Here is a 52194-nt window from a genome sequence, read left to right as displayed (position 1 = left end):
AAAAGAAGAAAAAAAATGTATAGATATGCATCAGTCGTACAGTTACAAATCACTCATACACATCCGACCCACGAAAATATCCAAAAATATGGGCGTGTTACGGTGATAATTAAGAATAGGACATCCCTATGTCTTGACAGATGGGATTGGGATGTAATGGGCGACGAGCAAACTTTTTTGCTTTAGCTTTTTATAATATTTAGCCAATAAAAAGAAAATATACGGACGGGACTGGGGAGGTGGGGAGTCCTTAGCTTAGCAAGAAGAGGGAAAGACTAACACTACCACGGCATCTCATCTCAAATATGAGAAAGAATGGATGCGATCTTGTGTTGAGGATGTAGGAAAAAGAAGAAGGGTATTAAAAAAAGGGACAACTTTATAAAGTTAAGTGGGAGAGGAGTAAGAAAGCTGCAGCTTATTGATAATATCCACGCATTCATATTTTCGGGAGGAAGGAATCCAACGGCGGAGGACAAGCATTCGCGGAAACACGGAGCCGCTCGCGCCAAGGAGTTTGGAACCTAACTCCGCAGTCCGCCCTTCTCCACGCACGCACACACATACAACTCTCGTTTCTTTCTTTTTCTCTTATTTTAATATTTAATAAAAAATAGGAGGAGAAGTAATAAAAGAAAACTTTGGTAATGGAAATACCAAATATATACCCACACTCTCCCTAATCCCTCCTCCCTTTCCCAAAAGAGGCAGGGCCAAGACGACCCAAGAGCAAAGCTAACCAACCACTATGGTTAGTCTTTAACTTGAAAAGACGAGGCTCCACCTCGAGTCCGGATACATATAAATCCACCTCTCCCAACTCCCTCCCACCGCCTTCTAACTTTTTCAATCCTTCCTTCTCATCTCTCCTTAATTTCTTCTTTCTCATCCTCTCCTCCTACTCCATCCTTCTGCTTTGCCTGGTTGCCAAGAAACCTCTTAAACCTCATCTCTCTCCTTACCAACCAAAATCCGAGGTTGTCGCTTTGGTTCATGATCCTGACATCAAGAAGAGATGAGTTGCAATGGCTGTCGAGTTCTTCGAAAGGGATGCAGCGAGTCTTGCATTCTCCGTCCCTGCCTTCAATGGATTGAGAGTCCTGAGGCACAGGGTCATGCTACTGTTTTTGTTGCCAAGTTTTTTGGCCGTGCCGGTCTCATGTCCTTCATAACCGCTGTCCCCGAAAACCAGCGACCTGGTAATGGTTAAGAAAATAGGATATGCAAAAAGAAGCGTAGAATTATCATTTAGGAAAGTTTTGTTCAAATTTTCGTTCCCTACAACTTCTCTTCTTTTCTAGGTCGAGCTTGAGTTTGATTTTATTCTGCCTTACCCTTTATGGTTTTATCTGATGAATCGTTAAATGCATGTTTGAAATTCCAGCTCTCTTCCAGTCACTCCTATACGAGGCATGCGGCCGTACTGTCAATCCCGTAAACGGAGCCGTGGGGCTTCTTTGGACTGGGAACTGGCACGTCTGCCAGACGGCGGTTGAGACTGTCCTTCGAGGCGGCACTTTGCGTCCCATGACGGATGTTGTGGCCGGAATCCTATCCCACGACTCCGACGAAACTTCTGAGGTGGAAGTTGCGTGTACCAACACCAAGAAGCAGCAGCGGCAAGATCTGTATTCCCGATCGAGGACGTCATCGAAGCGGAGGGGCTTCGATGAGGTGGCGGGGCTCAACCTACAACCTGGCAATCTCGATCTGTCTTTGATGCCGGGATTCCCGAAGAGAGTGGCAGCCGGAGGACGAGGAGTGGGAGGGATGGTGGAGAAGCGTCGTCCAGGGAGTCCATCCATGAATTCGGAAGAATCGGTAACGACGAGCTTCGACAGCGGAGCTGCTGCCGGGGATCAGATGAGAAGCGGCGAGCCAAAGCTTCTGAATTTGTTCCTTTGAGGAGAGAGAGACGGAAAATTGTCAAATTTGCGGGGGGGAGTCTGGTCGAAACTTACCTACTTTGAACTCGTCGATGTTCGATGTAACTTTTTTGTTTTCCTTTTTTTCTTTTAATTTTGAAGTCCCGGTTTTGAAATCCGGCGAGGTTTTGTAATTATCCGGCAAAGGATTTCTCTTGTGACGGAGGGAAAGATGAGTCTGCCGGTCATCCCTCTTCTATTATCCTTTCTTGTGGTGAGATGTGGCGTTAATAAATAATAATAGTAATAATAACGATGATCATGATGATGATGATCAGACGATGATGATAATTCTTTTTTCTTCTCTCTTTAAATTATATAAAGAAAAAAGAAAAGGTAATAGGTCCATTTTTATTTCGAGGCCGTGCTCTGCCTCTCTCTCTCTCTGCAACTAAACGGAATTTTCCCATTAAAGAAGTGAGAAGGAAAATAGCGAGGGTGGTGTAGCCTCAAAGTGGTGGGAGAAGAAAAAGGGACGGAAACACGTTAAGCGTGGCCAAACTTGTTACCATGGTTTTAATTTATCCATAACGCTCAGGAGTATACCATGGTTTATATATATATATATATATATATATATATTTGTATTGTATATATTTATACATTTGCATTTATACTCTTTCTAAATTAAATTAAATTGAGAATATAAATACAAATATATACAAAATAATATAAAATATAAAGTTTTATGTTCTACATATTTATATTTGTATTCCTTAAAATGGAGACTAGAGACTTAGAGAGGAAAGTATGAGTTGACTAGGGGGGCGTCATCGATCATACTTCATACATGAAGAATTGAAGATACATAATTGTAAGGATACAAATGACACAATCAAGTGGTGGTGGTGGATGGTGGATTGATGGGTAGTGGGTGGAACCCACAGTAATGCAAAATCTAAACCCCCAATCTCTTTTATATATACTTTTCATAGAAGAGAGAATCGTCGGAGTGCGGCGCATGTCAGCGTGGATTTCGGCGTTTTCGCATTCTTTTTATTTTTCCTTCTCAAGTCCGAGAGAGACTTTCTACGTTTATTTCTGTTTTTCAAATCACTTGATGATGAAATGGAGTTGCGCATCTCTCTCTTCTCCGTTTGGGATGGATGGAGTATAGGGTACGATCCACGTCACCACCTCTTGTTTCTGTTATTTTAATGTGAAAACAATGAAAACCACCAACTCCTCCCCCCTGAATGGAATTGGAATTCAAAAGCAGTAGGAAGAAGATGACTTGGGAACAGCAATAAATGAGGTAAAATTAAAATATTCCTATCTTTTAATTGTTATTAAACAAACAAGTACGGTTAAAAAGGTTATTATATTTATATGTATCTATAGAATAATATAAATATAATAAAGCAAGAAAAATAAAATAAAAGGCAACCCTCATGGACTCATGGTCATGGCCTCATCCATCCCTCAATCCAATCCATCGGTTGGTTCTTTGCATTGCGCCGCGCCTAGCCTCGCCTCGCCGCATTTGGCGTGGGCCCCACGGAACCTTCTCCCACTTGCTCTCTGCCCATCCCATCCCACCACCCCGCACCGCATCTCACCTCTCTTTTGTTTCTTCCCCTTTCTCTTTTATCTTATCTGTTTTATCGAAAAAGAGAAAGAGAGCAACTGTATATCTTGTTTATCACCTAAGCTCAGTTTGAAAAGGTTTTGCATCCTCTAAGTACTTAAATTTGTACTCCTTCTAAACCGAGCTTAAAATCCTAAACAACCCTCTTCCGTTTTGTGCTGTGCTTGTACAATGTACACAAAAAAATTCTTATTCAATGCCGGCCCACACGTACACGCTACACACACAACACAAGCCCCGTCTGATGGTTTTACTTTTCTTTGATGCAGTTTAAGCGAAGAACTGATCATTGTACATTTTAGGGTTGGGTTGGGGGCATCAGTTGGACTTTTGTTGCTTCTGGCTTGAAGGGATCAACTAATATATTTACCATTGCGTGCGTAGATAAAGATGGCGATAGTGAGATAGAGACAGGGAGCGAAATACATCATACTTACATAGTTGTATACCCAAGGATTAAGGGTCCAGTTCAAGATATTTGACCGGCCGATAGAGGCCAAAAGTTTACGTGAAATTAGGATCTCCTTGTCTTTTGCCGTCCGTCCCCCCCTTTTTTAAATTCATGTATGTCGTCAGTATGTGTATATTTAATTTGATTTTAACATAAAAATTAAATTAATGTAACTAAGAACAAATGGGAATAATTGATGTGCGTATTATATAAAAAAAAACAAACCAATATATAGTAAAAATAAAAAAATACTAATTTTCAATTTAATTGTAAAAATATATAATTGATGTTCAGCTCTCTCTCTCTCTCTCTCGACGCGGATTCCACCACCGCTCTCTTTCCTTTTTTTTTTTTTTTTTCTTATTAGTGTAAACAAGTTGCATTGAATTTAGGTAACAACGACAAATTCCAAGCTTCTGGGTGGAGATATGCATCAACTCCACATTCTACCCACACCCCACCTTTTTCTTTCTTTTACAATAGTTTATTATTTTATTCTCAACATGCACAACTTGCTTTGATTTATTTATTTATTATGAATCCAATGTAGCTTGCTAGCTAGTCTTCCTTTAAGTTTCCTTTTTCCTCGACGACTAAACTTAACTCCAGCTAGCTAATCCAAAGATTTAACGCAAAGAGCAAATGTTAGCCTGGATTACCTTTAATTAATCTCTACTTGCTTTGTGCTTAGGTCATCATTAATCGTTTCCGGTTTTCTTCTATCGTTTTTTTTTTTTCAATTCTTTGATTATTTTTTGTTGCTTTTGGTTGGAACGAGAGACCAACTTGCACTTTGGGTTGGCTTTTGAGATTCCGAATGTTGGCTATGGTATCTTATTTCCACCCCAGTTTTAATTAGTATATATCTCTCTCACTTTCCTGCTCACCAGTGGGACGTTTACAGCCTTCATCGGCCGTATGGGCTGCTAAAAACAGGGCATTTTACCCTTTTATTCAATTTTAGGGCCGTTGATTACTACTAAGGTCCTGTTTGGTTTGCAGGATAAGGGTCTGAAATTGAAATTAGAACAAATTATTTTGATTTCAACTGTTTAGTTGGGTGGAATTAGAATCTCATTCTCATTTTTGGTGGAATGGTATTCTTTCATTTAAGGGAATAGCATTTTCTTCCTCTCTTTTAGGAATGAAATTCCATTCTTGTTGATTCTAATTTTCATTCCCATTTCTGTCTAAACCAAACAGACTATGAGAATAGACCAATTCAATTCCAACTCCGATTCCAATTACAGATCTAAACTTCATTTGGCCATTCCCATGTGTATATATCATACATACATTACATTATAGTTTTATAAAAATAAAATAAACAATAACGCCACTACGCAATGAAATGTCAGAACCTTAGCCCATGTTCAGATGGGCAAACCAAAATTACAGAAAAGAAGCCTATGCTCCGCTGAAATATTAAAAAGGCACATAAATGAGTTTAACATTATTCAGTTCAGATGGGTGGGTTTCTGCTCTCTAGGATCACAGATTTTGTGTTAATGTAGAGTTAAGGTTGCATGCGAATTCTAACAATCTATGGAAGACTAAGGTAATATCTTCAATTTTTTCTTGAAGCCAAGGTAATATCTCTAATTAATCGAACACAATTGCAAGTACAGCCAAAATGAAGATAAGTGAAAGAAAATATTGTGTCCATCAGATGTTTGTTTTTTGATGCACAAATGGCACCCATCAGATCACCATAATTGATTGGCGCTTAAAGGATGGAATATGTTATATGTCAGCACATTCCAATATACCCTAAAGGTTACAAACAAATGCATACACCACTTTCAATAAAGGATCCTAAGTAGACTATCTAACCCTTGACTTGACGGATTACAACGAAATAATCAGTGAAGTATGGACAGGTCCAATGCATATTTTTTATTTCCACTGCAGAGCTATAAATATTTAAAATCTTAAAAACTCATATTTTATGCATTCATGTTCACCTGTAAATTGGCATCAATTTCAATCTAGCACTTACCTCAAATGTACTTTGAACTTACAAATTCTGACCTTAAGCTTAACCGTCATTCTCCTAATAATCAACCCCATCAAAAAAGAAAAAATTATGGCCAATTAGTCTTTTGATTTTATTGATGTTTTTCACAATTTGCTTTCTCGTAATTACACATGGATCGATGGATTTAAGTTAAATCTTTGAAGTTTGAACAAATACAAAGAATTAATTAATAGGTTCAAGGGCAGTACTAGTGACAAAATGTTGAGAGAGAGAGACAGTAATAATAATAAGCATCCTACGTTGAAAGGTTAAATTGTAAAATGTACGCGTTTCTTGTCAAAGTTATACGCATTAATCAGGGGTTTAGCTAGCCAGAGTTTTCTTTTTTTGAAGCCTAACAAGGCGAAGTGTACCCTGGTAAATGCCCTTTTATAATTAAGAGAATGTATGTGGACATTAGTACAAGAACAGTAGCCAGATTTTATGTTAAATTTGCATAAATAAAAAAGATGATTTGATTAATAAGTTTAGCTAATTGAATAGTTGATGATGTTAAGAGTTTGTTCGTTTGCTCTGAAGTTTGACATCTAAAAGTGTAATAATTACATTAAGAGATATATTGGTGTTGGTGAATTTTTCTTTTCTCTGAACTCTAAACATAGAGAATGTTGTTTTGAACTTTGAATTCTAATTTTTGAAAGTTATTAAATATCCATTTTGACTCCATATATGAGAGTTTTTATTTGTCTTTTTTGGTGTATTATTACAAAACAAAAAATTATATGATTGCACTTTAAGAGATAAAAGACAATAGAAAACGAACAACCATCTTTCTTTTAAAGTTAAAAGATTCCTATTACGATATGAGAATTAAGAGAAAATAAAGATACCCTAAATTAATATAATGACATACATGGATAGTCGGAAAGCGGGAGCCGACGATTAGAGTTGGGCCGTCGGCCATTTGGGTAGGTCTCAGCAAGCGGAACAATCCCAATACAAACAAAGACCCATTGACACATTTCGTGTAATTCATTCATTCATTCATTGAGTTTATGATTGTTTGGACAAGTAGCCTGTTACAGTCACGTCGGCTGGAAGCGAAGGAAGGACAATCATGTCAGCATCATCGATGTGCATGCAGACATTATTGTGTGAGGTGGACGATGATGATGTTTATGTTAGAATATAGAGGTGAGTGGGCGACCATGCCCATCTCTCGCAGGAGCAGTGTCAGAGAGCTAAGGTATATTGATGGCAACGGACACGGAAGCAGGTGGCCGGAGAAATCAAATGCTGATTTCTCCTAATAAATCATTTACTATTATGGCCTCTGAAGACTTTTCAGATTACATAACTGTAGCACAGCGGAAGTGGGGGGTATTCCAGACGAGGAAGCATCATGACCCAAGTAAAAGGTCCACACCTCCCATGAGAAAGGAAAGGAATCTTTTGGTACCTAGCTAGTACGTACGAACAAAACCGGTCGACTCTGCCATGGACGGGCGGATGCCATCCCCCCCTCTCTTTCTCTCTCTCTCTCTCACAACTCCCAAACTCCAAGGCGTACTCGCATTACCCGCGACCGTGGTCTGAGGGTAATGTCGTCGCTGGGTTATCCATGCATCTATGTAGATTGCACATCTGTAGCCAATTGATACAGTTTTGGAGGGAGGGAGATGGTCTGGTGCACTAAAGGAGAAGTGGGGGATGTTGACAATGACATCCAATTCCTATATATATCTTCAACTATCTACCAAATATCAACCGGAGGAGAGAAGGAGAGAGAACTTGTTACGTCATTTTCCACATGATCTTTGTTTGGGGGATCTTCTCCTCGTCTTTAAAGTCTTAAACTCATACCAAGGTCAACGTCTGCCTGCTCTCTCATGATGAAATGAGAGAATATATGTGTATGTGAGAGAGAGAGAAAGAGAGAGAGGAAAGAGTGAACAGTGAACCTAGTACTGAACTCGTCGTGGTTTAGTGAATAGTGATGGCAGAGGTCTCCCATACACCAACTTCTGCATGTTCAGGAGGTTCTATAATCTATATTAATTGAGAGTAGTGAGCTGCTGCTGTTCCCAGTATCCCCCGAATCCCGTTTAAAGGAGACAAGGTCCCGATAACAGAGAAACCCTTGTGTAACTAAGCAGCTATACCGGGATAGATGGAATGCTCCCTGCCGACACTGGCACACCCCTCCAGAAAACCAGACTTTGGCTTTGTTCTCTCTCTTGGAAAGTGAAAAACAATAGAATGGGACTGACTATTCTACTCCATTTGGAATTCAAACTTGGGGGAACATGTTGTACTTAAAAAATTCAAACTGTGAAAATCAATTTAGCCTACCCTTTGACTATTACTTTACTTCGGACGCAAAGGGGAAAGCGTGTGGTGGGTTTGGATAAAAAAACAGTAGGATATGGATGGAAAAAGTTTGGGGGGAGACGGACGAATAAGGAAGTCTAGGCAATAGATGATTATCAAGAAAGCAAGACAAATAGTTAGATAATCTATTTCGTATAAGGAAAATGACAAATCAGATTTAACACTGAGGGATTTCCATTTCCTTCGTTTTTTCCAAATAAGCTTCTACCTGGTGCCCTGCCCATTCTCAGTTTCTCACCTACCTAGAGTTCTTTTCCAGGTTTGGTTTGATGGTCATGGTACTCTGCTCAGCAAATGCACTCCCAGCTAAAATAATTCCCAGGAACAAGCAAGGCAGTAATCTGATTCTATGGTATGGTAAAATCACTACCATGCTATACAAGTTCTTGAGTTCAGACAACCGACGCAAACAGAAGACAAGCCAAATCAATCACTCTCACCTGCAAACGAACTTGTTAAATCCTTCGGGCTAGTTAAAGTCACTAGACACCGAAAAAAATCATGGCTCTGGCTCTGCACACCTTTCATCCAATTCGTTTGCAATGCAATTTCGTTACACTGAAAATTATGAGTGCAAATGAATTGAATGCAACTTATGGTTTATTTTTATTTTAGTTTTTATTATCACAATGATAGACAAGCTCAGACAAGAAAACAAAAAGTTGGTAAAAATAAACTGAGAATAAAGGGGAAGGGGGGAATTGGGAAACATCATACACATATTTACAGCAGCTTTCCTTTTTAACTATAGGGGTAAAAAGGAGAAAAAAGACAGATTTGTTTACACCTAATATGAATTCCCGAGAGCAAAAAGCCATTTTCTGTAATCTGTGCATACAAAATACATGATACAGCTGGTCTCCAACGGGTTCCAAAGAGGGCAAATTAGAGCTCTTGTTTTCTCTCACAAGCAACCATTCAATACTCTTACAGCCTCCGGTGCTGCCTCCGGGTGAGAAAAAGAAAGGTTTGATGTGATGTTAGCATTTAGAGTAGGAAGTCAGATAAGATCAATCTACACTTGTGTTGTCAGGCTTGTTGGTACACGTTTTAGTTGTAATATATGTGTTCTCAGGCTACAATCCTTCACCTGTTACCACAAGTTTTATTAGCAATTAACCCAGAGAAACCAAAGCAAAGAAGAAATCCGAGCAATACTTACCTGTAAAGCTGCTAATGTGGACAAGAAATCTTTGCACTGAAATAACAAAGCCCGCTCTTGAGCGGCAACATTTGCAAGTTCAGCCACCAAGGAGTTCATCTCATCCACCTGCAAGTGACAGATGGTTTTAACGTTAACAGGTAAACTGGAGTTAAGTCAAAGGCAAACGACAGGTCCTCCAAGTATTCTCTTTTTTTATTTTGTGGGTTTAGGGTAAAAGAAGTATAAAATAAAGGGAGAATGACTGTTCAGTCCACCCCCAGAATTCTTAGCTCCACCGTTACATGGACGGATATTGGTGTTTAGGGTGGGGGTGTTTGACATTTTGAATTGTTGTAGATCTGCAGTGGAATTCAGAATTCTGAGGTGGAGTGCAGTGTACTTATCCGTAAAATAAAATGAAATACATGTTACCATCTTTGACTTCAACCATGTTTTAAAGTATCGAATACACTCATTCACTTGAAACTCTTGCTTCTTTAACTTTTTGGGTTGGTGATTTGTCAATAGACATGTCACATCACCTATTGTTTTTATGTTTTGGTAAAAGGAAATTCCATTAAACCAACCAAGGACAAAGAACAACAACAAACAACAAGACTTATTATCCTTTAAAACAATTGAAATCACCTAGGGTCACATGGAGAGGGGGGGGGGGGGGGGTCTTACATGATAGCTGAATACTAAGATTAAAAGAAAAATCCTATGAAATAGCAACAAGGCCACAAGTGCTGAATGGAGCTAAGTGTTGGGCAATCAAGTAACATGTCAAAAAAATGAGTGCCAGAAATGTTTACGCTAAGATGGATTTGTGGAAAAACTAGAAAGGATAGGGTCAGAAATGAAGTCAACTGAAGGAAGCTAGAAGTACCTCCAATAGGTGAAAGAATGAGAGAAACGTAGACTAGATGGTTTGTTCGCATGCATAAAAGACCATCTACAACACCCATTAGAAACAGCCAACTGTTGGCAAGTTGAAAGGGCTAGAAGTGCCAAGGGCTAGTATAACAAATGGCGATAATGATTCATGTGCCGACCCATATAGTTGGGACAAGGCTTAGATGAAGTTGAATGAAAAGATGATGATGGTTTCAGGAAAAGAAGAATTCTTGTTAAAGTTATCAAAAAACAACAAGTTAAGGTTTGCTTTAGTGGAAGAAAGTAGAGAATAAAAAAGACGAGAGTAAAAGTAGGGGATCCCGAACATACACATACTTGTATCATGCTGTAAAAAGGCCATTACCCAATGATGGTCCTAGCTATCTGGGGTCTTGGGAGGGGTGGACTAAATTCCTAATGTTTGGCACTTAACATGATCAATTTGTATAAACAATATGTTGATCTTTGTACTTTAAAGACACAAATGCCACCTCCCTACGCAGACATGTATGTAACATGGTAAGGCCCCAAAATCTAGAAACCCATATATATAAATATGTACAAACACAGACACCTAAACACATGAATGTAAGTAGAAAAATAAGCACATTTATGCACCAAATCTAAGCAGGTCATAACCAAACTGCAAATGACACACTTGTTACACTTCAGAAGTAAAACAAGATATACAAGTTCTCATGTGACCTATTGTGTGTCAAATGTGCATTGACAGGGCATCATGTCAACAAGATTCTTAAAGGCCAGAAACCTATAGGAAGAGTTTTCCCACATATTAGAAAAAAAACACGTTTTCCCACATACTATAGGCTTGTTAAATATCAAATCAATACTGATGATGTTCTAGCAAATGATAGTTACTGCTGCATGTTTGAGAGACACACTTGTTTATGTTAATGTTGTGCAATTTATGTGAAACTATGAAGTGTTAATTCTAATTTTGATTTGCAACTTTCCAAGTGATATTGATTGGTTATGATTCTTATATAACTATGGAAGGTATACTTCAGTTCTCTATTTAAATGTGATGGTTATATTATTAGAAACTGCAAACATAAAAATGTCTAATTTCTCATAAATTTTCTATTTGTATGGGATATTTACCATATTTTTAGTTATTTTGTATTAGTTTAATTATTTATTAATTAAAGTAATCAATGCTCAGGAGACTGCAGGTTTATGCCACATGCCTTAGCATGTACAACTCCTCGCATCCTTTCTCTATGTGAAACATTGGACTTACGACACCAAGTCAGAGTTTTGGTTTCCAAATAAGATTGGCCAACTTCAATGTCGCTAGTCCTTATAGTCGTGGTTATTCCTTTTTTTGTTGGGTGGCTCTTTTATGTATCCTATGCTCATATCTCCTTCACTGTGGTACAAACTGCTAGTATGCTCCTCTTTTCTCTTCCAATTTATAAGGTTACTTGTTACTGATTAAAAAAATCAAGAATTTTGTAACTGATAAAAAAAGAACACGGATGATATTTATAAGGTTACTAGTTCTGACCTGACTAGGAATGTTGGTCAAAGTTCTGATGGAATTTCAAGAAAGTTAAGCCTGATCCAGAAATACAAAGAAAAATAATACAAAAACCAAAAAGTTTAAACCTCTACTAATTCTTCTTTTACTTCATTTTACATCTACTACCTTTTCTCTATTTCTTTTATACCTAAATATATTTTCCTATTGTCTATCCATATTAGGTCAGAGCCATAGATATTTCCGTTATTTTTCAGGGTTTTATCCAATCACCCCCCAAAGGGTACAGAATCTTGAAATTCAAACATGTTCCCAGAATTTAGAATCCTGGTCAGAAAGCATACCATGCAATATGCTAAACAAGGATGATAGCTATTACTGCATCCAGAAAAATGCTTTGACATGGACAATTAAATAGTGTACAAATAAAACTTGCTTCTTCTAACATTCCAAAAACTTGAATCTGATATGTTTAACAGCCAACTCCAGTACCAGTTCAATTAGCTTTACCTTTGACAGCAAAGAGCATATTGAGGATGCCATTGCCTGCATAACATCAACTGCTGAACCAACAGCATCCTTCACATTTTGGATATCTGCCTGCAAAAAGAAAGAGCATAGAAAAGTTTTGTCAAGCATCATATTTCCAATCGATGGGGAGTTTGAGGTACACCTCATTTAAAAATCTCATGACACACACCTTTGCTCCACCGACAACTGGGAGGCGGAGAGTGCTAGCCTTGAGAGCTTCAATAGCACCTGATAAAGAATTTGAGTGGTCTCTATCCAGAAGGGACCACTCTTCCAAATAGGTCATCTGCACACATCAAGTGTTAACAAGCTTCAGATGTAGATAATTAAAGAGTTAAATTGAGTGAAGTCCATCCATCCAACCCTTTTTAGATCAAGCATGCATGCCAATATTTTAACACAGTTAATAGAGTAAAACCATGACAAAATAAAACTTGGAAAAGCCAAGGTGTTTACTCATACATACAGGGAAGTTTCTTTCTTGTGTTAAGTTCAATGCCATACTTTCAGTCCCTTAGTCAAAGTATCTAGATTGCTCAATCAGTCCAATTCAAGAGGGAGCTCAACTATTAGGTTTCAAAAATCTACGCTTGAAAACAGAAACCCATACAAAACCAATCTTTGTAATATCCCATATTTAAGTTAATTATAAATAGAATGAGGGGCTGGCGGCTAGGGTTTATGATCACTATCCTAGTCGACCTTCTTCTCTTTTCTTCCCTTTCCTCTGTCTATTGCTAAAATCCCCAACTTTCTCCTCTTCCTTTCACAAGAAGCTTGGTCGAAATCAGCACACAAGGCTTTCTACTTGGTATCAGAGCAGGTTGAAGGTTCTTGAAGAGATTCATTCCTGCAGCCCTAGATCAGCCGACTGCATGGAGATTTAAGAGGCTGATCGAAGCTTTCAGGTAAGCCCAGTTTTTGGATTTTCTTGATGGATCTATATGCCCTGTAGCTGGTCTAGGGTTTCTCATCAGAATCAAGAAAAACTGGAGAAAGGGGAAGAGTCCTGATTTTGTTGGACTCGTCAATTTTGACCTAGGTAGTGGTGCCCTATTTTTTTAGGGTTCCTCTGGGTTTTTTGTAAAGGGCAATTCAAGTTCCATGTGGTTTGGAGGCCTCTAGAGAGGGCAGTTGCTTCTTCTCTCTCTTCTCCCCATCCCACCGAAAAGGAATCATTCGTGGGAAGAAAGTCCAGGACACCAAAGGAGTGTCGTTGGTTCCAAAAGGTATTTTGTTTGTTCTTGTTGCATTTTTTAGTTGTTTTCTGTACCTCTTTGAGACACATGGAGGGACACAGAGTTGAATATAAGCCCGGGAATGAAATGGGACTAGTGGGAGGAGGTGCTGGAGACCCCTTTGGAGCCGGAACCATTACTACAGTTAGGTTGGATGGTACAAATTACTTGGAATGGTCCCAATCTGCAAAGATGGCCATTGGGGCTCGTAGAAAATTGGGGTATATTACTGGTGAAGAGGTAAAACCCAAAACTGGCAACTCCCGGTGGGTGCAAGAAAATTATATGGTAATGACATGGTTGTGTAATTCTATGTTGCCACATATAAGTAAAAACTTTTTATGGGCAAACACTGCTAAGGAGATATAGGATGGGGTTGCAGAGACCTATTCACAGAGAGAGAATGTTGCTAGGGCTTATCAACTAAGAAATCAAATTATCGCCACAAGGCAGGGAGATAGATCTGTTGTAGCCTATTTTTCAGTCCTTAAGACTCTGTGGCAGGAGATCGACCATCTAGAAACCTTTGCTTGGGAAACCACCAAGGATGCAGCTACCTATCAAAGACATTTAGAGAAGTATAGGGTGTTCGAATTCCTTGTTGGCCTTAACCCTGAGTATGACATTACACGACAACATCTTCTTTCCAGGGACAGTGTCACTCTCTCCCAAGCATATGCCTTTGTGTCAGGAGAGGAGTGCAGGAGGGATGTAATGATGAAAAATCTCAATTCTGATCAGTCTGCTATGGTAAGTGCTGTGAAACCTAAACAGAATGGCAATGAAAACAAAAGGGAAGACAAAAGGGACTTGGTCTGTGACTACTGTAAGAAGCCTAAGCATACAAGAGACACTTGTTGGAAGCTTCATCCACATCTTGTACCGACCAGATTGAAGAATAAGAAAGGAAATGCACACATGGCAGTTACCGGTGATACTCCAGCCCCCCCTACTACAGCTGCTTTGGAGTCCGTTGCAGCTACTGCAATAAGGGCCGAGCTTGAGAGGTTTGGGTTACTTCTGAATCAAAGGGATACAGCTAGTTCCAGTTCAGCCGTAAGCGGACAACAAGGTACAGGTGGAGCTCATTCTACCTCCTTTGCCCACACAGGTAGTTCACATGTCATTGCAAACTATGTTTCTACTTCAAGTAAGGAGAGATCTCCTTGGATTATAGACTCTGGAGCCTCAGAGCATATGACCCATTGCTCCACTATTTTCTCCTCTTATCAGCTCTGTTCTGGCAGAGATAGGGTCTCCACAGCTGACGGATCCCATGTTCCTATTGCTGGGAAGGGATCTGTCAAGATTAATGATTCTATTTGCTTACCCTCTGTCCTCCATGTTCCTAAATTGAGCACTAATTTGTTATTTGTTAGTAGTTTGACTAAGAATCTGAACTGCTCAGTGATTTTTTCTCCTAGACGCTGTATTTTGCAGGATCTAGATTCAAAGAGGACGATTGGGAGTGGTCGTGAAGTGAATGGAATCTACCTCATGGATGCTCTCCCTCTTCACCAAAGCCATCATGTTTGCAGAGATAGTGAGTCAAAATCTGTGGGTCAGATTATGGTTTGGCACAACCGTCTGGGTCATTTATCCTTTTCTTCTTTGAGTTGCTTGTTTCCAAAATTGTTTGAGTCTGTGAGTCTGTCAAGTTTGAAGTGTGAGGGTTGTGAAATTGGAAAGCATTGTAGACATTCTTTTAAACCTAGTAATAAAAGATGTTCTCCCTTTGATGTTATTCATTCGGATGTGTGGAGCCCTTATCATGTTCCCTCTATGGGTGGCTATCGCTATTTTCTCCTGTTTGTGGATGATTTCTCTCGATATTCCTGGATTTACCTGATGAAATCACGCGATGAAGTACCATCCTTGGTAAGGCAATTCCACCAGATGATACTAACACAGTTTGGGACAAGAATAAAGACGTTCAGATCTAACAATGCTAGGGAATATTTTGAGAGACATCTTGCCTATATCTGTTGGAGTATGGTGTTATCCATCAGAGCAATTGCTCCTATAGTCCACAGCAGAATGGTGTTGCAGAGAGGAAGAACAGACACATCGTTGAGACGGCAAGAAGCATGATGATCACAGCCACAGTTCCGGTTCGTTTTTGGGGTGATGTAGTTCTCACGGCAGTATATCTGATTAACAGAGTGCCCTCTCGTGTACTCGGATTCAGGACCCCATTCAGCCTTCTTTTTCCTCAGGGGGAGATGTTTCATATTCCTCTAAGGGTATTTGGATGTGTCTGCTTTGCACATATTCTAGGTCCTCACCGTTCGAAGCTTGATCCCAAGGCAAAGAAATGTGTTTTCCTTGGATATGCAGAGAATTAGAAAGGGTATTGCTGCTATGATCCAGTCTCTGGGAACCGATATGTTACTATGGATGTTACCTTTTTTGAATCCACGTACTTCTTCTCAAAGGATCCTTCTCAGGGGGAGTGTTTTGGGGAAGTAAGTCAGCAGTCTATCCCTCTCCTAGTTCCAGTTCCTGTGTCTACTCCTATGCTTGACCACCACCCGATGTCACCCACCTTGCCACCTCCTTTGCGTTCCATCTCACAGCATTACTCATGGCAGAGACTTCATAAGGCAGTTGATTCCACTACAGCAGAACTCACACCACTTCCTATCAATCCCTTGGAGACTCCAGATTCGGCTGATACGGATTCAGGTATTTCTCTTGATCCCACTATTTCAGTTTCCATTGATCCTACTGACACTGTTACAGATAACCTTGATCTCCCTATTGCTCTTAGAAAAGGGAAGAGAAAGTGCATTGCCCATTGTATCTCACAATACTTATCCTACAGTGGATTTTCTCCTTCCTATCGTGCTTTTCTCTCTTCTCTTGATTCAGTGTCTATACCCAAGGGTGTTAGTGAGGCTCTCTCCAAACCTGAGTGGAAGACAGCTATGCAGGAAGAGATAGAGGCTTTGATTAAGAATCAGACATGGGAGATTGTGGACCTACCAGATGGCAAGGAGACAGTTGGATGCAGATGGGTTTAACAATAAAGTATAAGGCAGATGGAAGTATAGAGAGGTACAAGGCAAGACTTGTTGCAAAAGGATACACACAGACCTATGGCATTGATTATCTAGAGACATTTGCGCCAGTTGCAAAGATGACCTCTGTTCGGATACTCCTTTCCCTTGCTACCTCATACTCTTGGCCCTTGTTTCAACTAGATGTAAAGAATGCGTTCCTAAATGGGGATCTGCAAGAAGAGGTGTATATGGATCTTCCAACTGGTTTTTATGATAATGCTGAAAAGGGAAAGGTGTGCAAGCTGAAGAAGTCACTATATGGCTTGAAACAATCTCCTAGAGCATGGTTTGACAGATTCAGAAAGGCCTTGATTGTTTTTGGCTACACTCAAACTCAATCTGATCACACCTTGTTTGTGAAACGCAGGGGATCTTTGGTGTCAATCCTAATTGTTTATGTGGATGACATTGTTGTCACTGGGAATGATCTGAGTGAGATTAATAGTCTGAAGAGGAACCTGCATAAGGAATTTGAGATTAAGGATCTTGGAGAACTAAGATACTTCTTAGGCATTGAAGTTGCAAGATCGAAACATGAAATTTTTATCTCTCAAAGGAAGTATGTCTTGGACCTTCTCCAAGAGACAGGGAAGCTTGGAACAAAGGGAGCTAGCACCCCCATTGATCAAAACCATAGAATCAGTGCATCAGAAGGTGAACCAGTGAAGGACCTTGAGAGATACCAAAGACTTGTGGGTCGGCTACTATACTTGTGTATGACAAGATCGGACATCTCCTATGCAGTAAGTGTAGTGAGTCAATACATGCATGCTCCACGAGATCAGCACTGGAAGGCAGTTGACAGGATCCTTGCATATTTGAAGGGACATCCAGGCAGAGGCATATTGTTTACTGATCATGGACAACTGAAGTTAGAGACCTATACAGATGCGGATTGGCCAGGATGCCTTGATGACAGAAGGTCAACTTCAGGAGTGTGCACCCTAGTTGGGGGTAACCTAGTCTCATGGAAGAGTAAAAAACAAATAGTTGTGGCAAGATCAAGTGCAGAAGCGGAATATAGGGCCATGGCACATGGAGTTTCAGAACTTCTCTAGATCCGTTCTCTGTTAAAAGAAATTGGTGTACAGGCAGAAGAACCTATGATGCTATACTGCGATAACCAGGCAGCCATCAATATTGCCCATAATCCAGTCCAGCATCACCGTACTAAGCACATTGAAGTAGATAGACATTTTATCAGAGAAAGGGTAACTTCTGGAGAAGTTTGTCTTCCATACATTTCTTCTGATCTGCAGCTTGCTGATGTTCTCACAAAAGGTGTTGCGAAGAATAAGCTGGAACATGATCTACACAAGTTGGGAATGTGTAACATCTATTCCCAACTTGAGGGGGGGAGTGTTGAGTGGGCTGATTTATGTTTAGTTTGTTTTCTTTTATTTTAAGAAGTTGTTGGGCCTTGGGCCCATTAGTCTTTTATTTTTAAAGGAATTGTAAGTACTTAGTTAAGTTGCCGTCCTACTAGGGGCATCTTTGTAATATCCCATATTTAAGTTAATTATAAATAGAATGAGGGGCTGGCGGCTAGGGTTTATGATCACTATCCTAGGCGACCTTCTTCTCTTTTCTTCCCTTTCCTCTGTCTATTGCTGAAATCCCCAACTTTCTCCTCTTCCTTTCACAAGAAGCTTGGTCGAAATCAGCACATAAGGCTTTCTACTAGATCTATTCCCTCAAATCTCATTTCAGCAAAGATTGTGGTTCAATCATGAATCCCACATCTATACAATTTTACATAGACCAAAGAGTGGAAATTGATTAGAAACTTAAGATTTGGGGGGCGGGGTGGGTTTCAAATCTCAAAACCCTACTATACAAAGATCTCCATATCTACATTTCTTAACAGATCTGAATTCCTTTTGTTGTTGTTTTCTACTTCAAATGGGAGAAATAGTGAAATTTTTGTAAACTCCAATCTTGGTGAATGGTCTAAATCACTTTCTCCATTTTTTATATTTTTGGTTGGCAATTTCTCCATTTTTATATTTTTAATCAGAAATTTCTCCATTTTTCATATTGATTCCTTGGATCTTCTATATTTGGGCATAGAATTGATGAGGGTATCATGACCTTCTTTTGTAAATTTATAGCTAATCTTCTTGCAGTCACTTTGTAAAGCTCAGGTTGGTTTTGGGCATTGAAATATTTAGAGAACTCACAACTAGTTTGTTTGGATCATGAGTTGCATTTTGTGAAGCGTAGTGTGGTTTTTGGGTTGGCGTTATAGTGAAGTAGTGAACTCACGATTTGCTTTTGTTCTATCACAAGTTATAACTTTTATATCTATCACTTACATTCAAAAAGAAAAAAAGTGACAATGACTTAAATTGATAAAACAGCCATTACCCAATGTTGGTTCTAGGGTCTTGGGTGGAGTAGACTAGATACAGTCTTAACCTTTGACATTTTTGCACAAAGTGGTAATTCTCAGACTCGAATCCACATTCTCACACTTGCTAGCACAAGATTTTACCATTACACCAAGTTCATTACACTGTTGTTAATTAATAATCATCTTTGAAACTTGTATAATTCAAAAATCTATTTTTTAAAATTTAACAATTTTCCATAATTTTTAATAATCCTAACAAAGTCTCACATTGAACTTTATGATTTACAAGTTCCATCTTGAATTAAATCTCAACTATTATCCAAAAGAGAAAGTGAAGAGAAGAGAGATCTATGAGCAAAACTCCGTGTTGGCAGCGCTAGCTTTTTGGTATTTATATTAGGGCGACCATAACATAATATAAAATAAGGGGAATTACAATAGTACCCGTGTGATACTAAACAAAAATAAAAACAAAAGACAAACAACCTATAAACAGCCTTTTAACACTCCCCCTCAAGTTGGGGCATGGATGTCAGTCATGCCCAACTTGTCACATAGACCATTATGACGCAAGTGATGTAACCCTTTTGTGAAGATGTCTGCAAGTTGATCTTCAGACCTGACATACCCCTTCCCCTTTGACAACCTTTTCTGTGATAAAATGCTTGTCTACCCCAATGTGCTTGGTTCTATCACAATATAAAGTCATAGGTCCATCAACTGTAAATCCCAGCTCACTCAATTTTTTTAGCCACATTATTTCAGCCACTCCATGAGACATTGCTCTATATTCAGCTTGAGCACTAGACCTAGCCACCACATTCTGCTTTTTGCTTCTCCATGAGACTAGATTTCCTCCCACAAAGGTATAGTAGCTGCTGGTAGACTTCCTATCATCCAATGATCCTGCCCAATCTGCATCAGTATACACTTCAACCTTCAAATGCCCGTGCTTTTGGAACAATAAACCTGCACCTGGAAATTTCTTAAGATATTTGAGAATTCTTTCAGCTGCTTCAAGGTGGGTGGTCTTAGGGGCATGCATGAATTGACTAAGAACACCCACTGCATAAGCAATGTTTGGCCAAGTCATGGAGAGATATAGCAGTCTTCCTACAAGCCTCTAAAATTGCTTCACATCTTTGATGAATTCACCTTGACAATCACTTAATTTGTGATTATAGGAGAATCAACGGGTTTCACTCCTAATTTTCTTGTATACTGTAACAGATCTAAGACATACTGTGTCTGAGAAATGAAGATACCCTTTTGTGAGCGAATAACTTCATTTCCAAGGAAGCATCTCAAAGAACCTAGATCTTTCACCTTAAACTGAGTATCAAGAAAAATCCCTTCAACTTTTGAATTTCATCTTTCCAATCATCATTGATAACTATATCATCAACATACACTATTAGGGCTGCAAATTTCCCTTTTTACAAGTAGAGGATTCTGCCTGAAACTGATAGATTTTTGCATAGTGGCGCAATTCAGAATAGGTTGACTTTGCTTGTTCCCAAATCTCATAAGTTGTTTCAGCCCACATAAAATTTCTTCTCACCTGAGATTGCATAGACACTAAGAGCCATGACATTACCATGTTGTTTTCCCGGTTCCATCTGCCATGTTCAACACTCCCAGAATTAGGTTCTTTAATTCTTCCATTTATATATCCTATCTTTCCCCTTGCAATAATGTATAACCTGATCCCCTTCGACCATTCTAAGTAATTGAGACCATCAAGAGTTATGACAGCCATAGGGACGGATAAATCCATACCCCCACTCAGACCATTCTACATCGAGGAAACACCAGATGTGGTAGAATCTTCACTATTCATGATAATTGGTTCAGATCACACTCAAAAGAGTTCCAAAAAAAAAGAAAAAATACAATCCAACTTGTTTCCCTTTCACACTGTATTATTTCTGGAAAAAAAGAAAAGCACCAGGAAACTAGAGCCAACCACCTTTTAGTTTGAACATAGTCCCTTTTTTTATCAATAACAAAATTCATTAATTATCACAATAAGAATTACAAAGAGGAAGACAAACTTTCTTATCTTCCAACTTCATCTTGAGCCACAAGAAAGGAAACAAGAGAGAAAGAGAAAAAAGAAAAAAAAGAAATTTAAATTACATCTGTGCCTAAAACATTGAATCCCTGTCCACCCCTTGTTTAGCTAACCCGTCATCCAAAGAATTAGCTGATCTTTTTACCCAACTGATTTTAACTTTCATTTCTCGAACCAGCCATCTGAATTTCCTCCTCACATTGCTATAGCTCCATAAACCACTATCGTCTTTATTCAGCCACCCTACCACCACCTCTGAGTCCCCTTCAATTATGAGTTTTCTAATATTCATCTCCCTAGCTTTCTGGACTCCTTCCATAACTACATGGATCTCATCTTTGAGAGAGTCACCCACTCCAGTTGGGCCTGAGAACATGGCAGAAACAACCCCATTCTCATCCTTGAAAACACCCCCAATCCCTGATTGTCCAGGGTTCCCTCTACTACTTCCATCAAAGTTTAGTTTTATGAAACCCGTAGGTGAGGGGTCCAAGACACACTCATTACTGCTTTAGCCTGGGTACAACTAGCAATCTCACCCCACTTCCTTAGCATGTCATCCATTGTATAATCTCTGAATAGCTCTAGGGATTTCATCCACTATACAACCCTTATATGGATCAGAGCCCTTAGATTTTCGCCACCTCTCTCTACTTCAGAGAAGATCCTAGAGTTTTTTCTTCCCATAAAGACCAGCATACTACAGCCCCCAGTCCTCTCCACATAGTCCTTCCCCTTTTCATACGCCACCTAAAGAAAGAAGAAAAAAGACTTTGCAAATTTGATGGAGGATTCCAACTACACCTAAAAAGAGAGAAAGCCCACTCCCAAATAGACTTTGCAAATTGGCAAGACACCAGTAGATGAAAACCAGTCTCCCCATTAGCTTTACGAAGAACACACCAATGAGGGGACAAACATAGTCCTTCAATCACCAAAAAAAAGTTTTACTGCTGTTACGGCACCTACAGGTCATCACCGACCTACAAATTAACCATTGGATTGCTGTCACAGCACACACAGGTCATCTCCGACCTACAAAGCTGTTGTCACAACACATATAGGTCACCTCCGACCTACAACCACCACAAGGATCACTCGATCCTACAAAAAAGGAAGGTACAGGTGTTGATCACCTCACATCAGTTGATCGATCCCCTTGTTTTGGTTCTGTCCTGATACACGATCAGGAAAAAAAAGGAAGATAGAAGCTTCTGAGATCAGTCCAAAGATCTACCTTGGTTCTTCAGAGAAAAAAATTCAGCAACAAGTGAAGGGAGAAGACAAAAGAATGCTTTCTCAATATCCTTTCAGATCAAATGGGCTTGCTCTGATACCATATTATCCAGAAGAGAAAGTGGAGAGAAGAGATAAGAGAGAAGAGAGAAGGAAGAGGAGAAAAGAGAGATCTGTGAGCAAAACTCTGTGCTGACGGCGCCAGCTTTTTTGGTATTTATATTAGGGCAACCATACATAATATAAAAGAGGGGGATTTACATTAGTACCCCTATGATACTAAACAGAAATAAAAACAAAAGACAAACAGTCTTTTAACATCAACCATTAGGAATTTCTAAATTGATTCCACTTTGACAACATTACTATACATCTTCACTAATACTCAACCCAAGAGGAGAATCAAACTTCAAGGAATCAAGTTCAAATCCTTTCAGCACAAAGTAGCAAATTAAGATGTTAGAAGATGACAAAAGAAAGGATTTTGGGAGATGACACCGCTATTTTTAAGAGGAAAGCATTTTTGAGAAATTCTATCAAAGATGCATATGTGAGGAAGATGAGAAAAGCAAAGAAAGATGGAAAAACTATTGTGAAAGATTATTAAATAAAGAACATGTAGAGGGTGCTAATGGAGGAGAGATTCGTAGCTCCAATAGTATCAAAACTAACATGTACCTTTGTAAAATTAGAATTACCGAAGTGAAGGAAGTGTTAAATAATATGAACAAGGGAAAAACATTAGGGTTTGAAGGTATCACAATAGAAGTGTGGAAAGGTATGGGAGAGGTAGGATTGTTATGGCTAACTAAACTATTTAATAAGATAATGAAAGAAAAGAAGATGCCTAATGATTGAAAAAAGAGCAGTACGATGCCTATACTTGAAAACAAAGGCGATATACAAAGTTGCAATAATTAATGTGGGATTAAACTCATGAGCCACAATATAAAACTTTGGGAGAGAATAGAAAAGTTTGGGATTTTGACAATAAGATGGAAAAATTTAGAGAGAAGAAAAGAGATCTTCATATAGTGTTCATTGATCTAGAGAAAGGATACAATAAAATCCTTAGAGAGATGATGTGGTGGGTTTTCAAAAGGAAAGGAGTTTCAAATAGGAATGTGGGCCTAATTAAAGATACTTATGAGGGAGAAACAACCTATGTTGGAACACTTGTGGGAGAGACATCAGATTTCATAGCTATTGATGGGTCTTCACCAAGGCTCAACACTTAATCCTTACTTATTTGCACTAATTATAGATGAATTGACCAAATATACACAGAAAGGGGTTCCATGGTGTTGTTGTTTGCTAACAACATTGTATTAATTGATGAAACTATAGAAGGATTAAATGCAAAATTACGTCTATGGACAAATTACTTCAGAAAATTAGTAGGGCCAAAATAATATATGCCATGTAAATTTAGAACAAATCAGGATACACTTAGAATTGAAGACCAACAGATAACTCAATGCAACTTTCTCCATTACCTTGGTTTGATTATTCATAACAAGGGAGAGATTGACAAGGATGTTGACCACAACATTAGAGCAAGATGGGCAAAATAGAGTGGTGCATCCAGAGTCTTCAGTGATAAACAAATAACAATTAGGTGAAAAGGGAAGTTCTATAAAACAATAGTAAGACCAGAAACATTGTATGGAGCTATGTTTTAGGCAATCAAGATACATGTCAGAAAAATGAGTGTTGCAGAAATGCGCATGTTAAGATGGACAAGCGGAAAAGCTAGAAAGGGTTGGGTCAAAACAAAGTCATTTGAAGGAACATAGGAGTACCTCCAATATGTGATAAAATGAGAGAAAGTAGACTAATATATTTTTTTGGAGATAAAGTAGACTAATATATAATTTATTCACATGCATAGAAGACCATCGACATCACCCTTAAGAAGAAGGAGTTTGTTGCAAGTTGTGGGGCCTAGAAGGGCTAAGGGAAAACCAAAAAGGACATGGGTTGGAGTAGTAAGAAATGACTGCTGATAATTTAACAATGGATTGGCAATAAACAAAACAGAATGGCTAAACAGGTTTCATGTAGCCAACCCCATCTAGTTGGGATGAGGCTTAGATGATAATGATGATGATGCATGTCTGGGGAAGAAATATTGTCCATAACGCATACCCCCTTTTTACTAGAGAGTTTCTTTATTATCAACAAAAGAACATAATTGTCAACAACTACACAAAAGATATAACAAAAGAACATAATTGTCAACAACAACACAAAAGATATGCATAACTCTACGCAATTTGTCAAAATGGATTGATAAGTTGTCTTCTGTTCATACTAACTCAACTAAGCCTTGTCCCAAATATATGGGGTAGGCTACATGAATTTGTTCTTCCACCCTTTTGTTTTCAAAGCCATATCCACTGTTTAAGTTATGGGCCCTTAAATCATTTCTCACTATTTCAACTGATGTCCTCTTTGGTCAGGCCCTAGCTCTTCTAGACCCTTTCAACTTATAACAAATAACTTCTCACCAGTGCTTAGAGATGTAATCAGGTTGGATTTGGATTGGATCAAGCCAGCAGCCACATTTGAATTTGATCCAAATATTGAAACTTCAAATCCAAATCCAATCCAAAATCTGATATTACCGAACTTGGAACAGATTCAGATTTAAGTCAGTCCACTTCATTGTCTTAAAACTAAACAAAAATTAAGAAGTTTTTAAATAGTAATTACTTATTAACTTATACATATAATAAATATATATAAATATAAATATTGAATCTATTAACTATAAACTTTACTTATTATAACTTTTATATATGAATAGCTATATTACATATCTATAAGTCTAACAAATTAAATTTTAATCACATTCATATCTTAATCAGATCAGATGGGGTCAAATCTGCATCTGATCTGATTATTAAATGGATGTAGATTATAATATCTGATTACAAAATAATTGAATTGGACAACGGTATGTGTTTTGGACTTTCAAAGTCCATTGACAGCCCTACTATACATGGCTTCTCTGCATGTTATCATTATCAAACCATCTTAATCAATTTTCTCTCACTTCATTGGCCAATAAGCAACAGTACAACTTAGTATTACTGCTGGCTAACCACCTCCTCCTTTATGTTAACCCCACCAACAGTAACTCTTGTCTAGATTGACCTCAAGACTTGACATCCTCTTATATACACATATTATATCCTTCAGACTCCTTACTTCTTCATTTTCTCCTTCAAAGAATAGAATGATATTATCTGTAAACAGTGAGTGACCACCACTTCATCTCTTCTTACTCTCTATCCCCTAATCAATCAGAATCTGTTAGTCCCCGAGATCAGCCTACTAAAAACATCAGCTACAAGGATGAAGAGGAAGGAGAAGGGATAACCTTGTCTCAACCCTCACTTTGCTTGACAGAAATCTTTAACCACCTCATTAATTAGATAAATTGGCACATTTTTTATTGCAATTCAACCATACTACATCAATGATGAAATAGAATTTCAAAAAATTCTAAAGCTAGCTGGTATTGCTTAAGTTGTAGTCTTCTGCTGGGTCCTAGGGACTTTGTCCGATTACCTAACTTTGAGTATTTGAGACTCTCTCAATGATTATTGCATTATGGTCATTTGTGCCTAAGTTGTTACAATGCACTATATAATGCTTCTTTTTTAGTGCCCATGCTTTTGTTGGCCTCTAAGGTAAGACTTGGGAAGAAAACCTTTCAGCACCATTTTTATATTTAATTTATTTAATTGATTTGCAATAAAAAACAAAAACAAGGTGTTAAAAAAAAGGAAAAAAAGAATGAGATGCGGAAAAGTAACAGGAAAAATGTCACCTAACCAAAATCAAAACAGAGGGCAGTTATAGGAAGAGAAAAGGGGAAAAAACCAAGTTAAGGTTCAATGGATATCTATAAGAAGTAGAACAAACTTTGATCGAATCCATGACTCTTACTTGTCCCTTAAGGATGGAAGTGAGCTTCAAGTTTTGCCTCAGCAACTGTAACTTCATTTTCTTAACTGTAACTGAATTACGCAATTCTGATGTAGTTACCCATGCATTATATAGATTTTTCTGGAACATAGAAAAGGTACATATTTAAATGAGCAAAGAGAACTAATTAACATAAATGAAGCAAATTATCAGAATAGTAATCAGCAACAGGTGCAACACACAAGCAATAAGTATAACGTTGGAAGTGTTAATAGTTTGAGCTTTGAGAATAAAATGGACCTGGCATTGCTACTTAAAAATCTGTAGCAGATTACTGTTTCAAGATGCGTTGGAAATGTTAAAATGCTCATAATGCAACTTATCATGAACTACTTATTATTGTGTTAACATAATAAAACTTTTTCAGATTAGCACAACAAACAAAACTTTGTATAATGCACCCAATGAGTGCAGGATTTTCAGAGTTGGCACCTTATATAAAGAACCCAATAGGTACCCATCACCCAACCCTTACCCACCCACTTAAAATCCACCAATGGGATGTCAGCCATCTACAACCTGCTACGCAAATGGGTAGTTTGGGTCTGAATTGCCACCCCTACGGAAATGTTAAAATGCTCATAATGCAACTTATCACTGAAGTGTTTTCAGTGAGATATTACATAATAGATCTTCAGTCTTGTAACTCAAAACAAAACTCCTTTTGATCCAACTTCAGATCTACAAACTCAACTTATGAAATCCCAAAGAGCCTTTGATCTCCTTGTTTCCTTTTGTGTCATAACTAATCTTAGGAAGACAAGGAATAATACTTAGCAGGCAATTTGGAAATTATGTTCCTCTGTTCTTCCCACCTTCTCTCCAAAGAACCATTAGATTCTTGGTTTCTTTTTGTTTTAATATTGAGTTAATGACTACAATACCATGGATGTTTTACCATTGGGAGGCCAAGGAAAAATATCTAGCAGGGAATTTAGAATGTCATAGAATGCCATCCCTCCCTCCCCCTCTCTTTCTCTCTAAACAACGGTTTGGGAGGTGCACTGACGAAGAAAATATGAATTAAGAAATCAATTCCTTTTTTAAAGCAAGTATTGTATTAGATAATTAGAAATATCAAACAATTACATCAAAAACCCATGTACATTGAGGAACAGACCAATGGAAATGTATAAAAAGCATTAAACAGTATTCTTTCACCCTATAAACAGCCATAAAGAAAAAAGAACATTGTAATCTGAACTGTTCTCTTGGGAGGGTTAAGAGTTTTTACCCCTCCCTTTGTATTTTTTGTTGTGGATGCTTTTACAGCCGCAAACAGCAGCAGTAATGTAACTCAGTGTTCCTATCTTATCTCTTAGCCAAATTCAGTGTTCCTATCTTATCTCTTAGCTAGATTCAGTGTTCGTATCTTATCTCTTAGCTAGATCAGTGTTCCTATCTTATCTCTTAGCTAGATTCAGTGTTATCTTATCTCTTAGCTAGATTCAGTGTTGCTATCTTATCTCTTAGCTAGATTCAGTGTTCCTATTAATTAGGCAGTAGCATTATCATTTAGAGATAAATGTTGTTAGGATGTCTTCCTAAAGAAGGACTCTTATCTTCTTGTAATCTCCTATTTAAAGGAGCAGATGCTATTCAATGAAATCATCGAAATTTTCAATCAAGAAAGAGCAGAGGAGAGTTGGTGATCTCTTTAACAAATCACCATTAAGGCGCCAAAGATAGGTACCTCGAGGAAAGGGAGAAATAAGGGAAAACAAAAGGTTTTCCCCGTTAACCGACCTGTGACGAGATCCTATTCGCAGGCCCATAACAATTTGGTATCAGAGCAAGGCGTCATGGGTGACTTTGAGCAATTGAAGACTAGGGTTCATGATCTGGAGCACAAACTCGTGGAAAACAGCAAGGAGGTGCACGAGATCAAGGACGACGTCCGAGAATTGAGGCGCTTGATGGAGTTATATTTTTCCAGCAAAGAAAAGAGTTCAGAAGGGGCTGCAACCACAGACGGCCGCCGACCAGACATGGCAGAATCGTCCGGCGAGCAGCAGGTCGTGGTCCAAGGAACCGCGATCGTTCCCAAACAACAAGCTGGAATTTCCTTCCTATAATGGAGCTGGAGATCCTTTGGGATGGCTGTACAAATGTGAGCAGTTCTTCTGCAACCAACGGACAGAGGACAGGGGCAAGGTAGGCTTAGCCGCATTCCACATGACAGAGGAGGCGCAGCTCTGGTTTTAAAAATTGGAGCAGGAGGAACCTAGGCTCAGTTGGACCCAATTCAAATCCTACTGCCTTCTCAGATTTGGGCCCCCATTAACAAGCAATCCATTAGGCGAACTAATCAACCTCAAACAGACTGGAACTGTGGTTGAGTATCAGCGTCAGTTTCAGACCCTCCTTGCAAGAGCATCTTCGGTACGACCAGACCAACAGGTTGACATGTTCACCGCGGGATTAGCGAAAACTTTGAGGGTGGATGTGGAGATGCAAAATCCCCCCAATCTGGTTACTGCTATGAATTTGGCTTGCGCTTTTGAACGCAAATTGCAACTCAACCGCGGAAGTATCAGTATAGGGCGGTTGGCTCCGTCTTCAGCAGCCAACCAAGAACAGAAACCACAGATGAGCAACAATTCCAGATCGGCATCCAATGTGGGAAGCAACGTTGTTGCACCCCCTATTAAGCGCTTGTCGAGGGCTGAGATGGCGGAACGCAGGGCGAGGGGACAGTGTTTTAATTGTGATGAACTTTACTCAGCAGGGCACAAGTGCAAGAGACTTTTCTGCCTCCTGGTAGAACAAGAGGAAGATGAGGATGAACCCTCTTCATTGGAACCCGATCCAAGAGGGCAAAATCATTCCACCTATCCTGGATTCCTTTGACTATGTTCCAAGACACCTATCCTGAATTCGAGCTTGAGGACAAGCTCTTAGTCCAGGAGGGGAGTAATGTTGTGGATGCTTTTACAGCCGCAAACAGTAGCAGTAATGGGCGATTAATTCAGTGTTTAATGGACAGCAGCAGTAATGGGCGATTAACTCAGTGTTCCTATCTTATCTCTTAGCCAAATTCAGTGTTCCTATCTTATCTCTTAGCTAGATTCAGTGTTATCTTATCTCTTAGCTAGATTCAATGTTCGTATCTTATCTCTTAGCTAGATTCAATGTTCCTATCTTACCTCTTAGCTAGATTCAGTGTTATCTTATCTCTTAACTAGATTCAGTGTTATCTTATCTCTTAGCTAGATTCAGTGTTCCTATCTTATCTCTTAGCTAGATTTAGTGTTTCTATCTTATCTCTAGGCTAAATTCAGTGTTCCTATCTTATCTCTAGGCTAAATTCAGTGTTCCTGTTAATTAGGCAGTAGCATTATCATTTAGAGATAAATGTTGTTAGGATGTCTTCCTAAAGAAGGACTCTTATCTTCTTGTAATCTCCTATTTAAAGGAGCAGATGTTATTCAATGAAATCATCGAAATTTTCAGTCAAGAAAGAGCAGAGGAGAGTTGGTGATCTCTTTAACAAATCACCATTAAGGCGCCAAAGATAGGTACCTCGAGGAAAGGGAGAAATAAGGGAAAACAAGAGGTTTTCCCCGTTAACTGACCGAGATCCTATTCGCAGGCCCATAACATTTTTCTATATTAATATCTCTTAATAAAAGTCTTTGTTATTTATCAAAAAAAAGAAAAAAAGAAAAAAAGAAAAAAGAAAAAAACATTACAATTTACAAGGAATAAATTTGAAACCAATTCCTAACACTCCATACACATAACCAAGAACACAGTCCACGTTTGCGATAAGAAGGCTCCAAATGAGTCTATTGGGAAAGGGAAAATGGTTCTTTGTTAACTTTTTACTGGTCAATAGTGTTGAGAGCATATGGAGGCATAAACCTTCTTCCCCTGTGCAGGTTTTGCCCATCTTCCAGGGCATCGACTAGGGCATACTTTTTTCCTGCAGTATTCTGAAATAAGGCTTTTATACAATGTGTTGCATGGACTTTCTAAAATGAAGGGTCTTTGTCAAGCACATGTTAGATTCAAACACCATTTTTCTCTTTTATAATTTGGTATTAATGAACAGCTAATGTACATGAGGGATGCCATTTTTCCTATAAAACATTAAGTAACAAAATTAGACATCTAAACTTTTTTCCCATAGTCATGTAATGTTAGAATTATAAATATTTACACAGACTCCTGGAAATGTTGGATTCTGAGAAAGGATGGAAGAGGACCATGACTTCATGACTGACAAAACAAATAAGATTATATAGACTGCAACTACAGATGCCCTGGAGCATGGGATCCCCAATAATGAAAATTCTTTTTTTTTTTTTTTTGCTTCATCCAATAATGAAGATTCTATTCACCCCTTTCTCTAGCTAAGCTAGCTGCAGGGTAGAAGGCAGAATTTGGACCGTAACTGAATGAGACAAGTGTATGTTTACTTGCCAAAAGAGAAACTAGGATACGCATATAGAACATACCTAGAAAATAGGTTCTTGCCCTATCAAAATGATTACCTTATTTCACAAAGTTCTGGCATTATATAACATATTTTCTTGCCATATGAAAGCTAACATACCTATATCTTCAACAAACTTTTTTAAGCTTCAAAACGATCCTGATGAATGTCCAATCAATTTCAATTTTATCAACTTTGAGGCTGTAGCTCCCAATTAAGGTAATCTTGTTTCATGAATGCTATTCTTGTCAACTGAGAGTTTTATTTATTTAATTTTTTTGATTGGTATCAAGTGATATAAGATTACTGGAATTTTTTATAAATTTACATCCAAACCTATAGTTGGTCTTATAGACGGTATGCCCTCCTAAAAAGCAGATAGTCTGTCTGAACTCTGATCTCTGAAGCAATTGTATTCATAAATTAGTTATGCTTTTGCAAGAAAAGGCTATTCATGGCACATCCTATTTTCTGAATATCCAAGATGACCTAATTCAACCAATTTTCATGGTACAAGAGATCATGCCAAAGCCAATTATAACATTGTAAGTACTACCGCTAATATGCGTAGATTCTCTGAGCAATAGCCATTTTACTAAACTGCACCTCCTCTCATCTTCGTTGATGGAGCATAAAGAAAATGAAAATTCTAAGGTTTAGTTACAACCATTGTGCTTGTGATGACAAGGCCGAAAGGAATTGATAAATATAACAGTTGCATCCCAAGAAAATAATATGGAGCAACTCAAACGAAACCTTTACCATGTGTGCACTTGCATTGGTTAACAAATAGCAGAGAAGAAAGAAGAGAGCTCGAAATAGACAAATAAAAATTTAGAAAGCCATACCTCTGCAGTTAACCTCTGCAACAACAAGGCAGCGTCTGCTCTCGCATTTACAAACCGCCACTGCAAGTGGCGGTTATACAGAAGCCTCAACAGATGTGCATCAACAATCCGGTTCTCCCCCATCTTCCCTCTCCGAACGTCAACAGAAAAGCTAAGAATTGACGGATTGTTGACAGAGTGACTACTCAGGGAGATTGCTGCTGCATTCCTCATCCGTGAAGGACTGGGCATTCCCCTGGACGGAGAAGAAGTTGAAGTTGTCATTAGCTTACTAGGGGATGCAGGTCTAATCGGCCCCCGGAGAGGTGATGACAACGTTCTGCTGCCGGTAGTGGAGATAGTCCGAGGAGATGATATGGGACTATCGCTAAAACTCAATGGTTTCTTGGATGGAATAAGTTTTGGTGGAGCGGTCGTCCTTGAACCAGTGTTCGTCGACAATGGCGAACCAGGGTCTTGTAAACGCCGCAACCGGCTATTTGTCTCCTGCCAAAACCTAGCAGGGACACTGATTCCACGAGGCCCGGTCCGAGCTCGAGAAACCCCGTTGCATTCCTGTACTCCAGAAGTGCTGCCAGAGGAGACACTCTCGGTATCAGATGCAGTGAGATCGGAGGGAACTGATGACCCGTTTGTGGAATTGGCATCCATTGCATGCTGAACAGTCTTTACAAAGTCGGCAATGCTTGAATCCCGATGTAATCTACCGTCAAACGATGCCCTCCTACCTTCATCAATCATTGATTGCTGCAATGCGCGAACTACGGTTCCAGATTCAATGAGTTTTTTCTTGTCAACGGTGTAATCTAAACTTCTTGTTAAAGGATTTGCCGTTCTGGTTCTGCCAGGCCAACGTTGCTGATCAATGGGTTTTGAGTTCTCCATCTGATCTACTCCTCCAGAACCATCAATCTTCCCTCTCAATGGCGTCGTCCTCCTCCGCTCCGGTGTAGCCTTTCTCGTATTACTCAAATTGGGCGTTGGAGCGGCCTTCGTCTTACTAATCGGAAGTGAGAACGATTCCCCTTGAAACGAAACTGACAAACTACGCGTAGAAGTGAACAACATTTTTGAAGCTACTGAAATTTCAGCAGCATTGCCCGTCCTCGTCGAATCAGGCAGTGGCGTGGTGGGTCGAGGGGTGACTGGACGCCTCCGCTCGGCAGACTGAGACCGTTTGATCAAAGACGGCAATGGTGTTGAAGCGGCTGTCGACGTAGTGGGCCTCGAAACAAGAGGAGATGGGCATCGTCTAGAAGAAGAAGAGGAAATAGAAGAGGTGGAAGTGGAAGGGGACATGTACCTAGAAGTGATTTCTCTGGATTTCGGTCTCCGAGAACCAACGACGCCATTGTCCTTTTCAGAAGGTAACAGGGGAGGCCTTTTTGGATTTCGACGAATCTCTTCTTGTTGTGAGGAGGTCTTGGGGTTCGATGAATTAGTTGAAGCATTTGCAGAAATGGCAGCCACCATTATCAGATAAATTGAACAAAGATTAAAAAAGAAATCTCCACTGTCCTCGCATCTCCTCGCAGACAAGAATATAAAATACTCTGAAACTCTATAGCTTGACTGCTTCACTTCTCTTAGCTAGTCACTTGAACCTGCACAAATAAAGAAGACTAAAGAAACCCAGAAAGATTTTGAAGGATTAAACATGTACAAGTGAAAGCCTTCTCTGGGTCGCTCTCTTTTTTCTGGTTTTAAGAGAGAGAGAGAGAGAGAGGTGAATGTATGGGTATGGGAGTTGAGTGTGAGATGGCAGAGTGTTTTTTTATTAGAGACCGGGGGAGGAGGCGACGGTCGCTACGCTTTTCCGGCTAGGTTATACACCGGAAAATCGGAAAGAGAGGGGAATGAAGGTTGTTTTGGGCGAGAATTAAGAGCAGAAATGTCGTCGTAGTGATTGGGAGTAAAAATCCAAGTAAATGAATTAGACAAAATGCATTTTGTGTATATGGATCACAATTTAGATCCTTAATCTAAACCCTTGGATTAGAATCTTGGCTTATGCAATTTGAAAATTTTACATTATTTACAACTGGTTATTTCGAGGCTTTAGATCTCATAATTCATGAACGGTTGAAAACAGGTGTCTGTCATCGTGGCCCCAGGAAACGTATTTATGAAAACGAAGGGAGAGAGCTTGGGTTTTGTGAAACTTTGGAGAGACGTTTTGTTTACTGTTTTAGTTAGACGTCTTTAAGTTTAAATTTCTGTAAATTTTATTTATTTATTTATATCAGACTTGAGACTTTCTTCTTTCGTTTTCTGTTTTCACGATAGTACCCCTCCAGAAATACATAGACGTGGAAATGGGATAGGTCACTCTGTTGTCATTTAACCAAGGCTTTTGGTAATTTAGTCATTTACAATATTAATAAATACAAGTGCAGAAAGGAAAAAAAAAAGAAAGAAACCGTACACACACATGATACATGTCAATATGTCATGTCATGAAAAGAGAAACCAATAAAAAGAGAATAAAGGGTCGCGATTCATCAAAACATATTTTTACACCGTTGGATTGGTGATTGGGTTGTAATGTCATTATTGGATTGTTCTAGTGGTCCCCATTTGACAGTGTATGTAGATTCCAATCTGACGTCCAATATTCACTCTAATGTCTGTGGCCCCCTTATTCAAAACCTTCAATTATGTCACGTGGTAAAACAAAATTTTAAATAATAAAGACTAATAAATCATAATTAATAAAATATCACTTGAAAGGGAAAAGATTGAGAGAATATACCATGTATATAATCAAGAAAAAAATTAGTTAATTAATTTTTATAAGGTATAAACACAAGATTAGTGATTAAGCAATACAATTAAGGCCCAATTATAAGATCTTGAAGCGGTTAGCTTGAAAAATAATTAAAGGATCAGTCCTAGAACCGAACCAATTATTAATCGGTTGATGAAACAAGTATTACCTTCAGAATAAAAAAATTATGTTTAACATCTATAATTACTTATATTATTACAACTTAGAACCCCATTTTTTATAATCTTACCTTAATAAACATGCCATTCAATAGTAAACTGATTCTTTAAAAAAAAAAAAACAGTAAAATGCTAAATTATTGGTAAAATCAGTATTTTTAACCAAAATTATCATATATTGTCTATAAAACGTACCCTTTTGGCTCAATTTGGAAGTAATATAAATACAAACATGCATTTATATTTGGTTCAAGTCTTAATAAAGTAGCCCCAATTATTAATCGGGACACAAATTACAAAACCAAAATCGATATAATCAAATTTAATCTCTATGGGTAGCCAGGTAGTACACAGATAACTAAATCCATTAATAATACTCTCCTTTGAGTTAAAATGCAAATATAAATATGTTAAAAGTGTAAAATACAAACATTGTCATTTCAATGAAGTGTGTCCAGACTTTTTTTTTTTTTTTTTGACTATCACCGAAAAACCTGTAATTTTAATTGTTATTTTACATCTTCATTTTGAGAAATTTTGATGAAAAATGAGTAACATTTTGAGAAATTTTCATATTAGCATTTTAATTTTAAAAGGTGTCAATATTTATATTATATATAAAAGTGTGAATAGGTGTTTAAATTTATGGAATTTTTATTGGACAACAAATGCCCCCTCTCTAAAGCTTGAATTGAAAAACGGACAAAGGTAAAATTGTTATTTTACATCTTCATTTAGTGCTTATTTGATAAAAAGACACAAAAGTACTTCCTCTATTCAAGTAATTGGAAAATAAGCTATAGCAAAAATGTCATTTTACATTTTTCATTTAATGCTTATATTTTTTTTGGAAAAAAAAAATAATGCTTATATACTATAACTAAAAGTGTAAATAATGGTGTGGAACTTTTATTTGACTAAATTACCCCAAATTTTTTTTAATTTGGTCATTGTATAATTTTAAGGACAGAAACGTAATTTGAAAATAACTTTCTCCTTATTCAAATCCCTCTCATTAAGTCTCATATTTAAAGTATTAAATCCCATTAGCATTTATTGAATCCTATTCTTGACTAGAATACCCCTATTTTTGAATTTGGTCCTTCTTTAATTGTGAGGGCACAAAATGTAATTTAAACTACTAAATCTTCATTCAATTCTCTCTCATTAAGTCTTATCTTAGGGTATTAATTCTTATTCTTTTATTGAATCCTATATTTAAAATATTATTTTCACAAAATTAAAACAAATAAGTTTTACCAATGGATCTATGTCCAATACTTTTAACAATATAAAATATATGTTTTTTTAAATTTACCCCAAAAATGGAACCATTTTTCCATCATGGTGGCAAGTAATCAATTCAACCATCCAGGTCAAGTGGGCTAATCCATGATGTCAAAATTTAAAATATAAATAGATAACAAATATACAAAATTGGGCACATCTCTAATGTTTTATATATATATATATATATATATATATATATATATATATATATATATATTAATCATGTTAAAGAAAAATAAGTGTGATAAATAATAACTATTCTCATTGATGTTGGAATGAAATATAAATTTAAAACCAATCCAAAAATAAGAATTGTTTTTGTGGTGTCAAGTCAACAATTCAACCTTTTGAGTCAAATGTGTAAAACCTTGATATCATATCATAATTAAATAAAAATGGAAAAATATAAAAACACAAAATGTTATGTAATAATACAAAAAAATTTAAATAATAATTATGCATCTATTAAATATTTTATACTAATCATATTCAAGAAAAATAAGTGTGATAAATAATAGTTACCTTATTGATGTTGAAAATAAAATATAAAATTTAATTCAACCCAAAAATGAAATTGTTTTCCTAGTGTCGGGTCAACAATTCAAACTTTTGGGTCATGTGTGTCAATTGGATTTCATAATAAAATAATAAAAATTAAAAAAAAAAGATAAAAATGCAACAAAATGAAAAATATAAACTATATAAAAAAACATTTGGACACATCTCTAATATTTTATATTAATCATATAAAAAATTAGACATAATAAACAAGAATTGTTTTTAACTTTTTGTTGATGATATAAATTAAATACAAAATTCAAAGCTAACCCAAAAGTGAAATTGTATTCTTATTTGGTGGTAGATTAATTCAACATTTCAGGTCAAATGTGTCAAATCATGAAGTTATAGTTAAATAATATAATTTTAAAAAGATAAAAACACAAAAAATATATAAATTATATAGAAAACATTTGGGAATATCTCTATATTAATGAGCCATAATAAGTGTGACATATAAAATAATTTTTATAGACATAGAAATATAAAAAAAGTAAAAAATAAAATAAAAATTAGAAACATATTATATACTATCATCATCATCACAAAATTTATCACATGCAATGCACTTACACACATACTAGTAGTACTTAAATGGGTAAACTCCCTAAAACTGCCAGTTTAGTCCAAAATTGTAAACTAATGTTAAGTGGCATATGAAAGGACAAAATGGTCCTTCAAGTGTCACCTAATTTTCTTTATCTACTACTCCCACTCCCACATAAACCAATTTAAACAAAACTCATCCAACTAAAAAGATTGTATGAGGATGAAAACAACATTCAAATGATCATTGGTTCATAACCTACGCATCCCCAATGGACTGTCCTCAAAAACCTTTTTTCCACACATTGATCTCTTTCTTTGTGCAATAGATGCAGAAATTTAGTGGAAATGACCTTTCATGTTGGGCAACCATGAACATAACTCACCATTTTCTTTTTTTTAATAAATAAATAATGTACTTACCTTTGATTTAGAAATCTTGACTACTTGGTTGTCATATTACAAGGCACTAATGTATTATTGTGTTTTGTTTTGTGCTTCTTATTTCTTATAACTACAGGTAAGATCATCAATCTTTCTTCTTTTTTCTCCCTTTCGTCCTTTTCCATCTTCCCATTTTGCATTTGTTTTCTTTTTTTAGTCAACTATATACGTTACATTCTATTTGTCCTTCATTTCTTTGTTGGATTTCATTAGTTTTGAGACTCCTTTTTTTTCTGCATTTTGGTATTTACGTCTTTATATAGATTGGAATTTTAATTCTTTTGGAGAAAGGAAATAGGTAGTGGTTAGATAGATCCATTGATTACTCGGAATATTATCAACAAGATGGAAGAACCTATGGACCGTATAAAGATGGAAATAATGGACGACACCTATTTTGGTTCAGTCTTAAGGTAGAATACAATGAATAATGTCTTCTTTTGAAGTGTAAAGTTTTAAGTCGCACATGACATCATGTTATACAAATAGTTGACAGATTATTAACGCGGCAATGACTAAATTGGCAGTTTCTTAGAGTTGAGGTATTGTAGTGGCACATTTTGAAGTTCGAGTACTAAACTGAGATTGCCCCTAAAATATAGGGTACTAATTTAAAATTTTTCCTAACATTTTTTAGCGTTTATTTTGACATTTTCAAAAGCTTTAAGTCACACATGACATCACGTGATAGTTTTTGAGAGTTTAAGTATTGTAGTGGCACATTTTGAAGTTTGAGTACTAAACTAAGAATACCCCTAAAATACAGGGTACTAAATTAAAATTTTCCCTAACATTTTTCAACGTTTAATGAGGGAGGAGCATCAGTCTCCTATGGTCAATCCCATATAATTCAGACAAGATAATGATAATAAAGAGTATATGAACACATGAATGCAATGTTAGACATTCTACGAACTTGGATAGTTTTGTTCTGATATCTTCTACATCAAAAAGCATTTGTTGACACCATATTGATGCATGATTACAAAATGTCCTACAAATTTGCACCACTCAAAAAGTTATTTCCTCAAGTGCTATTCAATTTAAAATGGAAATCAAGCTTAGTTCTCTTTTATTTTTGTAGATAAAATGAAAAAAAAATCATATTCCTCTCAAGATGTTCTTAGTAAAACATTTAAAGTGATTGTGATAGTGAAGATGTCTCATCAAGATAGACCCTCTATTAAAGCAAAGGAAAGTCTATTGGAAGGTTTACTCCTTTCTCTTTTTTTTATTATTTATTCACTTAGGGCAGGGGTGCAAAGTTGGGTACTACTTTTCAAAAATTCACATGTATCCATGCCTAAGGTGAGCCAATTCCAATTTTAACAAATGCTCTACAAGCCTACCCAAGTGAACCTTTACTTATAGGGGTTAACTTGGAGTGGGTTAGTCTAACCCAACTGCTCAAAAAGTTGGGTTAGGGTTGAGGACTTAAGCAACCCAACATGTTTTTATATAGGTATTATATAAATATGTATTTATGTATATATGCATGTATATGTAATTAACTATGCATTCAGGGAGAAAAAAAGGTTTAAAGATAAAAAAAAATCAGGTTTAATATAAATACAACATTCCTAAAGTTCATAATATTGTCCATATGTAAGAACATGATTCCACACAAGGTGTGGTTAAGCCTTGGCTTTCTGAAGGTCTCAGGATTTGGTAGAAGGAAGAGATCAATAAGAGAGAAAGTAATTGAACGACCGAGATGTGGAATTGTTGTTAGTTTAACCAATATGCCAAAATCTTTAAACTGATGGAATGTGCCATCCAACCACTTTAACATTTAGGAATTTAATATACCACCATGCTTCCATAGCCATGGTCTCAATGGCTTTATTTTGGACAGCTTTGACTCTAGCTACAAGCAACCCTCTCTATGATGACTCACACTCTGGCAACAAGTAACCCTTTTCCCTTTGGTGGCCTTCACTTTGTTCTAAGCATGGTTTTTAAAAATGAATCGGTGACCGAACCAGTCAGGGGTCCAGTTACCGGTTCGAATGGTTCGACTGTTCGACCCGAATGGCCGGTCCGTTCTGACAAAAAATTAAAAAATTGGAAAATGGTCAAAACCGTTCAAAACGGTTTGAACGATTTAATCAGCTGATTCAACGGTTTGTTGACCAAAATCAACGATTTTAGGAAAAAAATCGATTTTGGGGGAAAATAGAATCGGTTAAGTGATTGGTTCCCGATTTTTCTAGTCCAACCGTCCAATCCGGTCCGGTTTTGAAAACTATGGTTCCAAGTGCCCCTTTTTGTGGTGGCTTTCATTCTACTCTAAGTAGCCCTATCCATGATTTGAACTTAAAACATGGTGGTAGTCTCTGATAACAAAAATTGTATGTTTGACCAATAGACCAAAAACCTTGAAGGCTGATGGAACATGTTAAACTAAACAATTTAACATTTAGGAGTATAACAGAAATGTTGGTGGAAGATGGAGGAAATTGTGAGTAGAGAATTGGATGGAGAGAGAGTGAGAGATTTAGGTGAAGGGAGGGCGAGGAGAGGGGTTGGGGTCTAGATGTGAAAGGGAAATTTGGGGCTCCATGGATCCCCTATTGATATATTTTTGTTTTCTCTAATTAATGAACTTTATAAAATTCTTTAAGAGCTATATATGCTAGGTCAGTATAGGTGGCCAGCTATTTACCACTAGTCAGGTTTGGTTTTGTAGCTTGGGTTAGACTAGACCAGCTTGGTTTGGGTTTGTCCTAGATTATTACCTTATAAACCAGGTTAGCCATCAGTTTAAAACAGATTGAATTGGGTTTATGGTCTTTTTATAAGTCTATGCTCTTACACCCTACACATATAAAAATGCTAAATTTAGCAAACCTTTGTATGCCAATATTAAAAAGAACAAAATAAGAACGTTTTAACAAAATTAAGTGAAGAAACCATGCCAACCCAATCCCAACCAGACCTCAACCCAACCAAATGAGGTCCAACTTGCACGGTTGCACCCCTATCACCCTATATACTTAAGGGCTTACCCATTAGAAACCTAATATCATATTCCATCCTCTTTGACCCTATTTTGGTTGTCACGACATCCTTTTAATACAAGACCTATTCATCACATCCCCCTATTTTGTCAAAGCAAATAATTTAGCCACTTAGTGCTAACAATGCTTAGCTCATAACAAGTTTTAGGTATCAAAGGAAGTATTTTACATTGTACCTAACTTGTCCATTGTAAGGTTCTTTTATTTTCTTGTTAGGTTTATGTGCTTTAATAATTTTGTAAATGTATAGGTTAGGTTGAAAGTTAAAACAATACAGGAACCTTTAGACATTGAAGCATGGTTTGGGGCCAAAACACACCCCACATGTCCCCTAACCATCCCTCTTGTAGGGACAAATTTTAGGTTTAAAGCTTTTTTCTTAAGTGTCCAAAATGAACCCCCCTCGAGGGGTTTATTAATTGGTGACAGATCCAATGCAAATGTAGGATATAGGGATAAAATGCATCGAAAGAGTTAAAACACATAGAATGCACAATGCGGAGGGTCTCCGACTCTCCTATAAGATGGGTAGTTCTCATCGTCCACATCAATCTTGCTTACATGCATGCATGCAGAAACAAGTAACGTTGTCTAGAGAAGAAGCCTAAAATGTCCCAAATGACATTGCCTTTTTGTCTTTAATAAATGATGACCATATCTTAGAAGTAGATTATCTAATTATTAATTGAAATTGATTTTACAGGATGCCACGAAAGCAAAGTTTAGAGGGTGTTTGGATTTTGTTTTTTTCTTTACACAAATTTATTACTAATGTTGCAATATTGCAGTTTAGGGACGCAACTAGGGGAGACTGAGGGGAGCCTTCGCCCCCATGCCTCAAAATTTCCCTAGGGTCCCCATTTATATTATTAATATAATAAACCACTCTCACCCTCTCCTAAAAGAGGAAAAAACTTGATTTTGTCCCTATTGTAGTAGTTTGTTTTGTAAAACAAAATCATATGTATTACTAGATTTTTGAACCTGAACAAGTAGATCATGTACTAACACACATTTAACTTCATAAGCTAAAATATGACTTTTAGGGGTGCTTGACAACATGGTTGATTTTATTTTTAAAATCAAAACAACTGCCATGTCAACAAAACAAACAAAAACAGGAAAACAAAACCCTTAAGGGTTTTCTACAACAGGAATTTTTCTATTTTTATTTGCTTTTGAAATCAACAAATCAGTAAAAAACAAGAACTTGTCCTTGAACTTTTCTTTTGTTTTCAAAGTGAAAAATAAGTTGGTTGTTTTGAAAAATAATACATATTTTTGGAACCAACAAAATATTGGTTTTTAAATCAAAAACAAATTTTCTAGTATAAAAATTATATGATTTCAGAGCATGATGTTGAACAATCAAATAAAAACATGTTTTTGAAACCAAATTCAAGAACATGTTTTTGGTTTTAGCTTTGACAACAAAAAACATGTACACAACCAAGAACATGTTTCTTGTGTTTTTGTATTAAGAAACAACCTGTTTTCAAACAAGATTGTTTTGATTTGTTTTTGAAACTAGTAACAAGAAAAACAATTCACGTTGTAGAACGCCCCCTTAGTATATAGAAATTATATGATTTATAGAACATGATATTGAATAATCAAATGAAAACGCGTTTTTGAAACTAGACTCAAAAGCATGTTTTTAGTTTTAGTTTTGAAAATAGAAAGCACAATCAAGAATATGTTTTTTTTTGTGTTTTTGTTTTAAGAAACAATTTGTTTTTAAACAATATGGTTTTGATTTGTTTTTGTAAAGGGCAACAAGAAAAATAATTCACATTGTAAAATACCTGCTTAATTTACGGGAAATAGCACTTGAGAAGAAGCCATTTGTGAAAGGGCTCTTTATTGTAGCACAGTGGCAGCATTTTTAAAAGAAGACATCAACCATAATCGATTGGTGGGGTTTGGTGGCTCAATCAGGCAATTAGCCTATCGAAATTGAATTAGTTGAGACCATAAGATATATGGATAGCAGGTGGTTCACTGCTTCAACCATCCGGGTCTCTAATGGCAGTTTATTGCAAATTGATGACTCATATGATCTTATTATAGGCCATTCAGGATGCTCGTTCAGCCTCCAATGTGTTGGAAGAAGACAAATCATTGCTAAGGGTAAGGTTTGTTGGGTTGATGATGTAGAACTAAGAGCCCTTATTGTAGGACTTGAGACAGCTTGCAACTTGAAATGTAAGAGAGATAACTATCCTCAGTGACTCTTAGCAATTAGTCTCTTTTGTGAACAACTAAGTTAAGCCTACAATATGGATGGAGCAGTTTCATCGATTGAAGATATCTACATTGTTAAAAAAAGTTATCTTCAGTCTCTTTTACTTTTGTAAATAGAACCAACAACTTGACTGCTCATACTTTAGCTTTTTTTTATTGCAAATCCTAGGCTGGAGTATCCCATAACTCTAGAAGCTATCAATATGTACAGTTTAATACAAGGTTTTAAAAACTGACCCTGAATTGGGACCATTTTTGCCACCGGTTTCCTGATTGATGGTTCAATCATTTGGTTCAAATGGACGGGCCCATTCAAACCAAAAAAAATAAAAAATAAGTAAAATAAAAGGGCCAAAACGGTGAACAGGTCGAACGGCTGATGGTTCGACTGCCTGGGTCAGCGAATTACTAACCAATTCAATAGTTTTTGGCTGGAGACTGGGTTTGGGGTAAAATGAAACTGATTGCCTGGATGGTTCCCAAACCGAATGGTCCGACCATCCAGGCCAATGATAGTTCAAAAACATTGGTTTGATACTTCAATGGAATGAAGCTGTCTTCTTTAAAAAAACTGGGTTAGTGATAGTATGAAAATTGAAAAGATAAGGCCTCATAGAGACAATGGTATATGTAATTGAATCATCACTGAATCATAGGAAGTATTTGTAAGAGGCTAAGAGGCTTAGGCTTTACCTGAACCATCTCTTGCTTTTTATGATTTCTATGTACCCTTAATCCCTTAACACCCCTCCCCCAAATAAATAAATAAATAAATAAAAACTATTTAACTTAGTCTATTTACTATTTTTTTAATGGTTATTTGATGCTTGTTCTTTTATGTTTTATTTCATATTCACAGTTTTGGATAGTTAAAGTCATTACTGTAAAATCTATTCCCAATAGTTTGAAGTCAATTTTGAAGCATTGGAAGGAAAAACAACCCTTAAAAATAAGTATTTGGCTTTACCAAATATTGGGTTGTACTACCTAACCCACGTCCACCCTGCCAATCGATCAATTAGTGCCATTTGGGAGGGCTGATGCACAATGGCTTCTGGCCTTTCCAAGTGGTAGAGGTGTTCATCAAAAACCAAAAAACTGAATCTAAAATTCCAGTTTTTTTTTATATATATATTTACATAAATATATATTTATAATATATAATGTATTATTTATTATTTATAATATAATATATATTTTTAGTATTTATTTTATATTTATATATTTATTTATAATATATTATAAATATCAAGAAGTCGAATGACCAAAGAACTGAATTGATAAAAAATCGAACCGATCAACTGGTTAATTTACGATTCAATTTTGGTTCATTGTTTTCCTAAAACTGGTGGTACTAGTTCATTTTGGAAAATAGGCCCATTATTCGATTAATCGAATTGTGAGCACCCCTACCAAGTGGGCCTCGCACGAACAATATATAAGTTGTGTTTAATAAATATTGTGGAGAACCTAAATTGACTATTAGTCGGTCATTTTTAGGGTTGTTGGCTTCAATCTCTCTAAATAGCATTGAATCTTCAGCTCAACCCTCCTAAATGAACACTCACTCAATATATAAAATGTTGGCCGACCAACTACGATCTTTGTATCTATGAAACCATTGTAATATAATGGGCTTAACAAGTCAAGTCGGGTCAGGTAACACCTAGCTGAAATCACATGTTGTGTATGTGACTAACTGGAGTGCTATTGATAGGTAGCCCCAAGGTTCAAAACATCCATATTAGGTTGATATGCCAATCGGGGCATATCGGCTTGTATTGAGGCTCGCTTTTATTTTTTTTTCAAATTAATTCAGATGGATCAATTTAAGGCCTATCTACCCCTTGAACCAGGTCAGACCTCGAAACATCCACTGTAGGGGTGTATCGTGAGGTCACCGATCTTGATACGTATCGATATTTTGAACCTTGGGTAGCCTAATGGGTTGGCCTGACCCAACCAATTCCTGGTCAAGCTTGGACAAGATTTTAGGCCCATAGGCTCAAAATCGGGTCCAAAACACTAGGCCCGACTTTTAAAGTCGGGCCTGGGCTTTCTCGAAAAGCCCAAGTCAAGCCCAAGTCCAACTTGGTAATGTTTTATATAATAAAAAATATATAGTATATATTTTTTTCTTTATTCCCCTTCTCTTGAAAAGCCATAGTGAGATCATTCAGTATTTTTGGGTTTTGAGGTGGTTTAATATAAATAATATTAGTTTTATTGTTGAGTCCAAAACACTAGGCCCAACTTTTTTTTAAGTCGAGCTTGGGTTTTCTCAAAAAGCCCAAGTCAAGCCCAAGCCCAACTTGATAATGTTTTATATAATAAAAATATATAATACATATTTTTTCTTTATTCCCCTTCTCTTGAGAAGCCATAGTGAGATCATTCAACATTTTCGGGTTTTGAGGTGGTTAATATAAATATATTAGTTTTATTGTTGAGTAAAAATAAAAAAAAATATCTTTTTACCCAACTTTCTTAGTTGGGCTTTGGGCTTGGGCCTAAGTATCTATTATCTATATATTAAAAGGAGGGAAGGAAGGTAGTCAAGTTGAAACCTCCCCCATTCGGACATGCGGCCATAAAATTTTGCAGGAAGAGAGGTTATTCAATTAAGTTAATAGGCCACATACTTAAATCTCAAAAACTAAAACCCCATACCATTTGAATTTCAAAAAAGACAAAAAAAGAAGAAGTTTGTGCAACTAACGACCAATATTATCGAGAAACTCAAAGTCTCTACAATTTACTCATTTTGTAGAAACTTTCAATTTAACAATTTTGTAGCCTCTGCAATTTACTCATTTTGCAAAAACTGTCAATTTAACAATTATGCATATGAGAAACAAGAGCTACTGCATCAAACTTCATCGGCGTTCTGGAACAAAATTGGGAATCAGTTTTAGTAGATTATCTACCTCAATCCAGTTAGTTTATCAATTCCAATACATGCCCTATTTTTACAGTCTTTAAATGCTTTGTTTTTTACAGTTATTAATAAACCATTTTCAAGATATAAATTTAATGTAGATGACAACCAGCCATAGACGATCACTTCTAGGTGATTGCCGGCGGTTGGGATGATTCATTAAAATAGGTGAACTCGTCGAACGACCATCAATAGTCGGCCAGTTGCGAAGACTTCTGGGTGGCTGGTGGTGGTCGGGATGTTCGGTTGTCACATTATTGTAAATTGGTAGTGATACTACTGTAAATAAATACTCAGAAAACTATTGAAAATGAAGAAGAAGAAAAATAATAAGAAATGTAGGAGATGGAAATGGACATGCATACCAGTGGAGTGACGATGAAGTTTAATGCATTGAGCCAAGAGATGGGACCAACATATTGAACATCTCACCCATCGTTAGATGATGTGTCTCAACATCTGAGTTAGGAAGAAGGTATGCATGGGTCGAATCATGGATAATCCAACCCTGTATTGTTTCACAATTCAAAGCATGTGCATATTTACTAGTAAAATTAAAACATGCTCACGAAAAAAAAAAAAAGAAAATTCGCAATTCAAACCCATCCCTTTCTTCCCACGTTAGCATTGGCCTTTTTCCAACTCTCTATTTTGGGCCCATAAGGGGATGAGAATTTTCCCTATTGGGTACTCAACAGGGATCAGGTTGGGGATGGGGATTTGTTTTAAAGTCGGCATTGGAGATGATGTGTATGATTCCCACCCTCTTGTTTGAGAGTTAGGAGGGCATAATGAACAATCAACTCTGGTTGATCTGTTTAAGATGCTCCTAATAAACTACCTAACGAGGCCAAATCCGACAGGCCAAAAAATGACCAACTGAGTCGCCACCCATTTGTTCTTTGCCTCTATATTAATATAATATTAGAGAATGACCCCATACTAAGTGCGGGGTTAGTATTTTTTGATCATTTTTATTTTGTTTAGGCAAAAAAATGTCTATATTTTCAATTATATATATATATGGGTATTTTTTGCCTTCCAGCTTAAAGACTTGTATCAAATCTTCTTACTTTATAGCTTATATCTATATTTTCAATTTATTGTGCTAATTGAACCATTACTTGCCTAGAGACCGATCAAATTAATTGAATAGTTACTTGACCAGGATTTTAGGTTCATTTTCTACCAAATTGCTTATTTGTAAAAAAACATTGACTTGACTAACAACATGGTGACCTAGCTAATCAAACCATTGAATCATTAGATTTGTTTAGTAGGGTGATGGAATAGACATTAATTTCTTTTTTTTCATAATTTTTGTATTCTATTTCCATCATTTAACAAACATGATAGTGGTTTTATTACAAAGAAGTTTTAAATTTTGTATTCCACTTCTATTATTCATAAAAATTCTTCTTATTTATCATAATTAAAAAGTGGTTTTATTTCCAAGTTGATTTTGCATACATTAGTTTTTATGACGAGAAATAAAAATATATTAAACATGTGATTCTATGAGGGAGAATGGAAGTTAACCTTAAATATGAGACCTAATGAGAGAGAATAGAATGAAATGAAAAATAATATTCAATTTACAATTTATATCTTCATAATAGAGAGGGAGAGGGGTATTTTAAGTCAAGAAAAAGTCCAGAGCCTTAAAGATCTATTTCCACTTCTTATAGAGTAATTAAATTTGTCCAACTAAATACTTTATGTAATTTCAATTACAACTCATTAAATTCTGTAATTTATTAATGTCTATTTGGACGCATTGTGATACATTGTGAGTTATAAAAAAAAAAAATCAAACATGTTGTGTAGTTATTTAAGAAGCATAAAAGAATTCTATTTTTATCCTCTTGTATAATTCAGCATTAACAACGGATGACTCAATTTGTTCTATTTCTCATTTTAAATAATCAATAAACTACTTGATTTTCCCTCAAATTCAAATACAAAAGCATTAACACAGGGGGAAAATACTTTTTATAGATTTTTCAGAAACTCTAGGGCTTTTTAGTGATTTTCCCAAAAATAAAAGCCATTACTTTGTAAAGCCTTTTTCTAACTTGTCTTACAATTGCCCCACTGCCTTCTTTTGGGCCTTAAAAGAATTGACCTTGAATTTTATCAATACTTTTGGAAGTATTTTCATTTGAACATCATTTGAAATATAGGAATTATATATATATATATATATATATTTTTCTTTCTTTTTTGCTCCATGGGGCTACACATCGGGGGTGGCCCATTCTCCAGATCTATAACCCCCAACCTAGGTGCAGGCGGGATTTGATCAAAGAGACCTTACCCATTGGCCAGTTGGTGTTTTGTAAATAGAAGAACCACATTCAAAAATTATTTGATAAGGATCACTCTTTCATCTTTAAAAACAATTTTCAATTTACAACCCTAAATTTTCTTCTTAATTTTAATTGTGATGTTCAAAGCCTTTTTATCAGTTATGCATTGAATAATTGGGCACCCATGTATTTTTCTTTGTTTGTTGATATTGAGATGCTCATAATCTTAGAAATCAATTTTTAAATCCTATCTGAAATTGTTTTTTAGATAAAAAAAGATTTTTTGAAATGGATGTTTCAGATGAGACCCTCTCAAACATTTGAGATTGAGCATTACAAGCCAATGGAAAAACTAAATTGACTTTTCCTTCTGCAAATTCTTTTCATTCTAAATTTCCTGTGCTCACAATCAAGGAAAGAAGGGAAAAGGCAAAGGTGTTGGAATTGCATTAAAATTGAAGTCTAATGTTCAGGGTTTTCAATCCTATAAGAGAAGTAGGCGAACTAAACATCTCCGGGGGAGGAGGAAAGTCAGGAAACCGGACATAACGATAAACAATCATTTAACATAAGAGAGGGAGAGAAAGAGAGTGGAGGAAACATGAGAGTAGGTGAAATAATTACCTGATCAGCAAAGGCATGAGAGAGGTAGAGATCTAGCTAGCTGCTTGCTTCTGGAGAAGTCTCAACTAGAGCATTCCATCTGGGTGTTGTTAGGCAAATGCGAGAAGCCCAAGCTCCCTAAAACGAAAGAAAAAAAACCAAATACCACAAAGGTGAAGGAGCATCTCTGATACTTATTATTTGCAAGCTAAGGGATGACCCGTCATTTCCGTCTCTCTCTCTCTCTCTCCCCAATGCCCAATCCCCATTCTCTATCTCTCACCTCACTTTTCCATTGCTTTCGATGGGGTTTTTCTTCTGCCTTGCCTTCTTGTAAATGTAAAATGCTCCACGCTTTTCTGTTTGGGTCCCATTCCATGTGATTTCTCCTATGCATTACCAACGTACATGATCTCTTCTCAAGGTGGTTGGTCACTATTCCATCGGTTCATACTTGCATCCTCCTTTACAATTAGAGCATAAAATGGGTCTAACCAGGGGTACTTCAGTTATGTAGATGTGGACTTGGTTCCCTTTGCAATTGGTTTAACAACCCCCCTCCAAAAAAAGAAAAGATAAATAGGAAAGTAGAGCTCTCTCTCTCTCTTAACAACCAGATGTTTAAGTTAAGACCCAATAACAACTAGTGCCTATACAGCTATACTTTAATTGTATACCCAAGATCAGTTTGACTAAAGGGGTTGGCTTGTAACTTGAGTGCGACTGCTTGGTAATTATTTCTTTAGCTGCCAAAAGAAAATGCAGAAAAAATTCAGGATGAAATATTTGAGTCAAATATATTTTCACTTGTTTTTAACGACAACTTTGTTTTCTTTTTCCATTTTATATTAAGACAAATTAAAAGGGGTGGACAACAAAGTTCTCACAAAGGAATAGAAATAATAGGTAACATCCATTCAGTTACACTAATGGGCCGGCTGGTGGGCTCTGAAATTGATCTATCAACCAGAGAGAAAATGTGAAGGCACGATTTTTATTACCTCGATATATTGGAACAAAACAAGGTACTACAAACAAACAATGTGCACAAAGAAGTCTGACTCATGGAAGCTGTATTTGGATTTTGGGGAGGCCTTCCAAGTTCCAACAATGGAGAAAGAGAAGCCGTGGTGAAGGGATATTGCAAAGGAGAAAAGAATGCGTTTTTAAGTCAAAAGGAACTCGGGACTCAAGATCACCTTTTCTTCCAATGTCAGTTTTCTAAGGCAGTGCAGGTGTAAGCCCAGATGGTTTAAAGTATCGGGCGTATCGTATCGTATCTTTTAAAAAAGATATGCTTATAGATGTTTTGGAACCCCACATTTTTTTTAATTAAATTAACTTATTTTTAACTTTCCAAAAAACTAAAATTTAAAAAAAAAAATTCATGTGTTTCTAAGTACCGATATGATACTGCCGCTATGTATATAGTATCGATACTTTGAACCCTAAGACCAGATGAGTCTGAATCCAGGGAGGGCGGTAAAATCCGAAAATGCACCAAATAACTCAAAATTGATTGAACAATTTAAGGGAAGACAAACGGGTCAAAGAAGATTTACAGACCAAAATGGTGATCCTGTAGTTAAGAAAGATTACTATGGGAATAGGATGAAAATATATATGTATATATGCATTAGTTTCCTAAGGATACCAGACCCGCTCAAATTAAAGTAGTGTAGAAAGTGAACCAATTTTTATATCAGAACAGCCCAACATAATAATGAGAGAACTCAGAAGAACAATAAGAAAATGAATTAACGAGTGAACGTATACAGATAACAGAATGGAGCATCAATCTTAGATCTTTATAATAAATATGCAGACAGGTCCTACTCCTATGTCAATAAAAAGTATGTGCATTTCTGCTGTTGATTTTTTAACGCTTACATTTGTTGGAATGTTCATGGCAGCGGTTGTAAAGCAGAAGCAACGTGTTTAGTGAACAAAAGCTCCATTTGGAAGGAGTACAAATACAAGTATGTAGAGTGCAAAATATTGTATTTTATATTATTTTGTATGCATTTATATTCTATATATTTGTATTTATATTCCTTCCAAATTGAGCCAAAGGGAAAGAGAAATTGCAATATTCATGTATACACCACCAGATTGGATGAAAATTTATTTTCCGGATTCATCCCAGTCTGGGTTAATAGATGTATTTGTTTGCCCAAGTAATGTTCGATGAATGTTTGGTTACTTCAAATATGAAAAGGAGTCTGCCCTCTGCCCCAACCAAATTACAATAAAAAAAGGACAAACAGTAAGATGCCAGAAGGCCAAAAGCAATTAACTTCTTTTGGAGTCTTTATGAGTTGGCACCTTGGGAGCTTTAATTGCTTTGTAATTTTGCATGGATAATGAATCAGTTTTGCTTTACTTGTAACAAGGAGAATAAAATCTTATTGACCCCCTCTCCCCAAACTCTCCTTCAGATGGAGCTCCTGTATTAATTATTAATTATTAAATAGTTTGTACTGACTGAAAGCCACAACACAATTGCTTTATTTATTTTTAATACTTTGGCTGGGTTAATGGGTTTGAACTTAGAAGACATAAAAAATAATAATCAACCCACCTGGGAGAGAATTCTGTTGAAACGTAACAGTGGGGGGAGATAGTGGTGGGGCTCAAATCAGGTGCCGTTTATTAACCATAAGATGGCCAGTGAGCTTAATTAACTGATTGAACAAATAAACATGAAAATAACTAAGTACTAGACACTTGGGCCCGAGGTGAGTCATGGTGGGACGTTGCAGGTCAATTTGAGAAATAAGTTAAATAAGGAATTAAGGATGCTGTTCAGTTAAGCGATGGCTTTGTTAACAAATAATGATGGTTGGGAGTTCTCTCTAAATCTTTGTCACTTGAGAGATACTCCAGGTCATATTTGGTCTTAAAGTAGACACGCCTATTAAGTAGTGTTTGTTAACCAGGTACGGTAGCCACGCTAAAAGCTATTAGAAACTAGGGATATTAATGATTTTGTCTTGGACCCCCTCCCCCTGTCTTTATGGCTTTGCTTCACCTTTCCACTATCAATCCCACCAAAGAGAAGATTGTGACCAATTAAAACCGAGACTGAGTGGAAAAAACTCCGGCCCCACAATGACCCACCCTATTTCCTATTGATGAGAACGTAGAGTCATAGAGAAGAAAATGAGCTTATATGAGAATTCCACTGGGTGGGGTGTGAATTGATGGAGGAGTTTCAAGTACTCTGTGAATTCATTGTTGAAAGGATTTATTGATGTTTGGAAAGAAATTTGGAGGGCTAATGGGAATAGCTTTAGGGGAAAGAAATCTTCTCTATTCTGCAAATCAAGTGGGGGAGGTTGGTGCAATAGGTAATGCACTTCTTTGGTTTATATTCTCTTATTTTATTTCGCTTCCCTTTTCAAGTAGGTGAGAGCTTTAATTTGTAGAAGATTAGATGTTAGTTCTGAACAATACATAAGTAGTTAGACGTTGCTGTTATGACAATTACAACTTACAAGGCGGACAGTGTGATAATGCAACAGGGACGAAGAGAAATCAGGGATACATGGTAAACATTTTCTGGAGATATTTATGCTATGTTTGCTTTGAAGGAAAAGGTAGGGAAAGGACCTATACCTTTCCCTACCTTTTCCTTCAAACCAA

At 36.8% G+C, this 52194-nt stretch overlaps 2 protein-coding genes across 4 annotated transcripts; one reads left to right on the top strand and one right to left on the bottom strand.

Annotated features, from left to right (window-relative positions):
• Nucleotides 1-829: 829 nt before the first annotated feature.
• LOC104611634 (LOB domain-containing protein 38-like) lies at nucleotides 830-2216 on the top strand. Its single transcript, XM_010278774.3, has 2 exons — nucleotides 830-1199; nucleotides 1385-2216. Exons 1-2 carry the CDS (start codon nucleotides 1016-1018, stop codon nucleotides 1903-1905), a joined length of 705 nt encoding a protein of 234 aa, XP_010277076.1. The 5' UTR covers nucleotides 830-1015; the 3' UTR covers nucleotides 1906-2216.
• Nucleotides 2217-8980: 6764 nt separating this feature from the next.
• LOC104611635 (QWRF motif-containing protein 2) lies at nucleotides 8981-48830 on the bottom strand. 3 transcript variants are annotated; one of them, XM_088894129.1, is made up of 8 exons: nucleotides 48571-48759; nucleotides 46003-46145; nucleotides 31652-33255; nucleotides 26327-26446; nucleotides 12576-12692; nucleotides 12386-12475; nucleotides 9496-9603; nucleotides 8981-9423 (listed from the first exon to the last, which is right to left on the bottom strand). In XM_088894129.1, exons 3-8 carry the CDS (start codon nucleotides 33122-33124, stop codon nucleotides 9349-9351), a joined length of 1983 nt encoding a protein of 660 aa, XP_088750255.1. In that variant the 5' UTR covers nucleotides 33125-33255; nucleotides 46003-46145; nucleotides 48571-48759; the 3' UTR covers nucleotides 8981-9348. The 3 variants fall into 3 exon arrangements, with proteins under 3 accessions (XP_088750255.1, XP_088750254.1, XP_010277078.1); XM_088894128.1 differs by lacking the exon at nucleotides 46003-46145 and having other exon boundaries at nucleotides 48571-48830; XM_010278776.3 differs by lacking the exons at nucleotides 46003-46145; nucleotides 48571-48759 and having other exon boundaries at nucleotides 31652-33567.
• Nucleotides 48831-52194: the final 3364 nt, after the last annotated feature.

The sequence above is a fragment of the Nelumbo nucifera genome, chromosome 1 (assembly GCF_055504915.1).
Source record: "Nelumbo nucifera cultivar China Antique chromosome 1, China Antique-T2T, whole genome shotgun sequence".
Lineage (NCBI taxonomy): Eukaryota > Viridiplantae > Streptophyta > Magnoliopsida > Proteales > Nelumbonaceae > Nelumbo > Nelumbo nucifera.
Note: the sequence above shows the minus strand (reverse complement) of the source record. Positions and strands in the feature narration are given on the sequence as shown.

Excerpts from the sequence above, each read along its gene's own strand:
- LOC104611634 (XM_010278774.3), top strand. The coding sequence starts at position 1,016 with ATGAGTTGCAATGGCTGTCGAGTTCTTCGAAAGGGATGCAGCGAGTCT. Across the intron at positions 1,200-1,384 it reads CCCCGAAAACCAGCGACCTG|CTCTCTTCCAGTCACTCCTA; the intron begins GTAATGGTTAAG and ends TTGAAATTCCAG.
- LOC104611635 (XM_088894128.1), bottom strand. The coding sequence starts at position 33,124 with ATGGTGGCTGCCATTTCTGCAAATGCTTCAACTAATTCATCGAACCCC. Across the intron at positions 12,693-26,326 it reads CTTCCATCCTTAAGGGACAA|ATGACCTATTTGGAAGAGTG; the intron begins GTAAGAGTCATG and ends TGATGTGTGCAG. Across the intron at positions 9,424-9,495 it reads CCACATTAGCAGCTTTACAG|GTGAAGGATTGTAGCCTGAG; the intron begins GTAAGTATTGCT and ends TTGTGGTAACAG.